Source organism: Diadema antillarum, unplaced genomic scaffold (genome assembly GCF_040938485.1).
Source record: "Diadema antillarum isolate AM-2024a unplaced genomic scaffold, OU_Dant_1.0 seq00000946_RagTag, whole genome shotgun sequence".
In the NCBI taxonomy this organism is placed as follows: domain Eukaryota; kingdom Metazoa; phylum Echinodermata; class Echinoidea; order Diadematoida; family Diadematidae; genus Diadema; species Diadema antillarum.
In genome coordinates, this window is record NW_027271795.1 from 616573 (window position 1) to 688661 (window position 72089).

The 72089-nt window shown below is 38.2% G+C and overlaps 3 protein-coding genes across 3 annotated transcripts; all 3 read left to right on the forward strand.

The window, feature by feature from the left end:
• The first annotated feature begins 11294 nt into the window (after positions 1–11294).
• Positions 11295–15977, forward strand: LOC139741690 (alpha-2,8-sialyltransferase 8B-like). The gene is made up of 2 exons (XM_071652270.1): positions 11295–11824; positions 15683–15977. The coding sequence occupies exons 1-2, from the start codon at positions 11295–11297 to the stop codon at positions 15975–15977; spliced, it is 825 nt and encodes a 274-aa protein (XP_071508371.1).
• Positions 15978–26065: 10088 nt separating this feature from the next.
• LOC139741705 (peptidyl-prolyl cis-trans isomerase B-like) lies at positions 26066–41545 on the forward strand. The gene is made up of 5 exons (XM_071652287.1): positions 26066–26273; positions 32254–32367; positions 33966–34059; positions 37806–37990; positions 40980–41545. The coding sequence occupies exons 1-5, from the start codon at positions 26133–26135 to the stop codon at positions 41109–41111; spliced, it is 666 nt and encodes a 221-aa protein (XP_071508388.1). The 5' UTR covers positions 26066–26132; the 3' UTR covers positions 41112–41545.
• Positions 41546–50830: 9285 nt separating this feature from the next.
• LOC139741691 (toll-like receptor 4) lies at positions 50831–52996 on the forward strand. The gene is made up of 2 exons (XM_071652271.1): positions 50831–51091; positions 52310–52996. Exons 1-2 carry the CDS (start codon positions 50831–50833, stop codon positions 52994–52996), a joined length of 948 nt encoding a protein of 315 aa, XP_071508372.1.
• The last annotated feature ends 19093 nt before the right edge of the window (positions 52997–72089 follow it).

Below are 72089 nucleotides of genomic sequence, written 5' to 3' on the forward strand. Positions count from 1 at the left end.
CGTAGAAACATTCCAAAGCATATAAATACAGGATGAATTTACTGATAATTATAATCTGCATTTCATAACCTAACGTCGAAGACCGAATTAATCATTAACAGATACCCTAACGTCGATCGAAGCTGAAAACATGCCCTTTTTAGATTTGGCGGTCTTTCGCAGCCCGAATCATGAATGGTGGACTTTGCCATTTTTCGACATTCGCAATCCTTCTGATATCGTTGGCCTGGATCGTGAATACAGTCTGGTACTATAGACTTGTGTACAAGTATTCATGACCATGAACGATTAATGGCGTGCAATGTGGCCGTTTTCAGCTCTGAGAGGATAGCGCGAAGATGGCTTCCGTCCGGTACGTGAAAAGGTGTTCTGCTCTGTGCCTATGCATCGTGATCATTTACCTGGGCGCTCTAACCGTGAAGACAACTCGGAAGAACTTCCAAAGTGTTTCAAAATATAGATCCAATCCTGGTAAGTCGATCATGATAGATTTTCCTTTGCTATCATACTTAAGCTAGACGGCGTCTCTTTCATAGACATTTATGATTTCACACAAGGTGTAGTACTCTTCCGTATCGTTACATATAACGCATCTAGCTATGGTTCAGAGAAAACTCTTTAATGATTCGTAGCTCTTTTTTAAAGAACTTCTCCGAAGATTTAAAGTGTGCTTCAAGCCCCAGTTCCATTGAAATCAAACTTTTTTTTTTTCAATAGCACAAATTCTTTTGAAGTACAATAATGACAACAAATTAACGTAATACAAAATGTATGAACATATATTTGAAAGCGGAACAGAAAAATAAGCAAGTCAGTGCAAGTAGGCCTACATAACCTAGATCAAACTACTTGTTCAAAATTATTGTGTTATTGGAAAAGAGGTCCAAAGTTTAAAGACAAGCTTGTGTAGAGATGTGGGCCACTCCATTTAGAAGTAAAGAAGAAAAAAAAAGTACAGAAATAGGACACAGAAGCAAACCAGCACACAGGCGCACATGCGATCGAGGATACAAAGACGTTACAAAACAAAACGGCAAGAGAGATTGGGAAGGGGCAGCTAGAGAAGAAGGGACTGATAGACAGGAAGCAGGTGGTCCTGAGCACATACAAAGCAATCGCCAGACGCTATCCACTGGCATGGGCACAGTATTGACAACAACAGAGAACAAGACCTATAACCTATAAAATTAAAAGGCAGAAATTAATTTAGACAGTAGTTGATAAACGAGTAAATCTTTCTCTCTTTTTTGTTTGAATACAGCAGCAACATTGGTGTATTTTGTGTGTGTGTGTGTGTGTGTGTTTGTTTTTTACGTTTGATTCCAAAAACTTAGTGAAATACAACAAATGTGAAGTCTGTGCGAGAATAGTGCAGAGTAAAGGTGTCATATGAACAATGGTACTTGTCTAAAAATAAAAAAAAAAAAAACATATCAAATGCTTTCGCCAACTCACTGTTCCTGCAAGTTAACATAAATTGTCGCAGTGGATTAAAACGTTAATTTCGAACCGTGAGAATTTTGTTATCAAGAAACAATTCGTCTGTATGATCACCCAATTTTACGTTAAATGTGATTTTTAGAACCTTTACAATTGTAGATGTATACATTTATCAATCAATTATAGATGTGTATTTCACAATTCAAGAGTACTAAACATATACCGTAACTTGAATTACGGTTATATAAGACTATAACAAAGGGTAAGTAAAGTATGTGTTGGGGCAAACTGCTTCACTGGATAATGATGCCAGTATTCCGGATTATAACTTTACAACCATCATTGACATGAGTATGTCCATGATGTTTTACTATTTATCAAAATAAACAGGAAGTAATTTAGTTGATGAGACGATTTCATATTATATTATCAAACACAACGTTGTCTATAGATGAATAGTAAGTGAATTGTTAAAATGCATAAACTGTAAGTCTTTTGCAAGTTGATATACAAATACTTTTGGCTCCAATCCATCGCTTAACACTTAAACTCATCAGTTTGTGAAAGAATATCACGATCTCTATAATTCTATGTTAATAGAAAAGATTAGAGTCATCGGTATGAAATTAAAAAAAGAGTTTATGGGAAGAATTGTGAAAATCATTGATTCATATGGGGACCAAAAAGGCTAACTTGGGGTATACCACACAAAATAAATGTCACGCATCCTGGATGCGTTGGTGTACACTTTAAAAAATAAGTAAAAGAAACAAAAGCATACACTTAAGGTTATGATTATTTGGTGGGCAACGACAAATCCCCATAGAACATTCAATCCTTTTAATTAAACATGAAAGTATCACGGAGAAAGAGGGGAAGGAACAGGTAGAAAATTTGAGAAACAATTTAATTAAAGTTCTCTTCCAATTGAATAAAAAAAACACACGAAAAATTCTGTATATCAGATACTTGCGAGCACTCTCTACTAGTCAAAAACGTTTTGTCATAAAAATCAATGTATATCACTTTATACTAAGTTAGGATGAAGAGAACATTTTCGCCGAGATAGTTTTCATTTTCTGTGGAATTATGAGGAGGTTAATTTTTTCATACCAGGATACTATATAATATCATTTCAATGACAGAAAATAAAATGCCCCTTGTGGCGTTGCAATATGCATTGAGAATCGTCTGTTTTTTCGTGTGTTTTGTTATTGTTGTTGGTTGTTTTTTTTGAGAGGTGTGTGGGGGGGGGGGGTCTCTTATAGTCCATGGGCCAAGACCCGAAAAATGGGTTGTTGGTACCACCTGAGGTGGCACAACCTTTTTGGTGTCATTTTGTTTGTCGGGCATAGATATGCTTATCAAGCTATGATAGCATTTCCAAATGAGTAGCTTAGTCATAATGAATGATTTTTTAACCGATTTGGTCTCGTTTTTATATCCCTATACTTCTGAATCGAAACTAACCGCTATACAAAGAAGAGCACTGTCTTCCGTATGTCCACAGGTGTTCTGTTGTAAACGCGGTGCGCTTAGTCTTTATTCAAGGCAGCGAATGTAATATCCAAAGGATTATGATGTCCACAGCTGTCACGCGGTGCGCTTAGTCTTTATCTAGACCAATGTACCGTTATCATATCTAAAGTTCCTCACAAAAGGGATTATCTATACTGTTTTTATACTACCCTATCAACAAATACATCAATTTTAAACAAAAATCACTCTGTTCATTTACAATATTATTCATTATAATGTATCGTATTGTACCGGTACATTGTTTTTGCATTATCTTATATAGTTGGATGGAAATAAAGCGACATTGTCGTGGTATTAGCGTTTTCACCGTCGCGTTTTCGCCGGAAAATGATAAATAATTGAAAAATACGGTAAAATTCACGAGGTTTTGCTTTGTTGTTGTTGTTGTTGTTTTTAGATAAAATGATATACACTGTATCATACGCTTTGGATATTTCCTTCGCCGTCTAGAATAAAGACTAAGCGCTGTGGACATCATAACCTTTGGATATTCCCTTCGCTGCCTTGAATAAAGACAAAGCGCACCGCGTTTACAACAGAACACCTGTGAACATACCATAGAGCTGCGTTTTACAGCTCTATGGAACATACAGAAGACAGTGCTCTTCTTTGTATAGCGGTTAGTTTCGATTCAGAAGTATAGGGATATAACAACGAGACCAAATTGGTTAAAAATTCATTTATTATAACTAAGCTACTCATTTGGAAATGCTATCATAGCTTGATAAGCATATCTATGCCCGACAAACAAAATGACACCAAAAAGGTTTTGCCACCTCAGATGGTACCAATATCTGGCCTGGCCCATGGACTATTAATAGCCTTCTGGCTGCTGAAGGGATGATGTCGTCATTTAGAATCGTTACATTTCAACATACCAATATCTACAATGACTAAATATGAAGCAATGCACATCCAAATCCAAACTCTTTTTGGCTTACTTCCTTCCACAAGAGCATTAGCGGTACAGTGTGTATAGTGTGTATAGTTTACTCATAAAATTAGGAGTGTTAATCCGTTTACATACGTTGACAAATTTGGCAGAAAACATACAAGTAATGTGTCAATCATTAGTGCATACACAACATTGTTACTAATGTTCCTTTTATAGTAAATACCGTTAAATATTCAGTTTTGTCGACAGTTCTCACCTATTTTGTTACATACAAATCACCATGACTAGTCTACTCGTAATGGGGTTGAATTTGTTTGAATGCTAAAATCACAGCGTGACAACATGTCCCGAAACTGTTAAAGAAAAATGAGCGATAGATTTTTGATACATATGACAAGAACATAATGTAAGAATTAAGAAAATCGGTTGGAGCTTAACATCTAAATGGCTTATAAAAAAAAATCATCGAAACTGACACCATTAGCTTGTGATAGTTACTCACCTATTTTGTTACATACAAATCACCATGACTAGTCTACTCGTAATGGGGTTGAATTTGTTTGAATGCTAAAATCACAGCGTGACAACATGTCCCGAAACTGTTAAAGAAGAATGAGCGATAGATTTTTGATACATATGACAAGAACATAATGTAAGAATTAAGAAAATCGGTTGGAGCTTAACATCTAAATGGCTTATAAAAAAGGTCATTGAAACTGACACCATTAGCTTGTGATAGTTACTCAGCAAAACTGAACAACTTAGGGGATTAAAAAAGAAATCTTATGTCTAAAAGTGGGCCTACATGACAATGCAATTTGTAAAAAAAAAAGTATTTTCAGTAAATTGCTGTGGTCGTTTATGATAAAAATATACTAAATGTCTTGTTAACACTGGGGCCTCTCAATGATATCTCCATTTTTTCTGAAGGATTTCACAGTACGGTTTGAACCTTTCGACGACTATGAATGAGGTAAATTAGCCATAACAATGTATACAATTCTTCAGGCAATCTCAAATAGCCACGTATTGTGTTTTAAAACCACTCTCTTGCTTCACTGATTTTACCCGACCGGACGGAAAGTCAACACGTACGGGGATAGAATGAAATTATGTATATTGATGTGTATTGATGTACATCATAACAAATAATACGATTGACTCTGTCGCTTTTTTACAACAAAACACCCGGCATTCTGTTGATTATCAGATTTTCCCCACGAGACTCTTTATCCCTCATTTTTATATTGCAGCTCTGAAAAGGCAATACCTGAATATCACGATACAATATACTGCCTTGTACTAGGTGTTACATAAAACATTTCCCTCTTTTAACGCTCAATAGCTCGAAAACTATATATCTGTAATTGATATGAGTAATAGCTGAATAGTGTACACTTTGGGTGGAGGTGATTTGAATATGAAAACCTATATCAGTTTCATGAAATCCATGATTAATTTCAAAGTTAGGTTCCAGATTTCGGTCAAATTTTAACCCTCTGTACAAAACCTGAACTTTACACAGGAACATTACTAATGATGTGTATGTGAGTGTGTACTTACAATGACCCTGAACAATGGACCTGGATACCACCTGTTCAGTGCTCTGCTCCAAGGCACATGAATGCTTTAATAATTATTCATGATGGATTGTCTGGGCACTGCTAGTCTGAATTCCTAGCAAAGGGTGAAGTGCATGCACATGAAATAAGTAAGCACATTTTTCCACGTGCTTGCATACACCACATATCAGAATGAATAGTAGGCGTTTTTACATCAGCTCGATGTTTCGAAATAGCGCGCTATTTGATAACGTGAACACAAATTAGCGCGCTAATTGTATCGCTCTGGTCGAGAATATGTCTCGAGTCCAACTCGGGAAATTTCTGAAATAGCGGGATAATTGGCGAACTAGCGCGCTATTTGATGTGAAAACGCCTCAAGAAATTAGCGCGATGCATCCCATCATGCCTAGCATGTGTGACCCGATCGATTGAGGCGAACTGCACACAAAGCATGAGAAATTTTTGAAAGTGCACACATTACTGATGCTGTTTGCACATGCTCAGCTGTCGACTTAGCTCGAAAAAATTTCGGGCTAATTCTCTTCGGGCTGATGTGAATAAGTAATGAAATAGCGCGCTAATTCGCAATCGCGAAAAATATCTCGAGCCTGGATTTTTATCGGGCTGATGTGAAAACGCCTAAAGACTAGCTGTGACAGTGGAATTTCTCATGAATAAATAATTGAGCATTCAAATTTTGGTCATTGCCCAGGACCATTATCTGGGTGTCAACTACACACTCTCACACACACCAATTGACTTCTGTGCAAATTTAAAGTTTTGTACAGAAGGTTGAAAATAGAGCAAAATCTGAAACTTAATTGAAAAAAATAATGTTTAATTTAATGAAACTGAATATATGCTGTCATTTTGAACTTGCCTCCAACAAAATTGTACACTATTCAGCTATTGCTCATATCAATGTCAGTGTTATCTGATATATAGTTTTTGAAATATTAAAGATCAAAAGTGGGATTTTTTTTTTGGTAACAACTAGTATTTGTGTAAGTATATTATGATATGTATATAGCCTCTAAAGGTATTGTTAACTATTTGCAGATGAAACAAAACCCAGCTGTAGTGCTTAAAATGGTTCTAAAATGTGAGTTACGGCTAGACACAACGGCCCGAATTCACGAAGGTGGTACAAATGAAACCATGGTTTAAACCATGTACAAAAACCATGGAGTGCCAAGTGTCGCACGGAATATTTCGTTACGAAATTGGTCATTTCGTCGACAAAACGACCGTTTCGTTAACGAAATTATCATTTCGTGGACGAAATGTTCATTTAGTTACAAATCATTTCGTTACAAACTAATCATTTCATCGACGAAATGACTGATTTCGTAACGAAATATTCCCTGCGACACTTGGCGCTCCATGGTTTTTGTCCATGGTTTAAACCATGGTTTCAATTGTACCACCTTCGTGAATTCCGGCAAACCAGTGTAAAAAAAGTTTATTAGTATAATCAATGCTTAAGTATTGTTAAATATGCAAAATATGATCAAAAGTTATTATAAAATTGTTTCCCGATTAAACCGTCTAGAGTTATGGTTTAGTGAGAAAAACAGTGATATCTCCTTATAATTTAGACTTTATTGCAAAATGTTCATATGGCACGATGTTTTGCCATACACTGTACAACTGACCTACACATAATATTATATGCATCAAATTTAATCTTTTTTAATCACTGTCCCAATGGTAAACAGTACCTTTAACGGATTTTCTTCATTACAACCAAGTGTTTGTACCAGGAATGCAAGATTTTATGGATCCCTCACTGATTTGGCAGTAAAAGGGAAAAATCCATTTATATTAAAGCGTTCTTTACCGAGATTAATGTCTATTTACAAAAGACAAAGGCAGACCTATGTCCTCTTCATTATTCATTGTTCATTGTGTGACGATTACGTATGTGATATGGCTGAGAGCACAGAACTAAACTCATTGCACAGGAATGGCTGAAGAGAAAAAAAGAGAGAGAGGAGAAGTGTAATAAACTAAAGGAAAAGGGGCGCACCTTATCAAAAGCCGCAAGGGCTTGCAGTGATAGGACTACTTGATTGGAAGAAGTTGATTTTAATACACAGGAATGGAGCAAATTACAATGTGAAGTTATGTTGATTTCAGCCCGCGTATAAAGAATAAACAAGAGAATTCTGAACTAAAAATACCTAAGATACAGAAGTATAATCTTCCTGTTTGCTGGATTTAAACTGCATGATGTTCAAAGTTCACATTTCGGCACAGCGTTTGCAACAAAGAATAGCTGACAGAAGAACATGTTTATGTGATTTAAAAGTTATGTCTGACGTGAGAGCTTAACATCAGAATATTGTCATGATATCAAGTTTCCGTTACAGGAATTGCCATTACCACATCCACTTTGCATTTTCATCCGAAAAACAGTTAAGTCACTGGATCAACATAACATTCATTTTCACAAAATGGCCGTTCATCTAAAGAGAAGAAGAAATATGTACACGGAATAAACCTGACTGCATAATAAGATTATTGATACATTAACAACCACCACAATTTCTCAGGAATAAAATTTCATCACGGTCCCGTGGCCTCGTTGATGGTCAGTGCTTGCACTCCTACCTCTTGTTTAAAGCCGACAGGGAGTTCCTGCTTTAGGTGCATTTCACAGAGTGATACCATGATTCAAAGTATGTGGATATAGGGTCAGAATAATGCTTAGAGAGCATTATAAGTCATGTCTGATCATTAGAACGTCAATTCAGATGGGAACTGCAGTAGTGACGCAAAATAACGGCTCGCTTTTGAACGAAAGAATTTGGTCTCAAGCATGATTCGTGTATAATTCAAAACGACACCTTGCGCTCCCAGTCGGTTTTTGGATATACACATGAGGACTTACAAAAACTCAACATGAAACAATCCTGCATGGCACTGACAGAATAAAAAAAAAAACAGGCATTTCGGCACAGCGCTTGCAATAAAGAATAGCTGACAGAAGAACATGTTTATGTGATTTAAAAGTTATGTCTGACGTGAGAACTTAACATCAAAATATTGTCATGATATATTATCAAGTTTCCGTTACAGGAATTGCCATTACCACACCCACTTTGCATTTTCATCCGAAAAACAGTTAAGTCACTGGATCATCATAATATTTATTTTTACAAATGGCCGTTTATCTAAAGAGAAGAAGAAATATGTACACAGAATAAACCTGACTGCACATTGGTAAGATTATTGGTACACTAACAACCACAATTTCTCAGGAATAAAATTTCATCACGGTCCCGTGGCGTCGTTGATGGTCAGTGCTTGCACTCCTACCTCTTGTTTAAAGCCAACAGGGAGTTCCTGCTTTAGGTGCATTTCACAGAGTGATACCATGATTCAAAGTATGTGGATATAACGTCTAGTCAGAATAATGCTTAGAGAGCATTATAAGTCATGTCTGATCATTAGAACGTCAATTCAGATGGGAACTGCAGTAGTGACGCAAAATAACGGCTCGTTTTTGAACGAAAGAATTTGGTCTCAAGCATGATTCGTGTATAATTCACAACGACACCTTGCGCTCCCAGTCGGTTTTGGATATACACATGAGGACCTACAAAAACTCAACATGAAACATTCTTGCATGGCACTGACAGAATAAAAAAAAACAACAACCAATAATCAGTACTGTGGTGCTTCCACAACAATGTCTACTTTGCAATAATTTCTAACATTGACTATACTGTTTAGAATGAAAGGCATCTTGCAATACTCTTTTTTTTGACGTTTTTGTACAGACTTAATGCATCCTGATATTGGCTTTATAGCAGTATATATTGACAAAAATGAGAGTTGAAGATAACCGCAAGGTCCAGGTTTATTATTGTATAAAGTAAATAGAATGATAAGGGTTTTGATTTGTTGTGTAGAGTGTACATATTATTTTTGATGGGTAACAGTTTCAATATTTTTAACAGTAATCATCTATACAGGTGATTATACTTTTTTTTTACATCTCACAACAGCCAACATGCATGTCATTTTGTTACAATCATGTAGTTGCAATACACAACAATAATAATTGAATAAAGACTAGAAAGCGCACCGCGTTTTTAACAGAACACCTGTGGACATACAGAAGACAGTGCTCTATTTGTATAGCGGTTAGTTTCGATTCAGAATTATAGGGATATAAAAACGAGACCAAATTGGTTAAAAATTCATTTATTATGACTAAGCTACTCATTTGGAAATGCTATCATAGCTTGATAAGCATATCTATGCCCGACAAACAAAATTACACCAAGAAGGTTTCGCCACCTCATCAGGTGGTACCAATAACCCCTTTTTTAGGGTAAAAATTGGCCTATGGACTAAAGTGCAGGCACGTAGAAATTAGGGTATCAAGGCAGATTTTGTACCACGAGAAAAATGAAAATGAAAATGGATGAAAGTTGTAAACTTCAAATCCGTATATGTTATAGAGCATTGCTTTGCAGGTTTACAGTAACTATGTATCGATATGTATTGTGTCAGCGTGAACAAGAGTTGTCCAAATATTTAATTGAACCTGTATTGAATATCAGAGTCCGTATTTACATGATTTAATCAACTGAATTTGAAAAATTGAGCAACGCCCTTTGAGATAACTACGGAATTGAGTCAGACGGCTGTTTCCAGTTCTCAGCAAACAAAATATGAAGTAAGATCAGAGGCATAATTTACTATTTACAGATGAAACATGTTAAGTATTGTTAAATATATACAAAATGTGAGCAATAGTTATAATACAAATTTTCCAAACAATGTGCCAGACTAAACCGTCTACAGTGTATAGTTTATTGAAAAAAACACAGAGATATCTCCTTATATTTTAGGCTTTATTGCGAAAGTTTTTTTTTGACCAATAGGGCAGTTTTATGGAGCATTGAATCCCTGAGTGAACATCATAAACTATTTTGTACATTCAGTAGAGTTTATCATGATCTGGACATACCGATTTTCGCTTGTGTTTCGTCATCTTTCGTAATCAGCATGTTGTACTAAACGCTTATATTATTTCTTTGGAACCTACATCCTACAAGCATTGCTTTTTAGTAGGTTCCTCATATTTACACATCATTTTATTACATGTCCTTATACATTTTGTGAAATTATGTCTAAAATTGAATGTTGTGTTATACATAATATTTTACTCCGAAATAAAATGGAATATGAAACCTGAATATGGAATGTGGAATATGGAACTTGAATAAAACAAAAAACAAAAAAAAATTATTTGGTGAGATGTTTTGTGATACAACTGACTTACACATGATTATGCATCAACTGTGATATCTTAAACATTTTTTAAATCACTGATCCTAAAGATAAACAGAAACTTTAATGTTATCCAGTTAGATTAAGCAGCACCATAATACTTCCGAATAAAAATCTCGTGTATAGACCTTTCTCCGAGTTTGATGCTATGACATTCATTTTGAATTCGGTGTATTTCAACATCCTTTGACCCAGATCGTGACCTTGTGGCGTCAGTGCAATTACGGACGACGGCAGCAAAAAGGGAACCCGCAAAGCCGAATGAGTATGTTGTGGCCAGGTAAAACTAATTCCTTGCTTGTGATGATCCTACGTCATGATCTTTATGTTGTCCAAGTAAATAAATCATAAACTATGAATCACAAACTAGTGTATAAAGCACACATTAACGCGCAGCATGCAAGGAAAGGAAAGACTGTCAACATACAATGAATATTGATTGATTGCGTCTATCATAATTACTGAATGGCTTGCACTCTACGAAAACGTAAGGCCTGTACATTTCATTTTTTTTCTTGTTCTTTTAAAGGGACAAGTTAATGACGAATATGACCCGTGACAAGACTATCCAGATATTTTTACCTGGAATACAGCCGGATGAAATGAAAATAACTTCGTCTCTTACTCGCTTGAAGCGGTACAACCAGGCCAGGTCTCTCCCACTAATAGATTCCTGCGCAATCGTGGGAAATAGCGGCGTTCTATTGGATAGCAATTGTGGTGACGTCATCGACGAGGCGAATCTAGTTCTGCGAATGAACCTCGCGCCCGCCGGTGGGGAGTATGCTCGAGATGTTGGATCGAAGACTAATATAACAACGATTAACGGCGAACAGAGTAGAGCAATGGCGGCGTGTGCTAAGGTTGAATACACTAATACGTCGGTCGACAATTTGCCAGACGATTGTCGAAGTTTGTTGAAAGTCATGCGGCGTTTGAATAACAGTGTGATTTGGTGCGTCAAAGGTTTTATCCTGATTAAATACATCAGGAAAGGATTGGAGTTCTACAAGAAGTATCATGGCCTGAAAACGTCATTGGCCTTCAGTCCCGTTAGTCCAGTTGGTACAGCAGGAAAGTACGTATGATTATTTCTAGTTACCCGTGATACTTTATACCGGGTGTCCCAAAAAAGCGGAACGGTAGATTTTCAGTACCCTGCGGTCTAAAAGTTACATATCTTTTGTCATCATTAGAAAGTGCATCTTCCGCAGAAGACTATGATACCAAAATTATCAAATTTGGTTCAGTACTTTTTATTTAATGCCAATTTCTGAAAATGCAGTCATTGTCAAATTTCGTCGAATTTTTGCGACTTATGAGATAATAATTTGAGTGCGACACGCGATCCATAAGGCGGTGTCACACCTGTCCGGGCAAGCTACGCGGGCTTGTGGCGAGGAGGTAGTTTAAAGCACGTAGAAGATTTTCCGCGGGCGGACAAGAATGTTTGCAATTTCGCACTTGTTTCTTACTTTCTAGACGCGTGCTACTTAGCTTCTACTTGCGTGCGTTCCGTGTGACTCGCGTGAGAGCTTTGAAACCGATCCATTTTCTGTTACGAGCGACTTACGGGGATTGCGAAGTACCTGCTTTGGAGTTGCCTGTGAGGTGCTACCGGTAAGGGTTTCCTACTTGTGTTCTGCTCGTACCTCTACGGGCAACTCCCGTGACTCTTCCGGAAACAAGTTTTGAGCATGCTCAAGGCCTTGTCATATCGTATCTGGGGAAGTTTTGCGGCTTGACTTGCGGGGAAACAAATTTGCTACCCGGAGCTCTCCGCAGTTGGCCCGAACTTGACAGTACCTAGCACTTATCTCGTCCTTAGTTGCCCGAAGGTGCGCACGCTAGTCTAATTTTACCGCAGCAAAGTTTTGAGCATGACCAAAACTATTTCCGGATGAGTCGCGAGGATTGCCCGAAGAGTTCCACGCAGAACACCCGTAGGAGGGCCGTAGCCGCCGCAATTCACAGGCACTTGACCCACTTGAAGTAGGTAAGTTGCCCGCTGATCTATGCCTATGTGAAGGGAGCGCGTGCCATTTGTGGGCTCATTCTCTTCTTTGTCCTCTGTCCTCTGTGGCGTCGACGACTACCTGGTCCCTTTCGGACAGGACTTCATCCGCCGAATGGACTTCAGCAGCAATTTGATGCATTTGCTGTGAATCTTCCGGGCTTTGTGGCTGTCCATCCACTGGACGTTCTCTGCCCTTGTGCACTTTCCGTCTACGGGGCATCTTCACTTCTTTAAAGCTAGTCGACAAATGATTGTTTGCCCATCCACTCGAACCAGCCTATTGTTCAGGCTAGCACTCACCTCGCAGGCGACTAGTACGCAGATAACACGCAGTTATGGCGCAGGTACTTCGCAGAGCCCGTATGTCGCCCGTAACTGACATAAAAGAAGCTATCACGAAGCTATCACGTGACACCCACGCGCCTAACATGCAGTTCAACCGAATACACGCAAGAAGGACTTAGGTATCACGCGTTTATCATGTAATACCCACGCCAAACTAGCCCTAAACCTTGTCCGGTCGCAGAAATTATTCTGCGTGCTGAAAAATCCCCATACGCAATAAGCCCGCTTAGCTGGTGTGACAGGGCCTTTTTTGGCAGCGGGTAAATAGAGCCAGCGTGCGCACCTCCGGGTAACTACTTTTGAGATACATGCTAGGTACTGTCATGTGCGGGTCATCTGCGGGGACCTCCGGATAGCAAAAATGTTCTTCGGAAGTCGCACGCAAGGCTGGTGTGACGCGGCCTTACGGTGAATATTGTGTAAGCTCGGTGATCCATGTCAACAAAAGATACAGTTTTCACATTGGGCACGGGCCAGGAAAAATCAGTGTGTGTCTGTGTGTGTGCGCTCCCAATATGAAAGCTGTATCTTTTGTTGACAGGGATCAACGAGCTTACACAATTCACCGTATGGAACGCGTGTACAAATTATTTCTCATAAGTCGCAAAAAATTGAAAATGACTGCATTTACAGAAATTGGCGTAGAATAAAAAGCACTGAAACAAATTTAATGATTTTGGTATCATGGTCTTCTGCGGAAGATGCTCTTTCTAATGATGTCAAAAAATATATCACTTTTAGAACGCAAGGTACTGAAAATCCACCGTTCCTCTTTTTTTGGGGGGACACCCGGTATATCTTTCTCTTTTGTTGTTTGTTTATTTGGACATTCAATGCCTCCTCTCAGATTAACATCAAATTGGTCGTCAAGACATAACATCTATACCTTGGATGTGTGCGTAAAGTTATACTTAATTTATTTGCCCCTCGGTGTCGTCATTACATGACATTAATAACTTTTAGTTAGACGCTGTGCAGTATAACATGGACAAAAAAAATATCCCGTCGGGGTTGTATTTGTTCTTGTCTTGACTCCAGAACCTCTCTAAGTTAGACTTGAAACTATTCACGGATGGGCTGTCGACTACAAATGATGGCAACTTATTCCACTCACTAATAACTCTTTGAGAAAAAGAGCACTGTCTCACTTTGGACTTTACATGTTTCTTCAGCATCCTAAACTTATGACCACGCGTCCTTCCTCCAACTGAGAACTCAAAAAAAGTCTGAGGACTTCATATCATCAATCCCATTCACAATCTTAAAGATCTGTATCATATCGGCTCTATGCCGTCTATATGCCAATGAAGGCAATTTCAAATGTTCAAGTCTTGCTTCATAACTCAAAGGTCTAAGTGGACGTATCATTCTGGTAGCTCGACGCTGTACATTCTCTACTTTTACAACATTCTTCTTCCAATGAGGATGCCACACTGATGAACAATATTCTAATGTCGGTCTAACAATAGACTTGTACAGTTGAATAAATCCTTTCTCATTGAAAGTAGAAAATGTACGATTGATAATTCCAATCCTACGATTCACTGCAGTACAAATTGTGTCCACATGATGAGTAAAATCTAACTTCTTGTCATAATTTACTCCAAGATCTTTTACATATGTAGCTACTGGAATGGGCGGGTTTGTTTCATCCATTGTATAATTGACACATGGGTTATTCCTTCCATAATGGATAATTTTACACTTTTCCTGTAAAGGAAGCTGCCACTTTTTGACCATTCCATCACTCTAATTAGTTCAGCTTGCAGATTCAGTACATCATCATTACCATATATCTGTGAATACAACTTGGTGTCATCAGCAAAGAGCTTAACTTCACATCTGCCACTTAACAACACATCAGGAAGGTCGTTTACATACAACAGAAACAAAATCGGCCCCAAAACACTACCTTGTGGGACTCCAGTAGATACTGCAGTTTGTGAAGATGAAACACCATTGACCACCACTCGTTGTGATCTTTCACTTAAAAAAGACTTAATCCACTTCAAAAGATTCCCAGTGATCCCATACGTTTCTACTTTCCTAATCAGTCGTTCGTGAGGTACACTGTCAAACGCCTTACTATAATCTAAATATATGCAATCGACGTTTCCACCATTGTCTAATGCTTTTGTCCATGTTTCTGATACAGTCAATGCCTTGAACAAAAGTATAAAAACAAAAGTGTTTGCTGAAACACCTATATGGTGTTCAGTTCGTCACGGTCATTAAATACACTGCTCTACCTTGGATTAAGGGTACAATAAACTTCAACTTGGGATCATTGTCTGTCCATTTACCCAAGAATTGAATTTTCCTTGGATGCCCGAACCAAGAGTGACTTACAAACTGCTCATCACTTGTTCCACCTATTTTGGAGACCTATGACGTAACAATGTGTTGAAATCGTAATAGTCAAAACGAATTCTTTGGTCCAAAATTTACACATCTCTTGTTATCATTCGTGCTTGATTCTTTTTTTTAACGATAATTTGCCCCTCCCCCCTGGAATTTTGTTATTCATCCACACCGTTTTGGTTTCTATCTATTGCTTTGATTATTCTCTGTCAGGTGGATGAAAATCAAACATGCAACGACAGGTGCAGCGCTGTATGTCGCAGCTAACACGTTTTGCCGACGAATCACGTTGTTCGGATTCTATCCTCGCTACGTCGACCCCACAAACCGAACCCTTCGCTATCACTATTACGACGACACACCCAAGAACTACTCGACGAGTCCTCACTCTTTCAACAAGGAGTTCGATGTGTGGCAGTCCCTCCAAGACGACGGGTACTTGCAAGTCATCAATGATTGTGCGGGAAGGTGGGACAAGCACGACTACCGCAGCCAGCTAGACACATGACTTTTGCTAGACATGTTATTATGACTGTATTTTTGTATGTATAACTTGTGTGCATTTTGTCCATATTTTGTAGGTTTTTATGCAGGGTGCTTTGTAAATCAGTTTGTTTTTATTTTAACCGAAATGGCTACCCTGTGAACATAGAACGGAATTAATAGATAAAATAGTTATGAGTATGACATCAGATAGATTTTTTTTTTTAGTTCTCTATTCAAATTTCGTTCAATGCCGCAAAATTCACACTAACACAAAGATACATACACACGTAGATACACACAAAGTGACACACACTAACACACACTCACATGCTTGTCAGGTGTGTCCATTAAAGTTAATGAATAGAGTCACACAATCATGTATTATGTATCTGTACATGTATATACATTCGTATTTAATATTCATATTCCTTTGATGCTTTTTTGAATCAGAATTTACTATACGGTATAAATCCAATGAAGTAAAATGAACTGAAGTAAAATGAACCGTCGCCCAGCAACCTTCGTTGCTGTACTACTTGGGCTTGTTTATAGGTGCTGTTTATACTCATGGATAGTTATGGCAATTTATTGTATCATATCAGGTGATGTTGGCCCCTTGACTGCCGTTGGTTGTCTTAATGTATTAGTTATTTAAAATTCAAAGTTATAACATATTTAAAATAACTGGAGATTGGGAGGCGTTCTGTTGTCAGAACGTTATTTTTATGCAAGAGTGTAATGACGTAATAATTGTGCAAACATTTTTCCCAGGTGACAACACGCCTTTATTTTTTCATCTATTCTCGGCTTTGCTTTTCCCTTCTTATGCACACACACACCTGTAGACACATGTATACCCACGAATGTTATAAGTTAATTGCATAGCCGTTTTGTTCAGTTCGTCAAGATTTGTTGTCTAGATTCTCTTTTCATTCCCCCTCTCACTCACTTTTTTCTTTCTCTCTCTCTCTCTCTCTCCCTCCCTCCCTCGCTCTTTTATCAAGGGTACTCACTCAGTGAGACAGATTGGGCTATCTATTATTTTATGTATTTACACATTGTGTACTCGTATTTTGGGCAATTTTGTTTGTATTTGCATATCAGTTTGATGAAAATTTTAACAATAACAATGGAATTGCATTTTTGTGTGTATGTGTTTTTGCATTACTTTGATATAATTGTTCGTACTGATTATAAATCCCAATGGTATAAGAATTAGTTATTTTGGATAGGCGATCCGACTACCAAAAAAACCCACAACAATAACTGGTTCCTTATTTTGTCATTAAGTGGTCGAGAAGTTTAATATGCTCGTGGACGCTGCCTAGTACGTGTAGCACACGTCTTTGTTTGTTAAATAAGTTTATGTTAGGTATTTTATACGAGCCCATGGCCTTGTGTACCATCCGCAACGATGTTGATTCTGTGTCATCTGTGTTCATGTTCGTTTCCTTGTTTTGCCTGTGTTTCATGTTTCTCTGCACGCATTTCGGTTTCCTTTCTTCTTTTAGGTCTGCATATCCCCACGTAGCTGCTGAGTTAGGACCAGGCGGGAGGCCAGTTATTAATTCCCGAATGTTTTATATTCTAACCCATGGCTGACACAATAAATTTTGCTTTTAATTCCTTGAATAATGATGAATTCTATAACACAGTAAGGCACTTTGAATCTGATCATGCAAATATGATCTCCAGTTTATATGAAGATTACATATCCGATAAATACAATACCTCAGCACAAGAATTTGAATATAACTTTGACTCAAATGATCCAGTCCAGAGTCCATCGTGTGTTTATTTGACCGAAAATCAGTATAAAAATCGGATCACGAATACAGTTGATGAAACATTTTTGTTAGCTCACTTTAACATACGCAGTATCAATAAAAATTTTGATAAGTTGCGCTTACTCTTAGAAAACCCAGATCATAAATCTTGCTCCATCATAGGGCTAACAGAAACATGGTTGAACTCTAATATCAGTCATTTATTTTCTTTACCTGGATTCGAATTTGTATTTAGAAATAGAAATGAGAGAGTTGGTGGAGGAGTTGGTTTGTACATCTCGAAAAAATTTAAATATATTATACATGAGGAGATTAGTGTTATGAGCGATGTACTCGAATCCCTTTTTATTGAATTGATAAATCCACATGGAAAAAACATTATGATTGGTGTAATTTACAGGCCCCCTCGGTCGAATTTGAATGATTTTTTGACAGTTTTGCAGGATTTAGTACAAAATCCCATGATATCTATTAAAGATACATTTCTGATGGGCGATTTTAATATCGATCTCATGAAATGTAACTCCCAAAACAGTTCAAAAGAATTTATAGAAACATTAATGTCTGCTTCGTTTTTACCATTAATTTCCAAGCCTACCCGTGTCACCAGCCAATCGGCTACCCTCATAGATAACATTTTTTGTAATGTTCTTCCACTTCCTGAGTCTGGTATCGTCCTCTCAGACATCACTGACCATTTTCCTATATTTGCTCAGGTTCCAATTAAACTGAATAAACAAAATAATTATCATAAGCGTCGTAAGATTACTGCAGATAATCTTACAAGTCTCCAAAACAGTTTAAAAGAACTCGATTGGTCTTCTGTATACAACACTACCGATGTCAATTTGTCTTATGATTATTTCATATCTACTCTTACCTCCGAAATCGATAACCATATTCCCCTGCGTAACATAAAAAATAGATATAAGCAAATTCCAAGACTCCCGTGGATAACCCAGTCTATATTACGATCTATAAATAGGAAAAATAATTTGTTTTATAAATATAGATGTAATCCCACTGAAAAAAATAAGAAAAAATATGTTTCATACAAAAACACACTCATCAAATTATTGCGTACGCAGAAGAAATTTTTTTATGTTAATCAGATAAGCAAATATAAAAATGACATTAAAAACACATGGAAAACATTAAAGAATGCTATGAATACACCTAACAATTCATCTAATATTTCTGAAGTTCGGTGGGGCAATGCCTCCAGCAACACTCCCGCTGGCATGGCTGAAATTTTTAATGACTTCTTTTCTTCAATTGGAAAAAATCTTTCTCAAAATATTCCTCTTTCTAGTAAATCTTTTAGTGATTTTTTAGATACACCTAACTCTAAAACTATATTTTTTGACCCAACATATAAAGAAGAAATAATAAAGATTGTTGCCAATTTGAAAGAAGGTAAAAGTCCTGGCCACGACGGAATTGACAACTATTTGATAAAAAACATAATTCCTCAAATAGTGGATCCCTTAGTACATATTATCAACTCATCGCTTGCAACTGGCCATGTGCCAAATAGCATGAAAATTGCGAAAGTAATTCCTATTTATAAGAAAGGGGAGAAGGATGATGTCAATAACTATAGACCCATATCTTTATTATCTTCTATTTCTAAGATTCTTGAAAGAATAGTCTACACCAGGACAGTACGTTTTCTTAAAACCTGCGACATATTTTCAAACTTTCAATTTGGATTCAGGGAAAATCACAGCACAACACACGCACTACTTGCCCTCATCGACAAAGTCACACACGCACTCGACACACTTTCACACACAATAGGTATCTTCTTGGACTTCTCCAAGGCCTTTGACACGATTAACCACGGAATACTTCTCGCCAAACTGTCTCATTATGGAATACGTGGAAAGGCCTTGGAGTGGTTCACGAGTTACCTATCAGAAAGATCCCAATTTGTACATGTCAACGGCTTTGACTCTCAAAGTAAAACAATTGCATGTGGTGTTCCACAAGGGAGTTTATTAGGCCCATTGTTATTCATTATTTATATTAATGATTTTCATAGATCCTCGGAGAAACTATCATTCATATTATTCGCGGATGACTCTAATCTTTTTTTTTCCCACCCTGACCCAAATATCTTAATAAGAACAGTCAATGAAGAATTGATAAAGGTCATACAATGGATATACGCAAACAAATTGTCATTAAATATTCAAAAAACAAAAGTTATGCTTTTTAGTAATTCTTTAGATAGCCTCCCAGGCAATATAACATTTGATACTACTCCCTTAGAAGAAGTTTCTTCTTTTAAATTTCTTGGTGTTTGCGTTGATAACAAGCTTTCATGGAGGAATCATATTGATAACATATGTAAAATTATTTCACGTAACATTGGCGTAATGAATAGATTAAAATATTATCTTCCTTCATCTGCATTATTAACTCTTTATTCTAGTTTGATACTCCCTTATTTAAACTACGGGATTCTTGCTTGGGGTAATACATATCAGATGTTACTTGATAAACTTCTTTTATTGCAAAAGAAAGCGCTTAGAATTGTTTTTAATTTACATACCCGAGAACATACAGATGCTTTGTTTTCTGACCATAAAATATTAAAAGTAAATGATTTGTATGTGTTTCAACTTGGTCAGTTTATGTTTAATTACAACAGTACCTTTTTACCTAAAATATTCCACGATTTATTTCATCGAAACAGTCATGTTCATAACTATCCCACGCGACGATCCGACGAATTCCATCTTCCGTTAATGAGAACCGCACATGCCCAAAATACATTTCTTTATACTGGACCCAGACTTTGGAATAATTTAGATAATAGTTTAAAAGATTCCCCCAAATTTGTCACATTTAAATATAAACTCAGAAAACATTTACTTTCTACTTATAATCTTAGATAATTTAAATTGCTATAATTTATGCTTGAGCTTTCACCTGTCCTGATGTCGCAGCACTTGGCGTGTTCTGTGTGCAGACCTCTCTTCTTTCTTCTCTCCTTTTCCTTTCCTGTCTATTGTTCTTCGTAGACTTGTATTGTTACCGTCTTCTCTCCTCTCGGTACTGTCTCGCGTCCAACAGTGTATATGCGTGTGGGTAATTGAATGTGTGTACGAATGTATTGTCCTTGTCTTATTTTCCCGGTACATGTGGTTCAATGAACAGTGTCCGGGCACTATAGCATTGGTATTCTATATTTTTTTTCCCGACCTGTGTATCTCAAAATAACTACATGTATATTGTTATAGAATAGTATATCATTCACTCATTATTTATCTAGTGATCCACGTCCGACAAGCTTTGCTTTTTAGTGGATCACTATTTTCCATGATCGAATTTACTTTCCGCTCGCCCACGTAGTATTTGTACAGTGTTCCTCTTTATTATTGTACATATATGTTGTTCTATAATTTGTCTCGTATATTACATGAATCTTTTGCAAGCGTTTGAACAATATCAGTTAATGACATGTATACATTGTACTATGTTTTTGATTTTCGTTGATTGGAAATAAACTATGATTGAATTGAATTGAATTGAAAAATTGAATTGAATTGAATTGAATTGAATTGAATTGAATATCCTAAGGTTGACATTCGTGGTCATTATTCATCATGCCATTTATTTCACATCTTGCAATCAATTTGCATGTCTGTTTTTCACTGCATACATTGAAGAAATATTAGATGGAACTGACTTGATGCTAACTATGCTAAAAATCACATACATATTTGCAATATTTGCAGATATTCAGGATATACAGGAACTGTAATTTCCTAAGTATCATTATTGAAAAATAAAGAAACTTTCGAAAAATTTTCAACAGAAACAATACAAAATACAGTTATGTGAACAGCAGAGGATCCAAATGAGACAAAACATTTTGCTATAAAGACTTACCGTAAAGAAAAACTTGCAATAAATATCTAAAGTTTTCAAGTTTTGATAAAAACAAAAGATACAGCATATAACGACTTGGATGGTGGCTACATCTTTAAAACGTGGTAAAGGAGCTCTCATAATTAACTGAAACTTAACTATGTTGATATGGTATATACATCAAGACCGCGGCAGTGCCAGCATTAAACTTGAATTGTGATTTGTAAATGGATATTTCTTATTCCAACTGTTCTTCAATATCAGTCCAGATTAATTACACGCTAAGCAGAAATCGACATCGTAAAGAAAACTAGGGAGAAAAAAAATCAAACCAGTCTCTTTGTTTTTCTAGAAACAGGCCAGGACTTCAAAATGGTCATTAAGAAATTACACGTGTAACAAAATTAATGTGTAGTGAACTTGCTCTTCTATTTGAAATAGAATGTAAAAGATATCTCAACGTTTTCTGGTGAAATATGATAATCATCAATCATTGCTAATAATGTTTCATTTTCGCTGAAATCAGGGTGCAGCCCAATGTCTTTTGACGGTTTTACCCTATTTTGATCGACCCCTCCAAAATGTCTGTTTATTTCCATATGAACGGAAAAATTGTGCTCCAAAGTAATTTTGCGGATTGAGCCCAGTGTGAAAACCAATAACTCGTATATCTATTTACATATCAGTGGATCAAAGTTGTCGGATCAGCTGAAATTGTATCCAAATGGTCGCCGCACATTGGTGTACTATGAGATGAATTAAGTGTATTGTGCGACTTTAATCAATTTGTAAATTGTATTCTCTATACTGCTTTTCAGAATATTTGTATTTATTGTTTGATGTGTATATATTTGTGTTTTAATCGTAATTTGTAGAAAGTCTAATAAAAGAAATGAAGTCGTTATACAATCAGCCTTACCTGGGACATGCGTGTTGAACTTTGGCATCGCGTGGATTCGCGTGCTCCGTAAAATAGGAAGGGCGGGCAAGGAGAGTTGTTACGGGCTTTCAATTTCAGATATACATGTAACATACATCCACTTCATACATATATATATATATATATATATATATATATATATATATATATAATATATATATATATATGTATATATGTTATACATACTGGTCTATTTGTGTGTGTATACGTACATGTGTGTATTTGTGTGTTGGTGGATACAGAGAGGAATATTGAGAGTTTCGTTATGATGCACCCCATGCACGTGCATCATGAACATACAATTTTCATAAGGACAATCATTTTTGTTATATCATAATTGATTATATTCACATTATGCATATCATTGTACAAGCAAAACGATGTCCTTGCTGTCAGGCATTACTCCATACAGCCATATGCAATGATACAGCACTAATAATGAATGAGTAGGCTTCATGCCATACTGTTACCATGACCACGCCAACGTAAAAGTATAATGGATCAGGCTCATTATGCATTTGTCGTGTAAAAAAAAAAAACCACAACAATCTTATATAGGCAAGTGGCAACTACAGACAGATTTACGACTTTTTAGACGTGTATGCGTTATTATTTACGCATGCACGTCGTCTGTGGAGGTACACGTATTCACAGGCTGCTTACATTCACTCATCAGACATGTAATTGATGCATTGTCAACAGTTTTAAGGTCCCGTCACACTACAGCGTATAAATCAGCGAATGCCTATCGGATGGGCAAAATTTGGCAGAGTCCAGATACGCTTGTATCCGCTCGAATTCGCAAGCAAAATGTGGTTTTCGAACGTTCGCCTGACGAATGATGAGCATTATTATGCTAACCGTGTAACGAGCGGAGAAAGTAACGAATGAAAGCGAATGCGTACAGTCCATCCAACGGATGCTGAGCGGACAAAGCGAATGAGCAGCGAATGCCCAACATATGCAGAGCGATACTGCGGCAATCACGTGACGGATCTCGGATGACGCACACTTTACCAAATCATTTTGAGCAGTGACAGTGTCAAGTAATGTTGTCTCTCTTTAAAAAAGTAGAGTGAAAATGTTCACTCATGAAGGAGTAAATAACAAAAAAGAGTGAGTTTCGAGTGAAATTGGAGTGACTTTGGAGTAAAAATGTTCATTTTCACTAATTTTGGAGTGACCTCAGGGATCACTCGAAGATTTTGGAGTGATCCCTGAGGTCACTCCAAAATTAGTGAAAAATGAACATTTTTACTCCAAAGTCACTTGATTTTCACTCGAAACTAACTCTTTTCTGTTATTTACTCCTTCAAGATTGAACGTTTTCACTCTTCTTTTTTTAGATAGTTGTGACTGTGAAAATGGCCCCAAAAAGAAGGAAGCAGAAGTAACCACCAAGTACTCCTGATGTCACTCATTCAAGATTCCCCTAAAAGTGCACTTCCTTCTGCTGATCACGTGACGATGATGTTGGTAGTCCAACATCCTCCATTGCGTTTGGTGCCTCCAACCGGAGTCGAACTTTCACAATTCCCAATTTCCATTCAGAGATTCCCATTTACTATAGGTTGACTTTTGTAGCAGTGGTTTAGAATAATGTTCTCTTATTACTTAATGTCAGAATGAAATGTCATGGGGGGGGGGGGTGGCATAGTGGATCCGACTCCCGAACCGAGGACCCGGGTTCGAATCCCGCCCAGTGCTTACATCCTTGGACAAGATTTTTTTTACCCATGATGTCCTTCTCGACCCAGGTGTATAAATGGGTACCTGGCAACGCTGGGGTAATAATAATGGCAGGGCCCTCTGGTAGAGCAGTGACAACACGGAAGAGGCTATACCCTGAGCAAATAAGACCCTTTTTTATTATTATTGTTATCATTATCATTATTATTATTATTATTATGTGTGCTATATGTGAATATCTATTTTTTATCTACGTTTGATTAACGTGTGTTGCTGTGCTGATTTCCTGGGCGAATTTGGACGGACGGCGGACGAATGAGAAACGAATGCATAGCGACCAAAACTTTCAATCAGCGGATGCTAAGCGAACACAGAGCGGATTGTCATTCCGTTCGTCATCCGCTCAAGATTTTGGACATGTCCAAAATCAAAATTTTGCTCCGGCGGATCTCTGCGAATCTCTGCGAACAGCTAGCGGATACAACGAGCGTCAAGCGGGTCACGAACGACGAGCAACGGATGTGAGCTTATCTCCAAATTTTCGGATCCGCTGGGCATTCGTTGGCTCGATCCGCTCTAGTGTGACGGTATACGATTACGAATCACTATACGATTAGTGTATCTCCACTCATCGCTATAATTACCGTAGATTATAGAAAACGTTCTCGAGACATTTATAGAACAGTGTAAAATGTAAATTCACACGCAAACTGTCATATTGATATTCAGGGCTCTGAACTGTAAGCTTCTTCCCCCCCCCCCCCCACCCCCGGCCTCGGGCAATCACTGATTATGTCGAGCCCTGTTCATGTACTGTACACATACGCGAGCGCGCACACACACATACATCCCCCTCCACACACACACACACGCATATATTGATGTATTGTACGTGATAATCTATGTATGTAGGCCTTTATGAAAATTTACATGTATCTGCTCACACTGAAATAAACTGAGGATAAAATTGCACTTCAAGAGGGTAACGAAGACTCAAGTTTTGTTTATAAGACTTACCAAGGAATAGCTCATAAGGACTAATGTATTAAACCTAGCCCCACGCAGAAGCTGGAAATGTTTTCCTTTGGTTTCGATAAGCTAAGAACAAAGCTACATTTAAAACAATGTTATAATCAGTAGGCCTACTCGACCTCAACCAGTTGCAAATTTCAGGATTTAATAGATATGACGCTATGGTATGAAGTAATAATTTGTACCTTTTGTGACCCCCCCCCCCCCCCCCGCCACCTTCTGACCGCTTGCTTGTAGCGTGGACCTTTCACAAGAACTTTGTAGGGGTCCTGATCGTTGTTGGATATCCAAAGAGGCAGAAGAGGTTGGTTGCGCCCCGGTGCAATGGGTGACCTTCCGTCCCCGACGATCGTGGATAACTGGTACACGTACACGTGTGAAACATTGGGCCAATCAGGATGCCCACACGTGTCAGTGTCTAATCATACTACCTAGACCTTCGAAAATAAATTTATTGACATACAGGCGGGAGAATTTGTATGTAAAATATTTGAGGTAGGCCTACATGAAACTCTTTTCCCTGTATGCGCTTGTATATATTTGAATAAGAATCAAGCTGTTTTACTTCATAAATGTATGGTTTCGTCCTTTTAAATTTCGTATTGACTGGCCTATTTCAAAAGCAGCCTTCATCCAAACAACAAGTTTTATTTTTTACTTCGCTACGCAGTTTCAGCAACCCTCGCGAGGCGAGGAGAGTGATGGCCAATCATCAGCATGTTGATGCATGCGCATGCATCGCATGTACATATACATGTGTGTAGTACTAGTAACTTCCGCTAGACCTAGGATTGACTTCCATCCCGCATACGGCAGCTCCCAGAGAATTCGACCTTTGCCAGTTTTCTGCATGATAACTATCAACGCAAGAACAATGAAGGCCCTAGCTCTTCTATCGGTGGCATTAGTAGCTTTAGTCTACTTGCTGATGCCGGCAGATGCCAAAAAGAGTTCAGAATCTTCGAAGAAAGGACCACTGGTCACCGAGAAGGTACTAACAGTCACACTGTGTGCAAATACTAATCGTTTGTTGCGTAGTCCCACATTATGCCATTGATGTTGTAAAATTGTTGCAGCTGTTACGTTGTATTCCTAACGTTGTAACTTGGCCCAGTTTCATAAAGCTGTTCGTAAATTTACAAACCTGCTGAATTATGGAAATTCTGGTAAGTATAGCACATTAGAACTGATCACCAGTCGTTCTTAATTCGTTCATAACTTTACGAACAGCGTTAATTCCTTTATGTGTGAAACACCCCCTGCCCTGGATATGGGACATGAAAAGAGTTAAAACGACTCGACGAGAGCATGGGAGGAGACAAACTACCCCCTCAAATATGTTCAACGAAAGGTTTCTCAGACCTATTTATGCACTTTGAATGACAGAAGAGCTGAGACAATTGTACATCGCCTCAGGATGGGAAATTTAGGTTTAAAATTTAAATGACAATTTGTTTCAAATAAACCAACATGTGTCGTGTATGTGTGAATATTGTAACGTCCCAGAAACATACAGTTGATCATTTTCTTATATTCTGCCCCAGATATATAATACCCAGATCTATGATGTTAGCTGAAACAAAAATTCATGAGAACAGCATTCAAAGCTTATTAATTTCAACTAACCCAGTATACCAAAGAGCTCTTGTGTTATATGTTAAAAGATCACAAAGATTTTAGATTTTTAATGCATGTTATAATGAGTGTACATAGTTTGCACTAATTCTGCCTCGAGGTATTCTGAAGAGGCAATTCATGTGCACCACAGCCCAGAGATTGCTTACTTTACTCAAAAATTTATATGTGATTACTATATGTGACCGTGCACCTCAAAACGAACATAAAGTCGCACACATTGATTTTGCGTGAGGACTTCAAATAAGTGAAATGGGTCAATCTAGCCGAACTTGACTTTTTCATATTTTCTGAAAGAGCGGGTCTTCTTTTACATTATGCTAAAATTTGGTATCATAAAACGGGCAGGAAGGTTTTTTTTTTTTTTTTTAGCAGTTTATCTCGAACATTTTTGGTAGAATAGTGTGATTAGGTGTGTCTTTAGAATCCCTTTTTCATTTTTGAAAAACCTTGTCCACACTCTTTACTTTCAACTCTAATAACTTTTGAAAGGATAGTGCTACTGCTTTGAAAGTTGGCATTAATTATGGACAGAATGTGTTAATGAGGCATGCTTAATTTCAGTTTAATCTGATAATCCCTTCATTGTTGTTACTCTGGTGGTTTACTTCCTTTTTTTTTGTCCCATTCATCGCACAGTCAGCACGGTTTGGTAAATATTAAGCGCTTGAATAGACACTGTACTTCAGAGCCTCTTTTCTCAGTTCACACTTTTCCTGAGTTTGTGCTTTCTTTCCAATATTTAGATAGGTTAGGAGAGTCCATTTGATTTGAGTTATACATCATTTTAAAGCTTAAAGTCTGCTCTTTCAGAATATGGTCTTAACTAAAAATTCTTGTCTGGCGACTCTTTGTTTGTTTTGAGGTGCAGGGTCACATATATATTTGCATCTGATTAATATTGCTTGTTTGTTTTGCGTGGCTTTGAATCGGACTAATTGAATTGAGGTTCCTGTGTTGGTAAGCATCGGACTTTACTGCCTGCTTATCGGAGGGGCCGAGGCCGTTAATAACAGCTGAGAAGTCTGCTTTCAAGAGGCAATGAGCCGGATTGGCCAGAAGATATGATACTTTTAAAGCAGGCAAATAGACGTACGCGTACCAACAGCTGACCAAGGATACTCATTATAATATTTTCTTTTTTTGTGTGAAAGAAAAAAAGAATGATAAAAGGAAAAGAAATTTATAGAGCAGTGTTTGGCGTAAATATTCTAAAGAGAATGGAAAACGCCACTAAACACAAAACAACAACAACAACAACATGCAGATGCGCACATGCACCTAACAATTTGTGAACAATGATGTGATCCTGTGAATAGTATGTGTATATTACTGTTTGAAAAAGTACCTTTTTGGCTTTACCATTGATAGTGTGAAAAAAAAGTGGTATGGAGGCAATACCGGATTCTACTAGACCATGAAGGCAGAGCCTCTTCTTTCTTTTGAACTTTATTGTCTAAGACTAGGGTGTCTATATGAGACCCTGCATCGCAAAACCAACGAAAAGTCGCCAGACGTGGATTTTTAGTTAAGGGCAGATTCTGAAAGAGCAGATGTTAAGCTTTAAAATGATTTATAACTCAATTCAAATGGACTCCCCTAAACTATCTAAATACTGGAAAGAAAGCACACACTCTGGAAAAGTGCGAACTGAGAAAAGAGGCTCTGAAGTACAGGGTCTATTCAAGCGCTTAATCTTTTACCAAGCACTGCTAGCTGTGTGATGCAAGGGTCAAAACACAGAATGTCAACCACCGGAGCAACAACAATGGAGGGATTGTCAGATTAAATTGAAATTGAGCATGTTCTACTAACACATTCTGTCCATGATTAATGCCAACTTTCAAAGCAGCGGCATTATCTTTTCAGAAGTTATTAGACTTGAAAGTGAAGAGTGTACAAAGGATTTCAAAAAATGAAAAGGGGCTTCTAATACATACCCGATCATTCTAATCTTCCGGAAAAAAAGGGTTGTAGATGTAGAAAAATTGCTGAAAACACACTTTCCCATTCATGTTATGATCCCAAACTACAGAATAATGTAGAAGAAAGATAATTCTTTAAGAAAATATGAACAACTCAAGATTGACTTAGTTGACTCATTTCACCTGTTTTGAGTCCTCATGTAAAATCAAAGGGTGCGACTTTTTGTTTGTTTTGTGATGCAAGGTCACATATAGAATCTGCTACTTAGTCTAGACCAAGAGCAGAAAGTCTAGAGATCTAGATAGTGTCTAATTAATGTTAGAACTCTGAACTCTTCATGTGTCATGGTGTAAACACCCTGTGCTGTGTGCTACTTTGGGACAGCAACGTAGCAATGCTTTGGGATAACAATGTTTTTCAAATGTAATTATTTAACTTTTCTTTAAGTCTTTGTATCGTGGACATGAAATGAGCAAAGTTGTAGAGAAAATGCCAAGCTTTGCTTTATTTGATGTAAATTGTACGTGACAAGTATAGAGTATATTACTTTTGCACATGAAACAGTCACAGAAACTTCAAATTTACTCTCAAATCCAGTGGCCAATACCGCTTGTTAGTCGATCACCATAGAAAGTGCAAACTACAAGTGTACATGTCACTGATGTAGAGAATGGCGAGAAACGTTTTATTACTCGTAATTAGTACCATATATGGCATTTGGCACTTTATCGATCGGTTTAGGCAGGTTGGTGTGTTTCAGCAGCAAATGCGAACTCGACACTCGGTCGAGTGAGTCAAGCGTGTGAATGTGGCACATAAAGAATTAAGACTACCCAAGAGATTGCAAATTAATGCTTTGCAACAACAAGATAGTTTCGCCTGCTGCAATACTGGCAGTAAATTTAGATCTCCATTTTGCTGTCAGATCATGGTCTCCTATGCACTGCCCGCCTCATGCCAGCCTGACCAGACTGCAGACACCATGCTCAGAAGTGGCAGCAAACAGTGCTGTGTAGTAACAGTGCTAAGAATAGTAAAACTTGTGCCACAGTATGGATTTGCCATAACGTGAAAAAAAAAAAAAAAAAAAAACTCAGGCTAGACCAGTGACCTTGACCTGTACATCCTGTAAAGGACAAGTTCACCTTCATGATACATTGAGTGAATGCAGCAATACTAGTGGAACACATCAGTGAGAGTTTGGGGAAAATCCGACAATTCGTTCCAAAGTTGGGAATTCTTTCAGTTTCTGTGCAGTCTCTCCGGGATGAGAAGACTTCTACAGTGTATGATGCCACATGCATACAATGATATAAGGAAAATAAAAAGAGAATTTCACAAAACTTTACTTTTTGAATAAAGTGCACATTTCTTCGACTTGTTACGGATGTATGTTAAGGGTATTATTATTCCCCCTGCCTTCTGAAAGAGAGAAGTCGAGTGTTCTTTTGTTATGCGAGAAAAGTGAAAATATGTTGAATTTTCTTCATTCTTTCATTACATGTATATCTTTGTACACATGTGACATCACAAGCAATAGTAGTCTTCTCATCCAGCCGTGACTGAGCAGAAAGTTCAAAAATCCATAACTTTTGAACGGAATTTCCGATTTTCCTCAAACTCTCACTGATGTGTTCTACTAATATTGCTGCATTCAATCAACCCACATGTCTATGAAGGTGAACTTGTCCTTTAAATGAAATTGAATAACACAGGATTAATATGTGGAGTGTAGTGAGTACTCTGTAATCATACTCAAGAAAAAAATTGAACAAGAAACAACAATAACAACGAAACTCCAAACAATGATTGCAAGCGCTTAAAGTATTACTTTTTGAATGTAATTATAGTGAGTCCAGTCTTTAAATTCACCAAACTGCAAAAGATATATTGGAAAAGTGACAAATTCAAATACCGGTCAGGGTGCTACATAAGCACTTGCCCGATTGCCTGGGGCAAGTGAAAAATCAAAGTCGGGCAAGTGTTTTGGAACAATGAGAAAAAATGCTTGCCCGAATTGAGCGAGCAAAAAGTTTTAAAGCCATCTTTACTTCTCACCACTTACGTGAAAAAGTCCCATCAATCCAACACCAACACTCTATCCAACCAAGTTTGTTCCTCCCCATATGTGCTGTTTATTCAAATGATTGGGTTTCATCAAGCCCTTGGCTTTACAAGAGATTTCTTATATCTTTAGATTTTTTTTTTTTCGGGCTAGTATAATTCATGTTCGGGCAAGTGTTCTGCAACAGTTTGAAAATTTGCTTGCCTGACCGGGCAAGTGGTAACAAAAAGTTATGTAGCACCCTGCCGGTATAACTTGAAACCCTATGATGATGATGATGATTCACAGCATTTGTATGGCACCATAAAGATGTATACAGGCTGTACATCTGTTTTGAAAGTTCATTCAACGAATCATCATGTATGGGGTGTTATGTCAAGTACATTGTAGAGGTTACCATTTAGAAACTCTTTCAAGAATTCAATTCATTCACCCTGCTAAATTTCAACATAATCAGTACAGGTTTTTTATATTTCTCATAGAAACCAAGACCCACCCTTTAAATTTACACTAAATTCCAGTTCATATTAGCGCCTCTCACTCTGGTTCTCAGCTGACGAAATAGAGCTTGAGGAGGAAGAACAGCTCTTGCCTTGTTCTGTTGTACATGTATCTCTTTGTCCACAATTCAATGTATTTTAAAAGCTGTGACCTTAGAGATTAAACTTAAACATCTGTTTCTTGTAGAGGATTAATGTTTTGATATTACATGTATTAAAGATCTTATCAAAACAATATTCTTAGGATCAGCTTGAGTGTTTGTGAAGACTTAAATGAAGGAATGGATTTCATGTTATAGATTATCATGCTACCGTAGTTGCTGCACAACAACTTTCCACTTGGCTAAAAATTACCCACAAGTTTTTGCTTGATCACTGGAAATGACATGAGAAATTGGCCACTCTTCATGTCACTTCGAGCATGGACCTATATTTTTGTATCCAGTGAGCAGGCAAAAACTTTACTTTGTCTGTGTTATGAGCTTATTTGTGTATATCATCTAAATTGACTCTGTGATATAACATACATACATGTATATATATATTTTTTTTTTCACACTGGTGAGAGACAAGTATTTTGTATTCTTAACATAAGTCCACAACTTGTTTAAAGTGCAGTTGTATTAGTCATCACTGAACCAGTGTAATTTGAATTTATGTGACCAAGGTTACAGTGCACCACAGTATGAGAAGCAAGTTTAGAGAAGTACTCTATTTGTATTTACCACTGTCAATTCCCCCCCCCCCCCCCCCATACACACACCCAGCAAAAGCTAAAAGATTTTGATTCAAAACGTAGACTTGTGTAACATCATAATTATTGTATTATATTCATTTTGGAACAGGTTTTCTTCGATGTAACGATCGGAAAAGAGGAAGTGGGAAGGATTGTTATTGGTCTGTTTGGGAAGACAGTACCAAAGACGACAAAGAACTTTGCAGCTCTTGCAACTCATGAGGTAAGTTTTGCCAGGCAGGACACTTTAGAGACAATAATAATTATGATATTGGTAATAATGATGATGATGATAATAATAATAGTAATAATAATAATTATTATTATTATTCACAATTATAGAGCGCATAATAATTAAGATAAATTCTATGCGATTCACATAACATATACAAGTCACCACTGCCTTAACAGATAGATCCTCATTCTTTTGCCATACCAAATCTTTTCATAGGATTGTAATAACTGCTACTGTATGTGTGTCTTACATTATTTCATTTTGGCTGGCCTCGTAAATATGCATGCATTGTTGTAACTTGTGCCAGTTAGATTTGTCTTTAGATTTTGTTTGTTTGCCACACAGTAATAGGGAGATACACTGTATACAGATGATTTTAGTAAAAATCCTACATGTTACAGCCAAAACATGCAGCGTGAGAAACAAGCCACCATAAGAAATTCTTTTATCATTCTGTTGTTATTTTTTGTAAATTTCTGTAATTTTATAGCTGACACACAAATAGGCCTCAAAGATTTCTTAACTTCTTCAAAGAAAAGTATTAACATGGCCATAATGTGGAAAACAATTGATTTTAAAAATTAATAAGATTCAACTTCATGCAGATACAGTATTATGGAAGTGATTGATATGATTTGATGTCTGAATACAAAAAGTTTCAGGATCTACTTGATCTTTAAAGAAGTTATGGAAACAGTAGGCCTGTGTTGTATTGGAAAACAATACTTCATGTGAACCAGTTTTCAGTTATATTGAGATTTTTATTGTCTTTTTTTTGGTTGTTTTTTGTTGTTTTTTTGATTGATTTTACTTTGGGTACAGTACCTCTATACAATGCATGTTTGCACTTGGGAAGTGTGGTGTTTGTGCTGAAATATGTCTGCGACATGCACATGTCCAAGTAGATAATTTGAGTAACTCTTTTATCATAGCAAGATCAATAGCTATGGGAAGAGTGCCATATGCTTGACATGTGATTGGATTCACACTCCTTGTATTGGCAGGCTGGGACTGGTGTTCCAGTAGGTATGCTCATGGCATTGGTCCACTCATATGCTTTTATGTCTGTCATGGAGGAGGTTTGAAGTTGTGATGAGTGCTCAGGTGGAAGCCACTCAAGATATGCAAGATTATACTCTCCTGGACATGATGTGTTGCCTCATATCACATAACACCATGGTAGTTAAAAAAAAAAAGAAGCTTATTGAAGCATCTTTAATCCACTAAGCACACAGATGCTCTTGTTCCCACTGAGCACAAAACTGTGTCTAGTTTTAATACTCTTTTACTCCTTTTGCAGTCAGGTACTGATGATGATGTATCAGCAAAAAAAAAAAAACAACTTATTATTATGTGCCCATAAGTTTGCAACAGCTATGTGTATCTATCAGCTTAATAGGTACATGTACATGTATTTATACAGGTGTAGATGCAGATTCTTCTCAGCAGCATGATGGAGTTACTTTGAGGCCTCCTTTGTCCCAATTTAGCACTTATTTCTCATCTGCCGGCATTTAATTTGCAACGCTCTGCCACATTTTACGTTTTATCCTCATTTTTCCCCACTCCTGTTTCAAATTGTGCAGAAAGGATTTGGCTACAAAGGAAGCAAGTTCCATCGCGTCATTAAGGACTTCATGATCCAGGGTGGGGACTTCACTCGTGGAGATGGCACTGGAGGTATGTATGAAATTTGCAAATGACAAGGCAGTCTTCTTTATTTCTTCTTCCACAGAGCGTTTTGCTCATCAGTTACTGGCTAGAAGCAGATATCTTTTTTTCTTTTTTTTTCCTGCCAATCACCCAGTGAAGTGTATAGTATCATGATTCGATGTATCTAGTTTGTTACATTGACTATTTGGTCAGTGTCATCCACTTAGGCTCGACTGTGTGAAGGAACTGAGCTCAGAGCTTAGTTTTCGTGTGACACCATATCCCGATGCACATCTGTGTTGTGCGGCTTTAATGTGTGTCCAGCCAATGTCCTATGACAGTCTGTAGAGCATCTGATGATTAGGACAGTCATCAGACAGGTTAAAGGGATGGTACAGTATTGGTGGAGATTAGGATTGGGCTATTGTAAGATATCAAGAAACCACTTGTGAAAGAGAACAGAGCGCACCATTCTATGAGGAAGTAAAATTTATTTGATGAAAATAGGTTTTGGAATAGCTGAGACATCCCAAAACAAAGTAAAACAAAGCGATCGTAATAAAAGGTGGGTCCCACCTTTTATTAGGATTGCTCTGTTTTGGTTGTGTCAGCCATTTCAAAACCAATTTTCACCAAATAAACATTGAATTCCTCTTAGATTTACATGCTCTTTCATATTTCATAAGAGGTTTCTCATTATCGCACCCATAAATGATAGTAACCTAAAATTAGGTCTCACCCAAAGCTATATGATCCCTTTAACGTGAGTGGAGGTTCTAGGGCTCTTTTGGCAGTGGTATTACCCTTTGTGAGCCTTGGTCCGAGTCTCAAGTGTGTCGGCTAAGATTTAATCAGAACTCATCAGAACACTGACATTTTGCCATTTGGGGGATAAGATGAGCCTTTGTCAGTCAGTGGGGTGAGGGGCAAAGCACAACCTTCTTGCGTGCTCCAAATACTTGACAGGAGAGAATGAAGGCTTTGAAACAAAGGAAAAGGGATGGAGGCATAGCCAACATTCTCCAGCTTCTGATTTTCTGAAGGCCCTAGATATTATCAAGTTGAACTGAGATATGTCAAATTGAAGTTTGATCAGATGGTAAGTGTAGCAAGAAATTCAGCGAGATGGTTAGAAACACAAATGTCAAGAGAGAATACCACTTTATAATGGCAAAATATTTCACAAAGGACACAAATGGCAAAATATTTCAGAATAGGCTACTAGATCGATGGCGCATTACAAATGCTGTACTTTGTCAGCTCTAAGATCTGTATTTTCTACGACTGACGATAAGTCTGGTTCTGCTATGAGATACACTGTAAATAATACGCTTCAACACTCTGTGAGTTTTCTGAACAAAAAATGCAGCTTCTTATGCTATTCATTTTTCCAACAAAACTCCATTAACAAAAAAATATATATGTTTACAATACTTTCCCACAAAAAAAAACCCTAGTACGATTTCGTTCGTATTTACGCAAAAAAAATATTGAAACGTTCGGAAACAATTCAATGAGATAATAACGTTCAGGAGCAGATCAATTAAATAATTATACTAATAAATCTTAGACTCATAAACACATCCTAGAGCCATGTAAACACATGCTAGACTAATCTTATAAACCCAGGTGTAACCGAATACCTGTGGTTCAATACTTTACTGTGCGCACGTGTGGTTTTTCTTTATATTGTCCAAGGGGGATGGGGGTGAAGCGGGTGAGCAGATAGTCTGTGAGGTATTGCCGAGGTTGCCAAGATAATCGCGATGTCGAGGATGTCGTCCGGCTGGCGGGAATTGTCGTCCTGTCGACAGAGATGCCATAGCGTGCACCCTAGGACTACCAAGGTACGGGAATTCTGTCCGGGTAGCGGGAATTGCCCTCACGCTAACCGAGATGCCGTGAAGGTAATGGTGGTGCCGTCAATATGATGCCGTCGAGTTACCTGACGGTGACGCCGTCGATGTAGTGATGATTCCGTCGAGCGTATTTGCTATGCCGTCGAGCCCAGCTCGTCGGTGTCGATCTATATGGGGATATTATAACCACCTCTCATAACATTATATATTCACAGGGTACATGTAATATCAATCATGAACCACAGTTCAATATTTCCTTACACCTAAACAACAATGCTCCTGTATACTTCCGCCATCAAACCGACCTATACATGTATATACATACTACATAAATAAACCATCGCCATGTATATAATCATAACTCACTTAACATATAAATGGGACAGATCATCTCATATAAAATATCTCACATTCAAAAACCAACTAAAACTGTATTCTCTTAACATATTATCCATTTCTCATTTACATCCTTCAGCAACCAAAATTACATTGTAACTTATCACTTACCAAACTTCTAACTTCATTCCCTTTAATTATAAACAACAGAACCTGGATTGTATTTTCCTGAGAAAACCATAGAAAAACAAAATACGCTGTATCCACAACTATCGCTGTAAATTTAACCATTCCAAATGTAACATTCACCTGCTGACTTGGCCTGTCTTCCTGCCAAACTACAACAAATCCTATTTCACTCATATACAACCTGTCCAATCTGACATACATTATAATCTATACTCTCGCATAATTAATCCACATATTATCGTGAACCAGTGAACATAACATAAATCTCTATATACAAAAAAAAAAATATCACAATAATGACAAACTCAGAATATTACAAAAACAAATTAATACATCTACAAAACTACTTACGTCTGATGTGGTGTTCAGACCCTGAAGTAATGGTGAGGAGGAGACTTTAGCTGTTGTCAGTGCCTGCAGCATGTCTTGCGCGTGCCCTGCCCTTATGCGTGGGGCTGCTGTGCCATGACTCTCCTGCCTGAAATGCAACACTGCGTTGTAGGCCGATCAGCTACCTCTCTACTCCTATCACCTCCCTTCCTAAATTAGCTATTCCACAATGACTCCACTGAGCCTCCCTCTTTCGTCCACACTGTCCTTTCTCCCTAACCACTTCTCTCCACCTGGTTGCCCGATTCTGAATTTCTATGCTGTTTACTCCTGCTGTCCCCATTTCCCACCTGGTGGCTTGCCTGAACAAAGTAATCTCACACATTCCACACTCGCACTCTCAGTCACATCAGGCGTTTTCACATCAGCCCGATGTTTCAAAATAGCGCGCTATTTTCTGACTTGGGAAATTAAGCCAATCACGAAATAGCGCGCTATTTGATAATGTGAAGACAAATTAGCGCACTACTTGTATCGCTCTGATCGAGAAAATTTCTCAAGTCCAACACGGGAAATTTGTGAAATAGCGGGATAGTAGCGCGCTACTTGATAATGTGAAAACGACTCGAGAAATTAGCGCGATGCATCCCATCATGCCACCGTGTGTGACCCGATCAATCGAGGCAAACTGCACACAAATCATGAGGAATTTTTGAGAGGGTACACACATTACTGATGCTGTTTGCACATACTCAGCTGTCGAACTAGCTCCAAAAAAATGCGGGCTAATTCTCTTCGGGCTGATGTGAATAAGAAATGAAATAGCGCTCTAATTTGCAATTAATATCTCGAGCTTGGATTTTTATCAGGCTGATGTGAAAACGCCTATTGTGACATACTTATTATTGTAATTTGGAACTCTTGGGAGTGCATGATTTATATGATCCCATATGAAATTCTCAATCTATATACATTGTATAATTATATTGAATAACTATGTTATCAAAATGTAACGATTACCGCTTTTGCCGTATTTGTTCTTCAACTCTTTCTTTGAAGGGAAGAGCATTTATGGGGACAGGTTTGATGACGAAAACTTTAAGCTGAGCCACTACGGACCCGGCTGGCTGAGTATGGCCAATGCTGGCAAGAATACAAATGGATCGCAGTTCTTTATTACGACCATCAAGACCTCTTGGCTGGATGGGAAACATGTCGTCTTTGGGAAAGTTCTTGAGGGAATGGTGAGAGAGCTGTCCACATTTCTCCAGTTTAGTTTACAAGCAGTATTTGTTGTAACTGTAGCGGGGACAAAATACCCTTCCAAGTAAGCTCTTCTGTGTTATAAGAAGAACTTTATTCAATATAATAGAGTAAATCAAAATGGCAAGCTGGCATCATGGTCATTGAGATGGGACCAAAACTGAAGAAGGCATGGTACTCCAAAGGGTCTTTGACATACAAATGCGTGTTGACTTGTGTTGATTCATGATACCCTCGACATCACTTTTGCAGTGAAACAAATATCTAGAAACATTCCATATTATATTTTTATGCCTCCGCCACGAAGTGGTGCCGGAGGCATTATGTTTTCGGGTTGTCCGTCCGTCCGTCCGTCCGCTTTCGTTTACGCGATAACTTGAGTAATATTTACTGGAATTTTACCAAACTTGGTCCAAGTATGAAGTATGATGGGGCAAATATTTGAGTAGATTTTGGGTGAAATCGGCTAAAGGCCAAAGGTCAAAGGTCAAGGTGAAATCATGAAATTGTATCCGTTTATGCGATTACTCAAGACTGGATGTAGCAAATTTTACCAAACTTGGTCCAAGTATGAAGTATGATGGGGCAATTATTTGATTAGATTTTGAGTGAAATCGGCTAAAGGTCAAAGGTCAAGGTCAAATCATGAAATTGTATCCGTTTACGCGATAACTCAAGACTGGATGGAGCAAATTTCACCAAACTTTGTTGGAGGATGATGTATGATGGGGCAATTACTTGATTAGTTTTTCAGTGAAATCGGACAGAGGTCAAAGGTCAAATATCAAGGTCAAATCTTAAAATTTATCTGTTTACGTGATAACTCAAAACTGGATAAAGCAGCTTTCACCAAACTTGGTGCAAGTATGATGTATGATGGGACAATTAGTTGAGTAGACTTTAGTGACATTGGCAAGAGGTCAAAGGTCAAAAGATCAAGGTCAAATGCTACAAGTGTTGCAATTTCCCCCATTTCTATGCAATGCCCAAAGATATTTTCTTGAAACTTGGTGTGGACATGTACTACTGCGTAAAGATTCTCCAGAGAGAGTTTCATGTCATAAGGTCAAAGGTCAAAAGTTAGGTGAAAATGTTGCAATATCACTTTTCTCGCAAATGGTTCAATGTATCTTTGTGGAACTTGGTACATACGCATGTACTGACTGGCAGGGATTATCTAGGGAATGTAGGGGTCATGGGTCAATAGTCAGGGCATCAAAGGTCAAGGTCAACTCCTCAAAATTTAAATATTTCCCTCATATACTAGTATATGCAATGCTTGCATTATTAGTTTCAAAACTTAATACATGCATTACCTAATGGAGATTCTCTGGGAAATTTCCAGCCAGAAGGTCAAAGGTCAAAGGTTAAGGGTCAAAGGCCAGGTTTTAATGCCCCCCCCCCAAAAAAAAAAAAAGAAAATAAAAATCTATTTTGTACTGTCATTACACTCTTTCTTCATACCTTGGATATTACTCAATGCATTTATAAAAAGGTCTGTCAGAATTCAAGTAAAAATTCTCTATTCCCCAAATATGTGTACCTGCACTCTTAGAAAATGATACCACACCCAGTTCAAGACATTTCTGACAAACCTGTCATTTCAATATTTTGCCAGTTATGTGAAACTGTCATGGATCACACATTGTGAAGACATTGTACTTTACGCCTATTGGGAGAATCATGCATTATTGCGGAGGCATCAGTCGCCATAGCGACATTTCTAGTCAAATCTTTTTTCTTCTATTTTGCTTCAGATTACTTGGATACGCCTACAAATAAAAAATACCTTCCAAACCAATATTGTGGTTGTGACCTCATCTGTCAATCATTGCTGAAGTACTAATATGATTAACAATAGACATTGGAATGCACCCTCCCAAGACCGAGCATAACTTGCATGTTCCCTCACCATGTCTTTTGTTAGTCACATTAATATCACAGAAACATGCAAGTTAGGCTGAGTTGAGGAGAAGGTGCAATTTTTGCTATCACAGATAAACATATAACTCCAGTGGTGGTGGCACTATTTTATTTTCACAATAAAATGTACATGTAATACTTACATTATGACAGTGCACAGTGTATGCCATATTTTTTACCATGCATCACAAAACCAACAAAAAGTCACACCTCTTGATTTAACGTGAGGACTCAAAAAAGGTGAAATGAGTTCACCAAAATCTTGAGATTTTTATATTTTCTGAAAGAGCTATTTTTTTTCCACACTATTCCTAAGTTGGGAATCAGAAATTGAATGTGAAAGTGTGTTTTGAGATGTATTTTATTTTTTGTTACAGCCTTTTTTTTTTTTTTGGGGGGGGGGGTATAAGTAGTGAGATCAGGTATGTCTTAGGATGTCTCTTTTCATTTTTTGACAATCCTTTGCACACTCTTCACTTTCAACTCCAATAATTTTGAACGGTCAATGCTACTGCTTTGAAAGTTTGCATTTATTATGGTTAGTCAGCTTAATCTGATAATCCATTCATTGTGTTGCTTTTGGGACTTACATCCTGTTTTTGGTCCCATTCATCACACAGCTAGCATGGTTTGGCAAAGATTAAATGCTTGAATGGACCTTGTACTTTAGAGCCTCTTTTCTCAGTTCACAGTTTTCCAGAGTGCATGGTTTCCCTTCAATAATAGGTTAGGAGAGTCCATTTGAATATACAACATTTCAAAGCTTAGAGTCTGTTTTTCTAGAATCTACCCTTAAACAAAAATCCATGTCTGGCGACTTTTTGTTGGTTTTGTGCTGCAGGGTCACATTTGGCATTTGTAGATGTACTTGGGAGAATAACGCCATATGGCAGAGACATACGGTACTAGTTGGCATAGCATCATTATTTTATAGTTTTGTTACACTGTATGTGAAGACCCAAAAGAGGCTGGTGCATTCCCAGCACAACCAGTAGTCCATTTGGCTGATGACAATGCTTTTTTCTTTCTAACCATACTATTATGCAGGATGTTGTACGAAAGATTGAAAATACAAAGGTCTCGGGATCAACACCGGTAGAAGCGTGCATCATCAAGGACAGCGGAGTCATCGCAGTAGAGGAACCTTTTAATGTCGAAAAGGAGGGAGCAGATGCTTAAGTGTGATGCTGTCAGCAGACTCCTCTTTGGACCAACCCCTTTCTATTTCATTCAATCCCAACCTCGCTCCTCTCATAATGACACATGGCTTTTGTTTTTGTCACTAGATAAGTTGTAATTTCAGACAAGTTCACAGAATAGATGTAATTTCTGACAAGTTTTCCCTAAGGTGGTATTTTTTCAGAACGCTGTCACAGTGAACAAAAGAGAATCACTTTGGTCATTGTTTGTTCAGGATATCGAGATGAACCCACGGTCCCTGTAGATGTATTCAGACTTGAACAGATTACCAATATCACTGCGTCATCTCCTTTCATGCTAGGTCAGGGGTAGCAGGGACATCTTGATGATGGTACTCGAGGATATAAGATGCACACACAAACATACCTCTGTTTTACACAAGCCTCACCCTAAGCGTCGTAGCACAGCAGTAGACCTGCTATGGTTCACTGACCAAACTTGACAGCTTGGATCTGCAATAAATTGAGAGTCTGATAGAATGGCGGCCAAATCAGATTGTTGGGCCTCTTCTGAGCGTATGTGGATATGTCGTAGTGTTGTGGGGCGTGTGTGATAGGTGATTGTTGTCTAACATGTGTTGCCATTATCATTGTCATTTATAATCACATGTGTTTGTGATACTACACTACTCCAATCTCGTCATTGTTAGAACTCGGGATTTGTACTACACTTCCACCTTAGCAGAATGCAGTCAGGAGAAGCAGCCATATGCAGCCTCATGTAGGTAGGATCTTTGTAGACTGCGGGAAAAGGCTCAACTTTTGTGGGTTTTCAAACTCCACTTCATTTGGAATAGTTTTAAGAGTGCGTATGGGGACAAGTAGTGGAATGTATGACATGTAGTAACCAAGAAGTGAACTGCTGAGATTGTTTAGCCTCGCATGATAGCCTTGCATGATTGCATGTTTATGAGTTGATAGATATTTGACTTTACCTGGCATGGCAGACATCTGTAGAAGTTAATGCCACTTCCTGTGCCCGAAGTAAGAACATTTCTGAACTGCCTTTTTCACCCGTCTTTATATGTGCTGTGTGTGTTCACATGATACTGTCGTGTACAACACTTTCAGAGAAAGTGCTAAAATAATCATTGTCCTATGTGCGATACTTGTGAGAGTTTTTTAATTGAACAAACATATTGTGTGTGCTGATGGTGGATTGATTTCCTTGTGGTGATTAACAGTTTTCTAACTCTGGTGGTCAGTGATTTACGGGAAATTTTGAAATACATTGTACTAGTATTTGTGTTGTCCAAACTTGATGCATTGTAGGTGAGAAAAATCCACATGGTGTCAGTAATTTTGTTTGGACAGTCCCCATAGCAGAGGAGAGGGGGAGAGAACCCAACCCAACTGAAAGAATAATAATTGCCATTTGCTGTGTCGGTGAGATTAGTAAACTATGACATAATGTGTCAGTGTGATGCTCTCCAGTGCCTTCAGGTGTTCTGAATAAGGTGTTAGTTGTAGCAAACTTGTATGTCCTTGGAGAATGAACTGTTTGTACACTGTACTTGACTTTTTTTTTTTTTTTTTTTGGTTCTTTTTACCACTTATAGAAGTAGAACCATCTGTGCAGGAGATAGATAGAAACTAGTGATTTGTTCAGTGCATGTTCAGCAGCATTTCTAGTTAACAAAATCTAGAATTTAAGAATAAAATGAAAAAGTAGAAAACCACATGCCGGGATACTTTCCTTCGTGGTATTACATACTACAGACTGAGGCATCAGCAAACTGAAGTCATATGTCCTGTAATTACTTGACCTGCTGGAGTGTAGATTTTGTCTGTAATGCATGTGTACACCCAGGACTTTGTCTGATACACGTATACTGGGACTAAGGAATTTTGATGATAAGTATTCATGTTTGAATTCCTTGTCTCAAGTTTGTCTCAAAGTTGTTCGACATCTTTTTGTTTTGCAAGAAGTAAACGATAGGTAACAGAAGACATGCCAAATATTATTTGTTCTTTTTCCCAGGCTCTTCGATACTGTCTGCTAAATTAAGTTAAATTAATTAATTTTTTTTTTAGTTAGGAAAGAAAAGGAGGGGAAAAGAGGAGAACTAGGGGTGTACAGGGCCATAGATGTACAATTGTAGTTAGGTAATTCAAATACATTGGGTGTTTGTTCATGATGTGCAATGCCATCTTTGACAAAATACAGGTGATCATGTAGATGAAAGGAATTTATTGTGCTTTTTTGTTGTTGTTGATTTTTTAACAAAGATGTGATGTGTTATGCGTCTGTCATTCCACTCATTACTACTTCAGCTGTTTGATTTGATATTGGGTTCAAAAGCAGAATTCTATGTAGGGGCTTGTGTGGAGGGCATATTTTATATTTTGTACACTTGGGTGACTTTTTTTTTTTTTTTTTTGCTTCACTAAAACATTATTAAAGACAAAATGGTTTAGAAAATAATCCATCTCAACATATATAGTCATTTTGTCGTTGCTGAGTAGACATGTAGTATTTACACATGTTTTGTATGTTTTTTTTTTTTGTTAGTCTACCCGTTATATCTTGCATGTTTGGATGTGTGTGGGTGTACACAAACACAAATAAATATGTATGTATGTAAATACACAGTAAACCTTGGGTGAGTTAACATTATAAATGTCAGCAAATTGCCCAAGTGATTGAAAATAATAAGTCCCAATTCTTTTTTGGTTTTTTTTTGCCACTTTGTTGACTTCATTGTAAGTCATTCTCCCGTCCCTTGTGTCTTGGTCTTGTGTGTGGACTTTCGCGAGGTTTACTGTGCATTTTCATATATTATAATATAAACGTATTATATATATATATATATACATGTGTGTGTGTGTGTGTGAAGCTTGTAGGTTTGCAGAACAAAATTGGTTTTACGCAGTACGCTAACTACACATCGCCTTTTTATTCGTTGTGTCGTAGTGCTTTTTTTCTTAAGACAAGATTCAGAGGTGTTCATTGGTGTATTTCTTATTGATGTATGTAGGTCTTTATATAATATATAATGTATATATATATATATATATATTCATTTATTTATGCGTGTGTGTGTATGTGTATGTGTGTGTATGTGTACATGCATTGCAGTTCATTTCATTTCATTTCATTTATTTATTTAAGCCCCCGTTCCACTATCACGATTTGGACCCCGATCTGTCCCGATCTAGCAGATCGGGAGAGAGCGGCAAAAGCGTACGGGGATCGGAAGCATCGTAGCAGCAGCGTGTGGAGGTCGGGGTTGGAGCGGGCAGTTTTTCAGATCGGGAGGAAATTTTGAACCGGTTCAAAATTTCTTCCCGATCTCCCCGATCAAAATTGACATATTTTTAATCGTACGGCAAGCGGGGAGAGCGTAGTGACAGCGTAAACGCAGCGGGGAGAGCGTAATGACGGCGTAAACGCAGCGGGATGAGCGTAACAAGGTCTTTCTGAGCGTAGTAACATCGGCACAAGAACGGGAAGTAATTTTAGCTGTAATTTTCGAAGAAGAAGAAGAGATGAAGAAAAAGAAGAGAAGAAAGCAGCGAAGCAGCTACCCAAAAGGCGAAGAAAGAGAGACTGCACGTGATGCTGAAAGAGGAGGAAGAGGACATAGCAGAATTTTGAAGAATATGAAATCATCTACAACTGGAGGAAGACGGACTATAAAAGCAAGGACATCAAGAAAAATCCTTTGAAAAATCAGCACGTCTTTGTTTATACAATGCATTGCTGCAAAAGAACCGTGAGTTGAGGAGGCTCTTCAAGTTCAAGTACAAGTTGATTTATTTCACTTCCAACAAACAAATAATAAAAAATACAAAGAAACGCTCATATACACAGACGTCATGAAATCAATACCACAATGCGATGAACAGAATAACATTGTAAAAGAGATACAGGCAAATTATCAACAGAGATACAAATAACAGTTACGTCACTGTGGTAAATGCATACAAAATATTGCTGGAAATGGAGGGGACTGCTAAAAAGCAGAGCTTGTAGTATTAGAATGCAGTCCCCTCATAGAGAAAAATATATAATTGCAAAAAACAACAACAACAAATTTCCCTAAGCGGTAGCGAAAAAAAGACAGACAGACAGAGTAATACACACATTATATGCACACATACGGACGCACATTAACAAACACATGGCGGCTCTCTTGTAAGGAAAAACTTGATGAGAGGATAGAAAGATATAGTAGTGAAGAAGGTAGTAAGTCCGAGGTGGACAAGGGGGGGGGGGGGGGGAGGAGGGGAGAGGAGAGGGAAATGGTGGGTCATAACCAGGGCACTGGAGGCACAGAAGCACGGGCTCGCTGATGAAGAAAAGTGAGAATAACGAAGCAACAACAACTTTGAAAATCAAAAGTAAAAAAAGAAGAATGAATCTTCGAGGTCCACAGTATATTTCTTCGGTTCTGCATGCTAATAAGTTGACTGACTGCTGACCCACAGTCGAATCGGGGTACATCGGGGCACATCGGGCACTTTTCAGCTCTCTGAACGGGGTAACAGCGTGATAAGATCGTATAGATCGTTCAGAGCGTAGATACAGCGTGCATTGGTCGGATAACATCGGCAACATCGCACTAACAGCGTAGCTACATCGTTCTAAAGCGTACCGGCAGCGGCAGAGATCGCGATGTCTAATTCCCGATCATCGTAGTAAGAGCGTAGCAAGCACTTGGTAGTCGTAACTGCAGCGTACTTAGAGCGTTCTAACATCGTACTGTGTCCAGATCGGCTCAGGTTTTACCCGATCCTTCCCGACCTGAGAAAATTGTCAAATCGTAGCGAGAACGGCATAGTGGAACGGGGGCTTTATGCACGGCACATACTTCAGCCCGAAGGCTGTTCTTCCGCAGGTCCGTGCGGATAAAAAAAATACAACATAGATAAACATTTTATACAGAAATGAAAAAAGAAACCAAACAAACAAAAAACAAAACTCATACATAAAAACAAAAAAAAATAGAAAAAACACAACAACATGTTGATGAAACTGCGGCACACATTTCGACAGAAACAAACATGATCAATCAAAGATAACCATGTACAATTATACAAGTACATCGCCGTAGTTTTTTAAAATAAAAGAGACGAAAACAAATGAGAGTTCAGGAGAGAGAGAGAATGAGGGAGACAGACAGAAAGAGAAACAGAGAGAGAGAGAGGGGGGAGAGATAGGGAGAGAGAAGCCCATGCAAAGGGGGGAAACTGAAAAAGTCAATTAACAGTTTCGGTCGAGTGCGTTTTTAAAGCTTACAAACGTTGGTTTTTGTTTCAATTCCAGTGGTAACTTATTCCAATGCATTGATCCAGAATATGTCAAACTTTTATGTTTGAAACAAGTCTTAATCAAAGGTAACACAAAATTTAACGATGAATTCCTTACGTTATAGCTGAAAACTTTAAATTGAAACATATCAAGCAAATATTTCGGACAAAACTTGTGTGCAATTTTATACATAATTTAGAGTATGTTTATGTCGCCCCTTATCCAGTTGAACATTCTTTATCATGTCAACAAATGATTATGTCAACAAAACATGTGAAGCCTAGGTTGCCTCCTGGGGTACCATTTCGTGAAAGTTGTCAGCCCTGACAACTGACAACTTCAGTAAAATCCTTGGTTTTGATTGGCTGAGAAGCTCTGGTCACCGACAGCGACCATGGTGATTGTCAGAAACCGACAGTTAGTCAGGGCTTACAAGTTTCATGAAACATTGCACTGGATGAAACGGGAGACACAAGGCATATACAAAAGGTATATATATATATATATATATATATATATATATATATATATATATATATATATATCAATCACTATACACACAACAGACTCGTGTCACGATGTATTAATAAAAGTTGTTAAAGAATAACATCAAAATGTACCTTTATATACTATAGTAATATAACATACTGAACAATTACAGATGCATGTATAAGGATATATGTATTATATAATTTTATTCTATATATCCAACAAACTGAAATCATTTAATCCTAAAACGTACATTTCTATCTTCATGATAAAATTGCCTCGCATTCGTCTGTTTTGTTCTTCCCTCTCTCACCCTCTCACCCTCTCCTTGCGCCAACCAGCTGTATACCCTCGCTGAGTGAAATGAACATTATTTGCAGACGATATGAAGTAATTGAATATTCGACAAGAGTATTTGCCAAGTGGTCCGAACAGCACAACTCATAGGCAAATAGGTTTTGTTGGTTACATTCTGACCTTATATTAATGTCACATTCGGGTGTATGGCAACTACAGCACTTACTCTATTTCCTCCATGGACAAGCTTTAACGTTTCAAAAGTACACTGTATAATGCTCTCATCAAACCATAAAAGAAAGTGTATAAATTTTATACGAGGAAATTGAAAGGTTTACGTTCTATGAAAGTGAAACGTTAGTACATGTACAAACATGTACAGTAGCGGAACAGTGGCCTATACAGTTGACGAACTTATGAAGATTATAAGGAAACATATAGACAACCATTAGACATTACTTTTTTTATCTGTTCTGTCCTAGTGCGTTGGCCTTTCTGGAGTCGAGTCGACTACCCAGATGCTTCGTCGACTAACATTGTGTTCAGACAGCGCTTCAAAACTCTCTTGTACTCGGGTGACCAATACTTTGCCTGCACAGTCTTCATATTTAGCATGTAGCATTCAAGTAGTGATTTGTTGTTGTTAATCATAGTAGTTTTTCATCAAGTTGTTTCTTTCTGACTGCTCAATAGATATCAAATACATTGTCTTAGTCTCTTTCTCGAGAATGAAGAAGCGTGATTTCGTTTTATAGTGCGAATTCATATATTTTTGTATAATCATGCTTTCTTTCTTTCTTTTTTCTCTCTCTCTCTCTGCAAGCTTAAGGAATTTGGTTTTCAAGGCAACTTATATCTACGTATTTCGAGGTCCTCAAAGAAGGCATAACATGCAACAATAAATGTTCAATTTATGCATATATTAATTGGTTAAGATACACGGCTGCGAAGATGGGACGTCCACGGAGAGCACAGTGCAAAGAGAGGGAAGGATATGTTATGAAATCGATTCAACACAAAATTACCTTTAAGGGAGAATTTCAGACAATAATTTTTGATATCACATCATGAAGTACAATTGTACATAAATTGAGAGTGCCATGTATGGATTCGTGGAATTTATTGAGGTCCTTGAGTAGATAAACAAACACTCTGAAAACCCCAAACAAATACACTGGACAAGCATGGTGACATTAGGAGGCCTACATGTTCCAGTACTGTAGCGATGTGGGCCTAATTCAATATCAAAATACCACTTGCTTATATTGAAAAAAGTTCACATTAAATTTATAGAATTTATGCATTCTTCTTTCTTGTGTTCTGCTTCCACGCGCACCCAACCCGATATTCTTATGTGAAGCTGCTGTGTCACCATCCTTGTTCGAAGTGATTTGTTATAAGTTTTGAAAGTATTCTTATTTTTCATCCCGATCACTATGTATTCTGAAACTAAGTACCCAGTATAACCAAGTTATAATGTTCAAAGGCATGAAGAGCAAAAGCCTAAAAAGCAACTAAATGTCTCCTTCAAGTCAAAACACTCACTGTAGATGAGCATGTAATCCATGCTTTGAAATCGATACTTTGCAGGAAGAAACTCATGGGTTGATATTACTGTGTACATGGGTACTTGTTTGTTTGTTTGTTTGTTTGTTTGTTTGTTTGTTTTTTATAACATTACTGCTATTCAAAATAATACACGCTATTGCTTTCGATGCGACCTTTGATCAGGGTTTTGTTTTGTTTTTTTTTACTTTCTTTACGGCAATACGGCTTTATTGATAAAATGATCCATGCCTTTGCTTTTGATTCAGCCTCGAATGCGAGAACCAACGTGAATCAATCGCAACGGAGAAGGAGTTGCCATCCGGTTCATGAGAGAAGTCAAATTCCCGACTAAATTAGAATGAGCTCTTATCACGCGCATAATGATGCCATCATCAGTAGGATAGGACGCAATGTCAATGGCATACATGTATTGAAAGAGTTCGTTATGGGAAAATGTCTGGACTAACATTGGAGGACTTCATGCTCTGCCGGCTCAGGTGTACAGAGGCGAATGATAATAAAAGTAAGAGGACTGTTGCCATGTTTTATACTCTTTGCAGCCTATATCTCAGAATCCAGCAGCGAAGGGAATAATCTTTTAAATTTTGCTACATTTGGCGAGACAACAAAAGGTGGGAAATCCTTGTGACTAGTAAAGGAGTAGGACAATTCATTTCACCTACATACCCGAAGGGTAATAGGGTGAATACTGAGACACGATGTTTTGCTGTAATAATCTCTGTCGACATAGGTTCATGCCTAGAAATAATGATTGCTCTATATCCTCTTGTAAAGCACTATAGGAATACCTCACAGGATTCGACTCTATTTTTTTTAATTTTTTTTTTTGTCTGTGGTGGCCTGAAAAGGACATGTAGGAGCCCGAAATAAAAGCAAAATGAAGTAAAACGGGATGATAGAAATTCCACTAACTACGATCAAAAATGGACAAGTTTTTGGATTTCATGTTTTTACGAAACTTATATCTCCCTCAAACTTGATCTGCACATAAATCTTCATGTTGTGAAATTGTGTTGGGGGAGGGGGTTGTTAGACGATTATCATTTGAATGAAATTATTCTTGATGTTCAGGTATCAAGAAGACTCGCTTCTTACGGTGTATTTACCATAAAATTTCCCCCAATAACATAATCACTAACCGTTTTGGTTTTCAATCTCTTGCGTGTATTTCACATTTACAAATTATGGAGTCACTAATACACAAAACATTGTCACCTGATTGTAATCAATTTTATACTACTGATTCACCCAGCATACAGTCATCCTGATTCCCCTCTAGCAAAATTTCCTATGCTCTTTGGTGCTTTGCTCTATCGTACGGAGAGCTGAATTATTAAACGCTGTTTGCTTCTTGTTTTTTTTTTTTTCAGGCAGAGCAGCGAAGGGGAATTTGAGTGCAGGAGCTCCTATCAACAATTTGTTGTCCACGTCTCGTGTTTAAAGATCTTGCCGCAACGTCACGACGCGTCACAGGACTCAGTTGACAAGCATTCACCATGACCTCTATATTTCTAGCAGGACGCTTCGCAATTATTCTACTCTGTCTCTGTAACCCTGCGTTTGAGTATCGAGATTCCGTCAGTCATTCCACTAGGCATCCATGCACTTTTCACCACATAGGCCAAACTTTTTTAGCAACATGCAGCAATCGAAACCTCCGAGAAGTTCCGTCTCATCTACCTCCAGACATAACGGGACTCGACCTGACTAAGAACAAATTTGAAACGCTTTCCAAGAAGTCATTCGTTGATATGCCTGCAGTAACAATGTTGAAACTGTTGAGAAACCAGCTAAAACATATCGCGAAAGAAGCTTTTTATCCACTTCAGCGCCTCGAAGAGCTATTGCTGGGTTATAACCATCTCACCACCCTGAATGCAGACACGTTTTCAATGAATCCGAATCTTCGCTTTCTTGATTTGGCACACAATAATTTTACGACGATTCCTCTTACAGCACTGAACCAGCTCCGCCCGTGGTCGACTGTAAACTTCGATGCAAATGTCGGGAGCCAATTTCGCTTCGCAGGACGTCTAATTACAAGTATCAGCATGTTCTACCTCAGGTGGAATAAAATTAAAAGAATTAACATGAATGATTTTGCACCATTAACAACGGCAAACATTTCCCGGATGAAAATGTCTAGGAACAACATCGTGTATATTTCATATGGCACATTTGAGCGTTTGAAACATGTAAAACAGCTAGATCTTGACAACAATAATTTAAAAGATTTGACATTGGATGCATTTCTTGGGATGGATTCACTGGAGTATCTGAACCTAAACATCAGCAATATTGTACGAATCCGGGGCTTCCGATCCAACACCACTCTCCGTGTTCCTCCCTTAGTAAAACTATATCTTTCACAAAATAAAGTATCATCCCTATCAGAAGGAGTGTTTAATGGATTGAATATTTTACTGTCATTAAATCTCAGATCGTGTAGGATAAAGAGTTTGCAAAATCGCACGTTTGAGGGTTTGTGGTCCCTACAAATACTTGACCTGGGCGAGAATTTGTTGACTACTATCGCAGAGTCGGTGCTGCAACATGTTCCAAATCTTCAGAAGCTGGTATTGTTCAACAATAAGATATCCCTCTTGGACTTTGAACTTTCTGCGAAGCTCCAACACTTGGCGTTCCTAGATTTATCATTTAATGAAATTTTCAAGCTCCAGCGAAGCTTTTTTCGGTTTGTCTCAGTGAAGACCATAGACATGTCCAATAATTACATTGGTTCTGTAGAATTCGGTCCATTTTCTCTTCTGTCTAACTTGACATGTCTGAGACTAAGCGCAAATCCAATTCGAAGAATCCTAAACAGCGGATTCGCCGGTTTGGACAACCTAGAACACTTAGACCTAACAGGTCTAGGATTCGCAACAGAGGTCAGGAACCCCTTTAAATGTCTTCGGAGGTTGTCATTCCTTGATTTATCCCACGGCAGCTTTGGAATAGGAAGCACAACGTTTAATGAGTTGACCTCACTTCGCACACTAGATTTGAGCTCTGCTGCCATCACCGGAGAGAAATTGATTACAAATACTGGTCCTGTACTGACTGCACTGTCTTCTCTCGAAAAACTTTTTTTACAGAGCAACCAGCTCTCCACTTTATATTTTAATACATTCACTGGCCTCTTAAAGTTGAAAGAATTACACCTTACAAAATGTGGAATCGCAAGCCTTCCCACGCAGTTGTTTTCCAATTTATCGTCTCTAGAGAAGTTATACCTCGATAAGAACAACATTCTTTCTCTTACTTTTGATCACTTTCGTTGGTTAACCTCTCTCCACTACTTGTATTTGAATACAAATAGATTAAGTGGAAATCTAGATAAAGACATTTTCAGGCGAAACAATAAATTGTACATAGTGTCATTACGTCAAAATGCTATCACAGGTATAGCAGAAAACACTTTCCTTCCAATGAAATATTTGGATATATCTGAGAATGAACTTGCGTGCACTTGCAACCTGTCTTGGTTTAGAAGTTTCCTTAGTAAAGGTAATCTGACCCTATTAAACCCCAGTACCACTGTTTGCTCACCTCAATCTCTCTCACAGTTTGCGGGGAAATCAATTTTAGAGTTTAACCCTGACAAAGCATGTGGGCCAAACCTGACTGTTTACATCACGGCGAGTACACTGGTCTTGTCATGTATTATTGGATCCGTTCTGGCTTGGCGAAACCGATGGTGGCTGAATTACAAGTGCTTTCATTTGAGGCTTCTCATCATTGGATACTATGAGATGGAGGACGCACGCGAACATCAGGATTACCGTTACGACCTCAATATTATCTTCCCCGATGAAGACGAGGGTTGGGTGCTTGAAGAGTTTATGTTAGCTGTCCAGGAGCATCTTCCAGACTTCCCTCGCAACAGGATCGTGTGCGGCGATGACGATTTGCCCCTGGGCAGTACGCGCTTTGACGCCATCGATCGGGTCATTGAGAACAGCTTTAAGAACCTGGTAATCGTCAGCAACGCGTCCGTCGACGATGCCAACTACCTGATGATGCTACAAATGGCCGTGGCGCACATGAACGACGTCCAACTCGAAAACGTCGTCATGGTTTTTCGAGAAGACATTCCAGACAACCAGCTTCCCTATCTGGTACGACTGTTCCTCAGTAAGAATAAACCTTACTTCCAATGGAGCGAAGAAAGATACCAAGAAATGCTCTTCTGGGAAAGACTTGCAAAAACGTTGACGAGAAACAAGAAAATAAATGGCGTTTTACCTCTCTGACTTGCAAATAGCTAGCAAGAGAGAAATGTGGTCACATAACACATAATTATGACGTCACATACATTAATCAGTGGTTTGATGACGAATTTCGATGTTTCCGGTGCCCCCGATCAGAACATGCTGTCTGAAAATCATTATGAGTGATGCCTACTATGACTGACAGTTTCTGACAGTCTATGGTGTATAAAGGACAAATTGCCTTTTTAACTAATCAGTTATTAAATCAAGAATATTACGTTTCGGCAACATAATGGACGTGCAGACCATAATCAATATCTTGTTCTTACTTCTTTTTCTCTGTGTTGATTTTTGCAAGGATATCTTTTCTCGGTTTCATGAGCGAATGCTAATCTTCTTCTCCATGAAATGGCTGGACGGAGTGCTTACCCAAAGCAAGTGAATTAAATCAATTCCTCAGCAAAATACAAGATATTAGATATTAACAACTGTTTTTTTTTTCAGGGTAATGTTCGTTATTCCCAAGCTTCGTTCATCCAAAAATGAAATTGGGTTTATTATTCCGAAAAATTCGTTATTCCAAAACACACAAATTCCAGACACACGTAGTTCGATGTACGTTCATGCGAATATTTATTGCGTCATTCCAAAGTTCGTTATCCCGAAGGTTCGTAGTTGCGAAAATGACATAGGACTCGTTATTTCGAAGTTTCGTTAATATGAAAATGAAATAAGGTTCGATTTCGTTATTCTGACCATGGAATATGGTTCGATAATCCGAAAATTTAAAGACGGTGTGTACTAACAAATTTTCGGAATTGCGAACCTTTTTTTTCTATTTTCGGATTAACAAACCTTTGAAATTAAAGTTGAACCGGCGAATCTTTGTTGTTGTTGTTGTTGTTGCTGTTCATGAATGGCAATGCCAGCTTATCATTATTATGCCATTACTAGCGTAATCATGATTATCACGATTAGAATTATCACGACCGTAATCATGACTGATATATTATTGTCTTGTGGCAGATAACTAGAATTGATATACTCTGACGCAACAAAACGGTATAGATGCCGAGCTCCGTCTCTTTTGATCAAGTAAGAACGAGAAATGTGAAAGAAAGCACTGCAATGCCTGTTTTGCAACTATATCCACATTTTTACATAGAAGAAAGAAACTAAAAGCAAGTTTGGAATATAACACGAACTGGATAACATATGGTGATATTGTTGCCAATTTACAATAAGTGAATACTACGTATTATATAATATAGTAAGTATGAAATAAGCGAATTATAACCCCATGGATATAACGCGACGGTACATGATTTCGATTATGACAACGTGAGAACGCTGGGGAAAAGAGAAAAAGTATAAATCTCCGCAGAAATAAATAAAACTGACTGATTTCAGTGGGAGGTACTCGCTGAAAAACTTTTAGTACGCGTATACACAGTCTCTCGGTCGAAAGACAACTTGGAGGCATATGTAGCCAGCAGAGAGAATCGTCACAAAGGTAGAAAATAGAGGTCAATAGCTAAGCACATGCACACAGGAGTACGCACATGAATATAGTTTTTGACATACTAGTAGTATACTGCATAGTATATACACGTATGAATTCTAATCTTTATATTCTTTATTTGAAAAGCCATAAAAATAAAAAAACACCCCCTACCAAAAACGTGCCCACGCTTGTTTACTCCCTCATCAGATGCGTCATGCAGCCCTACGATCGTGTGTTGCAAAGATGCATTGAAATACCTGGAGCTGTGTGGAACGTATATGATTATTTAGGCAAAGGCATGAAGTCAAAATATACTTTTATTATCAAATTAAGTCACATTCCTTGTTGTATTGGATCATTGTAAACAGACAGAAATAAAGATATCATTACTTCGTAGGCTCCCATCAAACTATGACAAAACTACACTAAACTTCTTTTCTATTTCCTTTCGTGGGTGACATCAACAAGATGTCTCATTCGTGTCAAGGTTAAGTGCACTCATGTAACAATATATCAGCAATGACTTTTATGGGAACTAATTTGCACGTGTGGTTCGAGTGCAATGTAATATCAACCAACGATATACTGAAGACATTTGAAGCTTTGAACATGTTGAAATTCAATAACTGTCATAAAATTATAATAATTGTCCGATTTTCACTAAACCTCTACCATTTTCTTTGTCTGGTTCTGCTATATTTCGCAAGAATCCCAACCAGTGTGGCGGATTTCCACTTTGATTTCCGAACTGAGGTAATCCGCTCTTCCGCACGTGAATTATTTTAGAAACTGTCAAAATGTCAAAAATAATGATTCGTGCATCAGGTTATTTTCATTGCAACTGACTTGCAATTGCTCTTCATCGACGTCAATAATACCCGTGTACATTGTATTACGTATGTCCATGATTTCTTATCATAGTTATCATTTAACTCACTGAATACTGAATGAATGCGTACGTCAATGAGAGCAATTTGTCAGTTTTAGTTGCAAGGTAAAAATGCTTTATTATACATTTCCAATGTGTCAAGAGGATTCTTTAGATTTAGCATTGTTTAGATTTTTAGAGATGTAGATGAAAGTAAAGGTATGAAAAAATATCAGTGTTCATTTTGTTGTATCATTTTATGATGACTTTTGTGTGGAGTGTCAAGATGACATACTGTGGTATTGTTTGATGTTACTATAACTATCATTATTACTGAAAATGATCTTGTTGTTCTTTGAAAATTACACACATATTACAATAATGTACACTTCACATCTTTACTCCATAACTGTTTCCTAACAGATTTTAAAGGACAAGTCCACCTTCATATACATGTGGATTGAGTAAATGCAGCAATATTTGTAGAACACATCAGTGAAAGCTTGGGGAAAATTGAACAATCCGTTCAAAAGTTATGAATTGTTAAAAAGTATCTGCACAGTCATTGCTGGATGTCAAGACTAGTAGAGTGTATGATGTCACATGCGTACAACGATATAAGGAAAATATAAAGAGAATTTCACAAAATTTTAATTTTTGAATAAAGTGCACATTTCTTCGACTTGTTACTGACGTGTATCAAGGGTAATATTATTCCTCCTTGCCTTCGGAAAGAGGAAAGTCAAGTGTTCTTTCATTATGTGAGAAAAGTGAAAATATCTTGAATTTTCCTTACTATTTCTTTGTATCGGTGTACACATTTGACATCACAAGCTCTTGAAGTCTTCTCATCCAGAAGTGAATAAGCAGAAACTACTAAAATTCATAACTTTTGAACGGATTATCCAATTTTCCTCAAACTCTTGCTGATGTGTTCTATCAATATTGCTGCATTCACTCAATCCACATGTCTATGAAAGTGAACTTGTCCTTTAACTATGCGTACATAGTGTAAGAAATGAATGAAATTAATGTTTGCGCTTCACAGGTAGCATATTAGGAGTTGTTGACTGGTCATTGTATTCCTTTCCCCAAAAAAGTACATAAATAGACGAAAATAAACAATAAATGAGTGAATAGATAATAAATAAATGACTCACCAAGAAATAAATCAACTTACGAACGCACGCCATGTAAGAGTTACTTATGTCTTACTTAAGCTTCATTCTTTTTTTTTGTAGATTATTCTTTTCTATTGCTATGGACACGATGGACAGATGGATACCATTCGTCACCATTGCAAAGTGTACATTTTCCCCTATGTAATAATTTGTACATATAGACCTATTCATTATTATTCTTTATGACGTAAATACAGTACGTACTTCTTTTTGAATCTGCAATTTATTGTCAGCATGGTCAAAGAATTGTAAAAATAATGTATACTTTGTATCATGTATCACTCTTTGTTGGATGGAAATGAAGTATAAACTGGTATTATTGACAGCGATAGAGAAGCTAGAGTGTTCACTATATCCCAGGTGCACATTATGCATTTTACCTATCTATTTCAATCTACATAATATCAATGTTTTCATAGTACATGTACAATGAATAAACCGGAGGGGAGGAATGGGCAATTATGAAGTAAACCAATACATACCGCTGCCATTGAAAAAAAAATCCTCAAATGTAAATATTTGTCAAACAGTATATACAAAGTACAATATACAGACATACACACAGTTGATTTCTTTTTGCAGTCGATCGAATTAATTTTGTGCATTTTTTTCAAGTTAGAATACTGTGCGTAATCAAAAATTGAAAGTTATCGTACTTTAGAGGGGTACTGTTTCATAAATGTCATCTATGGAGAGCGCAATTTTGGTTGTGAGGAAAGGGAAACTCTTCTTCTTTCTATTGATACCTCATTGAGTTGACAAAAATGCATGACTAAGCACATTAACTTTAAAGACAGCAATGACAAGTTCCACATTTCCGATTTTAGGCATTATCATGAATGAACACTGGGAGTCTCATTGAAATGGATGAGATCTGTCACTGAAAGTGGTCAAATAAACAGGCTAGCCTGCACGAGTATGTTTGTGTTAATAGGGTTTCCTCTTGCTATTATGGTCCATAACCTTCAACATGGCCACCCGTTGGATAATCTGCACTCACACAAAGGCCAACCCACACAATCCGTTTTTCTATGTTCATATTCAAGACGTGGTATGCCGTTTCGAGCTATGTGACAGACCCCTAACACACCCCCCCCCCCCCCCGCTTTCCCTTCAAATTCACTGTTCAGTTCAGTTCTTTGTTTGACCCAATGTGCCAGGTTGATAGCGTTTGTTGTTTATAGGGCGTTACACGACGGGTCATTGTACGAACATAATATTCCGTAAAATTATTTATTATTGTTCAATTATTGATGTTTGTTTGATGATATTTGAAATATTGGTTGAATGTGTGTATCGTAGTGGATTACGTGTTCTTGTATGATTTTGTAATATCAACGCCGCACATACGCATCATGAAATCACAAATACATCCAGCCAGTACCAAAAAGAAAAAAAAAAAGAAATCAGTCCGGCAGTCACCTCATCTAAAGGTAGACAACACATTATACTACCTATTCCCAACCTTTCTTTTTCAGATTTCTCACTCAGAAATAAGGATATTGTACAGGTAGGCTGTAATTTTTTTTTATCATGTCAGTAAAAGTTTAATATATATGTGCCTTCTAGGTCTTGTACACTATGTTCATAATCATTACCGTATGACAGCCGAATATCACGTTTCTCTTCAAAGTTCACACAAGTTCTAAGTTTCAAATGTACTACATTATGTTGTGAACCTACTCGTAAGTATCGTGTAATAGGAGAAGTCGAGACAAGTTTCGTAATTTCACATCTTGTAGTACATAAATTGACAGCTATATGAATAGATTTGCGGGATTTGTTGTTGACCAGATCGGAGAAATGAATACTCTGAAAAAATAACCTAATTACACTGAACGAGGATGATGACATGGGGGACTCACATTTTGCAGAAAAGTAGCAATGTAAGCGACTTTTACAATACCACTTGCTTAACGAGTTCACCTGTGTAAAATTTATTCGTGCTTCCTTAATTTGTTCTGCTCCCTTGAGCTTCCACTCATGCATGTTTAATGGTGAGGCGATTATGCCATCATCCTTGTTCATTGTGATTCGTAATAGATTTTGAAAACATTTTTATTACTCATCCCAATCACTATTAATTCTTAAACTCTGTACCCAGTATAACCAATTTATACTCATTCAAATTGTAAAAATATGAAAATTACTCTAGAATACGAAGGTTTCCTTTAAGGAGAGTGATGATGTATGGAGTAAATTTCTTTTGTATGCAAGCAAATACAGCCCTGGCGAAGGTCCACAGTTAAACCGACCGAAAGAAGCTCGGACAATAAGATACCTGTTGAAATCTAGCTATGCCTATATATCGCTTCTTCCTACTTCTCATGTATGTATGATACATTCAGTGAAAGCACAAAAATGAAAGCAAGGAACAATACCCTTGGCAGATGTCGAAATGGCAGCCACTCTTTGCTGTATACATTACAGTGAAAGGTATTTCGAGAAGCCAGCTCTCTTCCTCTCAAAGAGACGGAGGAAAAAACAACCTAAAACAAAAACGAAAGTGGAATAGCTGTGTTTCCAGAGTTGCTTGCGTGCTACACAATATCTCTGCACATTGATGATATCATTGTAATCTTTAATGCCCAGAGAAATATAATGGACGACTATGTTCGCAGAAACGACTATTGACGTCACTGTAATGTTGACTACAGCTCACAATCGTGTCATCGGGGTATCGTCACTGTCTGTACGTGTTGCATGCTCCCGAGGAGGAGGCGGTTCAGGGGGAGTTGGAGGGGCTGGCCACAGTAGTTCTCCGGTGTTTTCGTCTAGGACTCGTTTATCGCGATCGCCTGGCTGGCCCTCACTCGTAGGCGGGGTCTCTCCCGTTGCATCAGGCGATGACATGTCTTCCCCACCGTCTGGACTACCGTGTACCGACCGACTAGGCCCAACCGGCCGCATCGTCAGCCCGCCTTCGTCGTCGACTACGCCAAATGAGAAATTGGAGTTCATGTAGGAGAGGTCATTGCGATCCTGCTCGGTGTAGCCGTACTGCGTGCTCAGCGACGACCGACTGAACTGTCTGGAGACATTACGCCGGGCCGTCCCACCACCGTGGCCTTCGTGGTACCTCTCGGTCGCTGGCTGACTGTCGTTGTCGCTGTCGTAAGCCTGGTTGAGGTAGTGGAGCTTGCTACTGCCCGACCGTTTCCCCGGAGCCTGTGCGAAGTAGTGGCTGTTCCCCATAAAGCAGTAGAAGATCGCAAAGACGAGCACAGTGATGATGCAGATGATGAGGATGATGATAAAGATGGCAAAGATGGCTGTCAGGGACGGCATCCCTCCCTCCGAAGAGTCACGAGATGGCGGATTACCTTCAACAAAGAGAAAGAATGTGATCAATAACTGATACCAAAGCAAAGCAAAGACATACTTCCAAATGTAAATTAGATCGGAATGATGGAATAATCAATATTCATTGAAATCGAACAAAAATTTCACAAACTTTTACATGTTTTGAGGTCAAAATCTGGCTCGCAAATTAGAAAGGGCGATAATTACTGTCATGCCTTCATTTAAAGTCGCCCTGTATACTTATCTTCACAAGATGACTTAATCTTAATTCAATTCAGAGAGACGTTGTAGTATAGCTGGGAAAACACACGACTGTATTATCATAATGTACGAACCAATCGGTGAATTAAATAAGATGAGAACTTCACCATACAGTCTAGTCTGTACACGATGAACACAGTTGGCATAAATAGCTGATAAGGGTTACCATAATTTTTTTTTAAATCATTATTGAAATGTGACACTTCCCTCCTTGCAGGAAAGTATCTTGAAGCAAGAAGAAAAAGAAACTATCAATATTAATTAATGATGAAAACAAACACAAGAAAAAAAACACCTTCTTTCAGATGATTTCAAGCAATTACAATGTGATATTTGTTTGAGTATAAGGCGGTTTTTTAATAATCTCACACATTGCCATGTTATTCCTATTTTTCATACAACATGCTGCATTGAATGTGAGACCCACATCTCTGTGTTGGATGGTATCATAATTATTTGGATAGGAGAAATTTCAAAGACAGGAAATTTCAAACGTGTGTCTTCATCGTATGCCGATACAATAACAAGAAACGACATGAAACGAATGCGATGTCATAAACGACCAGAACAAGATATCATTGACAACTCTTACTGAAAGACTTCCAAATTTGGACTTACATTCGGCCGACGAGAACGCCCCTTCGTAGTCGATCATGACCTCGTCCAGGCAGGCGATGCAGGCGGTCTGGGAGGCGATCTCCTGATAACTGTTGATCGGACAGTACTCGCACACATTTCTGGAAGGGTCGTAGTAGGATCCGTGGGGGCATGGCACTGGCGGAATGGAAAGAATTTGCAAATGGGAAAGCGGAATCTACAAATATAGCACTTAGGTTGTGGGTATTCCCTATAAATCATAATAAATCAAACTGATCATAATGGAATTATGATTACTATTTTTTCAAAGACCCAGAACGACTTCCTCACATCTCCTTCTTCAAGTTAGCTTTAATAAATGAAAATGGATCAAACGATCGGAATTTTACATTTTGAGCACAAGTTTAGAATTGTATCCGGAATTTTAAAGTTTTATTGTTTTTAAGAGACACTGATTCTTGTAGCAGCCAAGGAAGCAATTTTGATGATTTGATGATGGCTATGGAATCACAAGACTTCATTTAATCTACACTTTATTGTCTTTCTTTTTTTAAAACCCGAAATCAAACAAGGAAAAAAAATGCCTGTTTGCAGCAAATTTTTGTTCTGTTCCAATGAAACTAAAGTAATAATGATTTTCAAGGGGACGAGGGGAGTAGCTATTTAGTAGTACAATTAAGCATAAGTTTAAATTTCCCGTCAAAATATATTGTCTTACGATGTTAATTCTATTACTACTAATGAGTTTATTTTATTTTTGTTCTCACTGTCACTCTTGCTGCCTAGATTAATTTATTGCCTAATGGCTGTTTTCCATTTTCCATTCGATCCTTCTCCTTGACTATCCCCCGTTTTAAAACGTCTAGGCTGTTAGTTCCATTGCCTTATTGTTATTTATCTACTATTAAGTCAATGTTTAGGACCCCGTCAATGTCAATGTCTGTATGTACGTCCCTGTCTTCGTTTGTCTTATTTTTTGTCTCTGTGTTTGTCCTATTTATGTTTTGTATCTCCATCTTCCATAATTTCGTATACTTCTGCACAATCATAATCACTCATTTACGTTAAACAAATTCTCTGCTTCTAGAGATGTGTACCCAGCATGTTAAAATCGATCTCATTGTTATTCATATTTATGTATATTGTTTGCTGGAAATGAATGTCTACTCATTGAACTGAACCGAACCTACCACAACCGCGGGGCGTGACTTTCCATCCCTGCTGGCACGTCCAGGCGAAGTCAAGCGCCACCACCGACCAGTCGCGTCTGGATCGGATGATTTCTCCATCGACACGGATGAATAACTCTGTTGTCATGACAAAGTCCTCCAGCAGTCCCACCAGTCTGTTTGTGTCATTGCGCATGACCTCGACTTTGAGATGGTCAGGGTTGGTAATGAAAGTGTTATAGGAAAATTATTTCAGTCCAGTGGCTACAGTATAATTATTATGAATGTTTATGACTGCAATGGACAGAATGTGATCATGACAAGAAAGATTAATGATCCATTCGAAGAGGCGCAGGGGAGTTGAATGGATCGATAAATTTAATCTTTCATCCAATGAAACGAATGAAAAATATTCATGATTTGCTCTATATAATTTTTTATCACATTTTCAATTTGATGTTATATAAAGAGCTCTTTTACTAATGCTGCCGACCACTTCGAATATCTATTTGCAACCAATGGTCTTTTCATTTTTGACATCGCCATGTCTCTCTGACAATAACATGAGTATTACAAACATAAATCTGCCGGATTTAAACGTTAACACGCAACTTTGAAGAGAGAGAGAGAAAAAAGGCGCATATTATGTATTAAACATGCTTCATTCTGGAAAGAATCGCACAGAAATCAGATGAATACATAAGGTCAGTATTATTTACTCACCATCAACATCTTGCGAGTTCCCTGCAATAACGGAACTGACTTCTATATCTACATCGAGGATGGTCTCCGAAATCTGACGGCGGCGACGTTTGAGACCTGTCCTCCCTCCACAGGCGGGGACGATCCAGGCTTCTCGACATGCCTCGGCGACGCCGTACTCGCAGAGGGACCCGCTGTCCAACTGGGGAATGAGGGAATTCCGCACGATGGTCCCTAGTTCGGCACCCACCTCACAGAGGGCGCTAGGCACGATGAAGCGAACCGTGACGCTACGGTAAAGACGCGTTCCTCTTTGCGGTTCTGCGTGTGTATGCGAAATGTTCTCAAAATGATAATGCTGATTTTCAAGTAAATTTAAAGTAAGCATTTTGAATATTCATGGACCCTCATTGGTAGTAAAGCTTGCATGCATGATGCGAATCGGGTGATATTAGTTTACAAATGAGTGATTTGACCTGGTGAAAGATTGGTCAAACACTCTGGGTAACTCTATAAATGGTAGCCAATTAGTCGATATATTGACGACACCCGATCGATTCCGAATGATGTTGGAAACATGTTTGTCTTCGGTGATGACCCACTCAGAATTGATCATCTAAGATTGTTGTATTCCTTTTAGAATAGTTGACTTGCATGATAACTCTGTGCTAATGAAAGAGAGTGCAACTAGGATTCGTTCTTGAGGGGGAAAATGCTAGCGTTGAGTTTGGATTTAGGGGATTTAGGCCAATCTCCATCTGTCAATAGCTCTAAACAAGAGGTCATTCCTTCCTCCGGTTTCTTATCAGCAAAATAGTGTACAAATGTGGAATGATGCGTCGGAAGCGATTCACATCATGAAAAGAGCAAAGGAAGCTAGCAATCAAAGAAACAATAAGTAAAATGCAAATACACGTTTTTATATAAAAACCAACAAGCCAATCATACCAGCGCACATCTCGGCATTCGGCGCGGGATTCCAGCGCGCGAGTCCGTTACTGCCGACGCCACAGGTGAAGAGGTTCGACGTCATAGTGAAGAGGAGTCCCGGGTCGCATGACACCTCGCACTGCGCTACGCCATCCGAGCTCGTTCTGCACGTCGACAACATATTCGGAAGTTCCGGAAATGCAGAACATTTTGCCTCTAAATCATGGTGCGAAAGAAAATCCCGTTATCCACTTAATGAATAAAATAATGTTTCGTCACTGAAAAAGTATCACCCCCTCCCCGCGAGATGTGATATAGTTACCTGTGGTCCATTTTGTGACTTACTTTGATAAAACCAGATGTATAGGGTACACATCTACTTTCCTCCTCAATTATCTTTTTATGCAACGTACACGGAGGAAAGAAGATGATAAGAATTTGATAGCGCATTTCGAATCAATTTGCATTTGTCTTATGTTAAGTGCAAAAAAAAAGGCATGTTGCCATAATTCCTGAATTGTCCCTGACTGAAATTATTGAAAACCTATCAAAGAAATTGAGTTCTGGCGTAAAATGGACCAAAGTTCAAGAAGGAATTGCGTTGCTGTTCTTTTTTATTTCGACAAACTAGTATCGTACACATCTCTGTAGCTATTGACGCATGACAACACACTCACCCACTCGTTGGAGCGAAACGAGAAACTGACACTGCGCCACGTTGTCGGAAAAGTCCCTGGCTTCAACGGTTACCACAGTCATCCGAGGCGGGAACGCCGCGGGAAAATTCGAACCGTTCTCCGGTCGGTAGGTGAAGGTTATCTCGCCATCTGAAGCCAGATTATCCCGCGCCTGGGCCGCCTGCCAGACGACAGCCATTTCGTCGGCGGTCGTCAACTCTCTTACGTTATCGGGACACGTGATTTCCGGAGGTTCGCCGTCTGCCATTGTAACACATGTGTTATGATTGCAAAATGTAAAAAAAAAACCATACATGCTGGGGAAAAAACAGCACTGCAACCTATACTTGTGAACACATTAATGTGTTACTGTAGTATTCTGCATTGTGTGCAGGGCGAGAACTTTCAGATAATAATCAAGCAATCATACTCACGTCGTCGCAAAGTCGAGTGAACAAAGTTGAAGTAGGGAACCTGCAACTAGACTATTCGTAGACGAATTTTGGGGCACAGGCAGTACTTTCGTGTAAAAAATATACATTGTATGCGTATAAAGCAAATACTCGAATCAAAAGTTTCTACAAAATGTTCCCGTTGCTGACAGTGGGTGACACTTGATTATCATTCAGTACATGGACATATCCGAGCGTTTAATTTGATTTGATAGATGCCAATTAAATTCAAATTAATTCAGTCCAAATCACTCCTCTCGCAATGTAAAAAAAAGAGAAATATCATTTGAAATAGTATAATGTTTCATTTCGTTTGCAATAACAGTGGTAAAAATGTTTACATTTAGGGAACAACGAATGAGTGAGAGAAGGGGAAAAAAGGCATATTGTGAGCAAGCTACAGAGGTCATAATATGGAGTTATCACTGGTTATGGGGCCATCATCATCAATGCACCGTAAAAGAGTCCATATCTATTCTCCTCACGAATGATCATTAATCTGAAAATCAAATGAATTTAGCATTTATCATTTAGCAAGATTGTGTCTAGTGACAAATTACGGTATCGTATACGCAATGCAGATTGAATAAAAAAACACACACATGCATACACACACATACACACATACACTCAAACAATCTCAGAGAAAGTTCCTCAGATAAGAAAAAAAATGGAGGTCTCTTATGTGATCGCCGAAAGTCACAACCTACGGACGAATTGAAAAAAAATCCCCCTTCATCCATTCATCGCAAAGAGCAGGGTGTATAGAATTGTAACACATCTGTTGTTCGCCTCTTACGCAGACAATACATACGACTGGTACCCATGGAAGACCAACGGCACTAAGATAGTGTATCTGAATATACTAGATTATCCAGCCGTCTTGTCTTATTTTCACGAAATCAGAAAGAGAAACGAACCTTGTAGCCTGAGGATGAAGCTGCACTGGTTCCTGTCGCCAGTCCGTGGGTCGCTCGCGGTGTACGTGAACCGCACTCCGGCTCCGAAGCTCTCAGTGTACTCAATAATGCCGGGCAGGCGGACGTCTACGGGTTCCGTCTGCACTACAGGCACCGTCTGGCCGCCGGCATCGCGGCCCTGAACGTCGATGTCAACAATGCCGTAGTTGGTCCCGGGTACCAGGGGATACGTGACGATATCGTCGTTGGGACATCCTTGCATATAAGGCAAGTTGTTGTCGTCTTTTGTTCAAGTTCAAACAACACAAAAGAAATAATTATGGTACAAGGGGGATGTTTTGTTCGATTTCTGGTCATGCTTGTTGCTTTTAACGAAAAAAAAATGTACAGAGAAATCATTACAACCATAGTCGCCTTTAAAGGATTCGAGATGGAAGAAAATTTTAAAGATGTCCGAAAGGGCTGGGGAGGGGAGGATAACATCGTTGTACATGATGAAGAGCGCAATATGCTGTGTGGCTAAAAAAAAAAAAAGAAAAAAAATATATATACATATTTGAATATCAGATTAGATGTATACATTCTATCAAAAAACACAACTTGTTGATGATACAGATCATGTTCTTAGGATGTAGTATGCGTACGTACATTTTTTTCCCCAATAAAAATAAATATACGTCATTAAATCACCTCTCTACAAATCTTTAAGGACTTCATCTTGCTACACCAACAATTACTTATTGGGCTAAGAGAATTGATATCTAGGCGAGTGCTTCCCTGAATGCCGATGTTTTGTTTGTTTGTAATCCAGAAACCGTTTCTGACCTATCTCTCGAACCTGCACCCTGAAATTGCACGACGCCGAGTTGCCGGACGAGTCGTAGGCGGTTGCGATGATGACGACCGGGACGTCCGACACGGGGAGAACGGTGCCGTTGTCGTGCGAGTAAACGATGGGCAGGGAACTCCTGAGAGCGACGTTATCGGAGGAGACAGCGGGCCTCCAGAAGACTGCCTCACTTGAGCGACTGGTCTCGAACACCTGGTTCGACGGACATGTGATATTTGGCTTCTCCTCATCTGAAAGATATCGATCAATTAATATGTTCTACTCTCTCGTTTATTTGTTCGATTGTCTATTTGTTTGTTCATATTTTTTCTTCTAATGACAGAGGTTTTGAAATGCCCGTAGAAACTATGTTCCCAACAGATTTTCGTATTAAGCAATGCATCAAAGGAGAACGACCGTAGGAGCCCTTATTAAACTATTACTTTAGAATATTGTTGTTTTTTAGTTATGTTTATTTTGATCTGACAAGAAAGAAATGTATCTCGTTCACCATTAGTCTGTACTGTACAATCGTAAGTGATTGTGTGTTGTTAAAATACAAACAGTGGCCTAAACAGAATGCTCTGAACAAAAAAAAAAAAAAAAAACTTATTTAGCTTTACACTTGTGTACGCAGCAATAGCTCTTTCCGACAGAGTGCAGTCACACAATATAGAGTGCAGTCCCTCGGATAGGACATAAAATGGAGGTCTCGTGTATGAGAGAGTAACAACTCATACACGTAAAAGATCCCGCTTCATTCATTCATCGCAAAGATCAGGCTGTTTAACCCGGTGAAGTGGTCCCACGTCAAATCCAACTGGACCCCATGGAAGACCAGCTTAACATAGCTGAATATGGGCTTACCAGCCATCTTCTCAGATGGTAAATGAACAAACAGGCAAACAAACAACACAATACTTTGAATTTGGTTGGCGTTGTCATAAATCTTTGTACAGACTCTTAGGCAGCTTTGCTTTTAGTGATTTTTTTTTCTCGAATACATACCTGTTAGACGAAGAGTAAAAACACAGTCTGTGCTTGCGTCTGGAGCACCCCTAATCCTGAGCGTTACCGAGACACCGTCCCGTAGTTCCTCGCTGTATTCGACGATCTCCGGCAGGGACGACAGCGGTCCACTGATGACGTCGAACTGCACGGCAGTGCCCTGGTCGTTACGGGCTTCCACCACGGGGTTGACATAGGCGACGTTTTGCCGCGGCAACAGTGGGACAATAACCAGCGTAGGGCATTCAGTGAACGTTGGTCGGGGAGCTTCACGTAATAAAAAGAACAAAAATAATCATGCACGGCACGTTTGAAAAAAAGAAATTCTTACCATCTAGGCCTTTCATTTAGGGATGCTGTGTTTACGGCTAATACACAAATGCCCGATAAATCATGTCATGCTGATTTATGCTGATTTATGCGATTTAACAACTTGTTTGCATTTCAGACAAAGTCAGCGAGGTTGCGAAATGTTCATTATTCTTTGACATTTTCTTTAGTGTATTAGTTAGCCTCCATGTACGACAATGTAAATAATCACAGCTGAATAACATTTTATACCTTCGTTTCTAACTCTTACCTTGACAAAACAATTTCGTCGGTGCAAATTTGTTATACTGAAATTAAATCATTATGCAGCTTTTTGGAACCTCTTCCAGTTTCTCTGACAAAAACAACAAGTTTTACGGTTTCCTTTATGCACACTCATTATGATTAAGCAGTGAGTCGTATGCAATAAACCATTCAGAGGTTCACTACAATCAAATTTCTTGCATTGAATGGAATCGCAGTTAGACGTTTCTGCCTCAAATTGAGACTAAAATTTAGCCGCTATAATGTTGATCAATTAACTATGTTGAAGGTACAATAGATGAACATTGAAGCTTTTCCTCTCTCTCTCTCTCTCTCTCTCTCTCCCTGTTTACACGTCGCTATGTTCTGGACCATAAACCGGCTCCACATACTTTCCACGCTATTCATACGGAAATCTATAGGTCTGCATATCGAAGACAGGGTGTCATGCCTTAATCAAATTTGATTGTAGGTTGGTTCCTTTCTGTTGTTGCTGTTGTTGTTGTATCTTTGTACATCAATGCGTTGTTTAATTTCCCAGAATGACAATTAAACCAGTCATCACAAAGAGATTAAAGACCACTCCCTCTATCATCCAATGTACATTGAGACCAGCTCAGCTCTCATCGAACCAAATTGATATGACGCTCTGCAGATACATCTCGATTGTATTATATAAGCAAGAGAGTTAACCCATCAATCTTACTTCCACTGATTGTTGCTGACCTCATGTTGGTCCAGTACGTATAAGTGTTTTGGACAATCGTAGAACTGAAATCGAAGAAAACGAAATGGGTTCAAAGTTTAAAGCTCAAATTCATTTTCATTTCCATCAAAATAAATAGAGAAAATTGTATACAACGTATAAGCAGAACATGTTTGTAGTAGTTGCAAAAACGTAAATTAACAAAATACATGTGATGATGAGTAACAAAGTGAAGAAAACATAATTGTATTTTCTTAATACGCACATAAAGATATTATGCTAGTACAAATTAGATAAGGATGGGAATGGAAATGTAGAGTCGTTAGTTTTTTTTTTATTTCATTTCTTTACCATGTTTCACTTGACTGACAAACTTTGTCAAGTCACCTGTACTCATTGACATAGGAATATGATTATCTGATCGACACAAGGGGATTCAGACTGAAACCACCAGAACAAGAAATGGAGGGGGGCGAGAATAAGTAAATAATCAAATGAATGATCACCTGCAATAGTAATTTGGCTTCTGAACGAATAAAGCGTGTAATGAATAAAATATCAAATGAAATTGAATTAAATTTTGTAGGGAAAACAGTGTGTCGCCATGATTATGTAGGTTAACAGATATCAAGCAACCCGTATTCAAATAAGGCACTCATTGTATGTAGGACTAACATTTTGGCTCTCGGGTCATATTATGTATACTCTATTGGTTTTCACATATTTAATACACTCTTACCTGCAGGCCCACTCGTATACTTAGCTGTCAGCACCTTTGAGTCGACATTGGATCCCTCATTATTTAAATATTATTGTTATATCATTATATTCTATCATCGATATCAGGGGCGCCCCCCCCCCCCATTTTTTTCTTTCATTTCTTTTGCTTTCACCAAAATTAAAGAGGTGTGCCCGCCACTGGATAGCCACTTTAAGACCAAATTTTCAATCAGTTTTTGAGAGAACAGTATAAATCGATGCCCATATGAAGAGAGCCGTCAAATTTGGTTTACAGCATCAAGATACGATGTTTAATTTCTTTCAAATGGCGTAATTCAGCTGGCAATGGAGAGCGTCAGTTAGAAACTGTCAAATGTTATAAATTCATTTTTAAAACAGAAAAGTTGCACAAGTCTTAACAATGCTAGGAAAAATCGGCCTCAGCTGGTATTCTTTTCACAAGAATCATTGTTTACATCTCGAAGAAGTTTAAAAAGTGATAAGTATTAATTGAAGATAAGACGGGTTTATGATATAAGAGGGGGACCAAACATCTTCAAGGAGGGTAACATTGTTTTAGAAAACTGAAACAGATAAAATATACCATCTACAACACTCGGGAAACACGTTTAATGTACAATTGAAACTGAACAGGATCGAAAAAAGAAATTGAAACGCCAATGAAATGAACGATTTATAACTGTGAACCCCCACTCCCCCCCCCCCAAGAAAGAAGAAGAATTAATGCACTTTAAAAGGATAGTATACATATAGTATTGGTTGATTTGACAATTGAGTTTTCAACTTTTGCAAAATGCCAACACAGAAACCACTTATGCAATGATAGAGAGCATAGGAGGACTTTACATTTTAATTGATGAAAATCGGTTTGAAATGGCTGAGATAACCTAAAACAAAGTAAAAGAAAGCGATCATTATACAAAGTGGGTCCACCTTTTTTAAGATCCCTTTGGTTCGGATATCTCAGCCATTTCAAGAGCAATTTTCATTAATAAACATTGAAATCCCTCTTAGAATTACATGCTTTTTCATATTTCATGAGAGGCTTCTCATTATCTCACAAACAAGTTGGAAAGTTGAAGCCCAATCTCAACCAAAATTATACCATCCATTTACAAATCTACTTTGTCACCTTTTGTCGATTTCTGCACAGGCATTGAGGTTTAAAACGAACTCGAGAACTTACACGAACTCGATATCTCCAGTCAAATCGTTTGGAGCGCGCCATCCGAGGGTGAACGTAGGCTTATCTTCGTCCGATGTGTGAGTTGCTGTGTCGAGCGGCGTGCTGCCACATTGAATGAACTTGACAATGGAGCGAGGGGAGGTTTCCCAGGCTCCCACGGGCGTCGACTGCCCTACCTTCCTAGCTTGTAGGATGAAACCTCTGATAGCCAAGCCAGCATTAGGGGCAATAGAAACTGCGGGAGGAAAGACAAAACGAGGGGGAGAATGTAAATCAATGACGTGAAGAAGACGACAATGTAGGCATAAATGTTTATGTGCAAGATTATCATTACTAGGGTATCTGCTTTGTTAGTTATTGTCTCCAATGTCCTCGCAATAATAGTAATTTTAAGAATGTAATAAAGTAATGTTGTAAATTTACACGTTCTCGTTCGTATGACCAGATTCTCCACTCTTAAGGCGTCTATCACTGATAATTGATTGGCTGGATTCATTCGGCGTGAAATTTAAGACCTTTTGTTTTCTCAGTCAACATGCGTTCAAGCCCTTCATTCCCTGCTTATGGGTAAAGTACAGATAGATAACATGCATAGGACTCAGAAACGCCATGTGCTAATGTTATTGGCCACAGTCAGACCCTGGCGGCGCTATGTATCGAGTGTCCGGAAGCTGAGTACTGATTGGTTGATTAAAATACCAGTTAATCATTGACGCCGAGCAAATGTCATCTTCGCTACAAGCGTCAAGAATCTTTTTTTTTTCCTACAATAATGATGGTACAACATGTACACGCTCCTCACAGGTGCAGCTGCAGACACTGTACGGCAGACGACTTACTACTGAAGGTACAATCACTTGAAAAATACATTTTTTTTTTTGGTATACAGGCCTTGTTGTCAATATTTTCCCCAATCTTAATATCAGCTTACGATACTTTCAACAGCTTGTACAGAAATGGTCCGTCAAACGTCTTGTGCCGGTTAGCCAATGCTAATCATTTTTTTATATCCCATCCTTCTTTAATATCTGTATACTTTTCTCTAAATCCCTCTGGTGACTGCAGTCAATTATTTATAATCAAGGTACATGAGGTCTGGATGACTGGAACATGCTGTTCATACATATTCGTCATGTTCTTCTTCTGTTTCAACTAGATCTCTTACAGGGCCGCTTACTAGTATACACCACCAGATTACCGGTCATGGACACTCTAGAAGTATAGGTTCAGATCCGATTCATTTCTGGCTAGAAGGCCTACATTTTTCGACTAGAGACCGTACTCATTATACCATCTGTCCGATTACTACCTTAAAAACTACGCTCTGTATCCTAACCTCCGTCTCATAAGACATGAAACAAGTAATCTAATGCATGATTGCATACTATTCCTCTCGCAGTATTCAAATCACTAGCACAACCAGAAATTCGTGTCCGTGAATGTGGGGTGAGTGTGTGTGTGTGTGTGTTGGGGGGGGGGGGATAAATGCAACAAGAAATGACTTTCGTCTGATATAAGTAACTTTTCT

Bases quoted from the DNA above. Each gene is read 5' to 3' on its own strand.
- LOC139741690 (XM_071652270.1), top strand. From the start codon at position 11,295: ATGACCCGTGACAAGACTATCCAGATATTTTTACCTGGAATACAGCCG. The intron at 11,825-15,682 runs GTACGTATGATT...ATTCTCTGTCAG, and splicing joins CCAGTTGGTACAGCAGGAAA to GTGGATGAAAATCAAACATG.
- LOC139741705 (XM_071652287.1), top strand. From the start codon at position 26,133: ATGATAACTATCAACGCAAGAACAATGAAGGCCCTAGCTCTTCTATCG. The intron at 26,274-32,253 runs GTACTAACAGTC...ATTTTGGAACAG, and splicing joins GACCACTGGTCACCGAGAAG to GTTTTCTTCGATGTAACGAT. The intron at 37,991-40,979 runs GTGAGAGAGCTG...ACTATTATGCAG, and splicing joins GGAAAGTTCTTGAGGGAATG to GATGTTGTACGAAAGATTGA.
- LOC139741691 (XM_071652271.1), top strand. From the start codon at position 50,831: ATGAATGATTTTGCACCATTAACAACGGCAAACATTTCCCGGATGAAA. The intron at 51,092-52,309 runs GTAAAACTATAT...TCTCTCTCACAG, and splicing joins CTCTCCGTGTTCCTCCCTTA to TTTGCGGGGAAATCAATTTT.